Source organism: Pseudorca crassidens, chromosome 20 (genome assembly GCF_039906515.1).
Source record: "Pseudorca crassidens isolate mPseCra1 chromosome 20, mPseCra1.hap1, whole genome shotgun sequence".
Taxonomy (NCBI): domain Eukaryota; kingdom Metazoa; phylum Chordata; class Mammalia; order Artiodactyla; family Delphinidae; genus Pseudorca; species Pseudorca crassidens.
Window position 1 is genome coordinate 4,506,333 of NC_090315.1, and position 72,089 is coordinate 4,578,421.

The 72,089-nt window shown below is 42.7% G+C and overlaps 1 protein-coding gene across 1 annotated transcript; it reads right to left on the minus strand.

Annotated features, from left to right (window-relative positions):
• Positions 1-18,773: 18,773 nt before the first annotated feature.
• Positions 18,774-44,407, minus strand: NLRP9 (NLR family pyrin domain containing 9). The gene is made up of 9 exons (XM_067720697.1): positions 44,128-44,407; positions 40,017-41,580; positions 36,772-36,933; positions 27,210-27,377; positions 25,089-25,259; positions 22,554-22,724; positions 20,595-20,765; positions 20,017-20,187; positions 18,774-18,906 (listed from the first exon to the last, which is right to left on the minus strand). The coding sequence occupies exons 1-9, from the start codon at positions 44,405-44,407 to the stop codon at positions 18,774-18,776; spliced, it is 2,991 nt and encodes a 996-aa protein (XP_067576798.1).
• Between the last annotated feature and the right edge of the window lie 27,682 nt (positions 44,408-72,089).

Consider the following 72,089-nt stretch of genomic DNA (forward strand, 5'->3'; position numbering starts at 1 on the left):
AGAACGATAACGCCCAGCCCCAGCCAATGGGAAGGGAGGATGCACATTGCCCAGAACCCCAGGGCCTATTAGGGTGGAAAGTGGGGCAGACCCAGTGCTTTTTCTTTCTGCCTTGGGAGATGTTTGTGACAGGAAGGAGACAGGAAGCCTCATTCCCTTCAGCGGTGAGTGGTGGTGCTGTTTTCCTCTCTTCTACCTCCTATTTTTCCACATCACTTTCTTACAGTTACTACACCAGATACTTGAGTTCACCAGGCCCAGTTGGGCTAAGTTCATTCTTTTTCCAGTTCTTTGAGGTTAGGTTGTCTACAAAGTTAGGTTGTTTATTTAAGACCTGTCTTTTCTCTTAAGGTAGACTTTTTCTTTTTGCTCCAATATCAGAATAACAGAATCAAGAGTGGAGGTGAAGGTTAAGTAGCGAGGCTACTTCAGAGGTGGTCGTCATCCACGGGGAGCTTGCAATTCTCCAAATTCACTGCAGTGAATTGAAGGAGATAAAACTTTGAGTCAGTGCCCAATACATGATGACTTAAGTATCCAGGAAGTTCTCGGGTGATGGAGATGAGAATTAACAGATGATGATATATAAAAAAGATAACTCAGAGAAGCAATAGGATAGGAGTAGTAGGTAGACCAAGGCGAAAGCCCCACTCCCCCTAGTGACTTCATTCTTTTCTCCTCCACATTCCACTTTTTACGCACATAAAACACGATGGAGGAAGACAAAAGAAAGACATATGGTGGAGAAGAAGCAAGAAGATGCAGAGAAGGGAAATAAACCTTCGATTCCAGGTGCTTTTTATAAATTCGCATTGAGCCTTTAGAATAATCATGGTATAGAAGGAAGCCCTGAGTCATTGTTGGCTATGATGAACCAGGCACTGTCTTAAATGTACTTGTGGGTGTATCTCTTTGAGAATCCTCACAACCCCAAGAGCACATAGGATAAGATCCCGGGATCAGAGATGAGAAAAGAGGCGCAAAGAGGCTCTGCAATTTCCCCAAAGTCACCTTGCTAATAAGTGGCATAGAGAATTAAAAACTACAACGTGGTTTTGAGTCTAAACACTGAGCCCCAATAGTGGAGGGGCTCCCAGGTCTTTCCGCAGGCCAGAGAATCTTGGAGGAAGGGAGGGGAAGAGGATATCCAGCACATGGTATGCTCCATCAGGTATGGATTACATAAATCTGTCCCCTGGGGTGGTGTTCTCACGTTCCTATAACTTCATGTCTCCCCAGGTCGCGTCTCTTCTCTCTTCCAACCGGTCCTCTTTATCGCTGGCGCTGAGGCTCTCGGCCTCGGGTAAAGATGAGTGACGTGAGCTGGGATTCTGACTCCTCCCCCCGCTCTTCCTCACCTCCTTCCCCCCCTCCTTCCTCCGCTCACTCGCCTTCTTTCTTCCCGTCCTCTTCCTCCTCCGCCTTCCCTTTCAAAGACGGAGTCATGCTGTACATGGTCTATTTAAGCAAGGAGAATCTCCAGAGGTTCAAGCAGCTTTTAGTGGAAGAGAGCCCCAGGCCTGGCTCTCTCCAGATCAGCTGGGACCAGCTGAAGACAGCCCGGTGGGCGGAGGTGGTTCACCTCCTAATTGAGTCCTTCCCTGGACGCCTCGCTTGGGAGGTGACTCACGACATCTTCGCCAAGATGGACCAGGCAGAACTGTGTCTTCGGGTACAGATGGAGCTGAATGGTGAGTGAGAATCTGGTATACAAGATGCGGTTGGGCTTGGGTGCTGCAGACCTAAGCGCTTCACTAGCCTCTCCTATGTAGGTACACTCTATTTTCTTATACATCTAAACATGCACATACATAGCTATATACACATATAGCAATACATACATGGATATTAAAGCGTTTATTTTTTAATTTGGTTTTATTTTTTAATTTGGAAATTGGCTCCCTTTTTCATTGAAGTATAGTTGATTTACACTGTTGGGTTAGTTTCAGGTGTACAGCACAGTGATTCATATATATATATATATTCTTTTTCAGATTCTTTTCCATTATAGCTTATTACAAAATATTGAGTAGAGTTCCCTGTGCTATACAGTAGGATATTGTTGTTTATTTTATTATCTTTAAATTTTTATTGGAGTATAGTTGATTTACAGTGTTGTGCCAGGAGCGGCTGGGCCCATGAGCCATGGCCGCTGAGCCTGCACGTCCGGAGCCTGTGCTCCGCAGTGGGAGAGGCCACAACAGTGAGAGGCCCGCGTACCGCAAAAAAAAAAAAAAAAAACAACAACAACAACGATAAGAAGTCACCTCACACCAGTCAGAATGGCCATCCTCAAAAAAATCTACAAGAGTACATGCTGGAGAGGCCGTGGGCAAATGGGAATCCTCCTCCACCATTGGTGGGGATGTAAATGAGTGCAGTCACTGTGGAGAACTCTAAGGAGGTTCCTTAAAAATGTAAACACAGAGTTACCCCATGCTGTGGCAATCCACTCCTGGGCTTGGATCCGGAAAAAAAATCATAATTCAAAAGGACACGTGCCGCCCTATCTTCAGGGCAGAGCTATTTACAGTAGCCAGGACGTGGAATCCACCACGAGGTCCATCCAAAGAAAAGTGAACGTGATGCGGTACATATGTACGATGGAAAACTGAACAAAATAACGCCATGGATGGATGGACCGAGAGACTGTGATACTAAGTCAAACAGGGCACAGAGAGAAACACAAATATCATAAGCTATCCCTACAGGCGAATCCTTACATTCATAGAAATGGAACTAATTTACAACACAGAAAAAGACTCACAGACTTAGAAAACAAACTTATGATTATCAAAATGGGTGGGAAGGCTGGAGCGATACATTAGGAGGTTGAGATTAACATATACACGCCAATATATGTCAAGTAAGTAATCCACAAGGACCTACTGAAAAGCACAGGGAAGTCTTCTGAACATACTTTAATAATCTATATGGGATAAGAACGCTTAAAGAATCAATATACGTCTATGGATAACTGAATCCAGTTCATGTACACCTACCACAAACACAACACTGGAAATCAACGGTACACTGATATGAAATAAAAATTAAATAAAAAACAAACAAGGAGGAAAACACAAAGGGGGGGGCATGTAGAAAAGCTGCTGCCTTGTGGCTGTTTTCCATAGTTACACCTTGAACACCTGGGCTGACGGGTACTTGCTCTTCACAGGGCCTGCGCGGCTGTAAAGAAGAAACACCTGCGCTCAAGAAACGTCCTCGTGTAGGTCAGCGAGAAGGAATTCAAAACCGGGACCACATTCCAGAAGCCAATTTCAAGAAGTTAGTCTTACTCACCCTGCTTACAAAATACCACATGAAAAGAGGTCCACGTCGATAAACAGTAGAGAGATGCTAATCAAAACTAAAGCGAGGTATAACCTCACACCGGTCAGAATGGCCACCGTCAACAAATCTACAAACAATAGATGCTGAAGAGGGTGTGGAGAAAACGATACGCTCCTACGCTATCGGTGGGGATATAAACTTGTAACAGCCACTATGGGCCCCAGTGGGGAGGATGCCTAGACGACCAAGAAGACAATGAAATTAGAACACTCCCCACCACCGTACACAAAAGTAAACTCCGAAGACGTTAAAGTTCTAAACTTTAGACCGCATACCATAAAACTCTTGAGGAAAACCTACGCAGAGCATGCGTTGACATAAATTGCAGCAAGTTCTCTTTGAGTCCATATCTTAGAACAATGAAAAATAAATACAAAATAAACAAATGGGACCTAATCTAACGTAAAAGCATTGGCACAGCAAAGGAAACCAGAGACGAAAGGACAACCCTCACAATGGGAAAACAATAGTGGAAACCAAGACACCCACAAGGAATTCACCTCCATAACAAGCAGCTCATGTAGCTCAATATCTAAAATACAAACAACCCAGGAAAAAATGGGCAGAAAAACTAAATGGACATTTCTGCAAAGAAGACGCACAGATGACCATAAACCACATGAAAAGGTGCTCAGCATTCCCGATTAGGAGAGAAATGCTAATCAGTGGGGAAAATGCGGTAGCACCTCACACAGGTTAGAATGGCTGTCATGCAAAAATGGGCAACAATAAATGCTGGAGAGGCTGTGGAGAGAGGGAACCCCCTACACGCTTGGTGGGGACGTATATCCGTGCCTCCGCTACGGACAACACTGTGGAGGTTCATTAAAACACTAAACATACAAGTACCATGTGACACAGCCACCCCACTCCTGGGCATGGATCCAGAGAAAAACTAACTCTTAGAAGACAGCTGCACCCCAACGATCCTGGCAGCACTGTGTACGATAGCCAAGACGAGCAAGCAACCTACGCGGACAAGGACAGATGAATGGATAAGGAAGACGTGGTCCATACACTCCATGGCATATTCCTCAGCCATGATACAGGATGAAAGAATGCCATTTCCAGCCACCGGGAAGGAAGTAGAGATGATCCTACTAAGTCAACTAATGGAAACTGGGAAACAAAAGTCTCATATAATATCACCTATAGGTGGAGCTGAGAAATGGATACAAATGAACGTCTTTATAAAACAGAAACAGCCTCACAGACCTGGAAAACAAACAACTTATGGTTACCAAAAGGGAAAGGTGGTGGGCAGGGAGAAATTAGCCAGTTGAGATGAATATAGTACACACTAGTCTTTATAAAATAATCAAAAAGGACCCACTGTAGAGCACAGGGGACCCTACTAGACACTGTGGGATAAGCTCTATGGGAAGGGAAGCCAAAAAAGGACATATAAACGTCTAGGTATAACTGAGACAAGGAGCTGGAAATCACCCACCCCCCAATAAAAAGCCCTCCACAGCATTGTAATTCACCTACGCCCCAAGAAAAAATAAAAAATAAAAGGAAGGAAAGAAAGAAAAGAAACACCGACTCTATTTAACCGAGACCTTGGTGACATTGGCTGGTGTCACAGCCCTGGAGCCGGACAAGTCTTGGGTCCCAAGGCTGGACTGTCGAGCGGCTGAGGGAGCTGGGAGGATGTGCCGGCAAACGGGCCCCCTTTGCACTCGGAGTGCCCGGTCCTCTCTGCATGGGACCACACTCTCCAGATCCCCGCAGGCCCTCCTACCGTGAAACCAAGCCTCGTGCACCCAGAGGATGGTGGAGCATCTGGGCTGGAAGAGCATTCAAGAGTCCCTTGGGCTCCGCGTCTCCTGGTGCTGGGGTTCCCTCCTCCAGCCTCCTTCCTTTGGGTCGCCCCACCTACAGACGACGGCACCCTCAGCAGAGAGGTGTTGCAGCACTTGGGAGACATCCGGGGGCGGGGTTAAGGCTAAGGGGTAAGAAGTCAGGCGACACAAGCCTTGGGTGCTTCTTCTGCAGGACTCTCCCTAAGGCTCTTGTTGCCACAGTAACCAAAGTCGGGCATGAGGAAATGCTGCCGCCTTGTGGCCATTCTCCGCAACAACAACTGTAAAACCTGTGCTGACGGCCACTTAATATTCACAAGGCCTGCGGGTTGCAGTTGACGCCGGCTCTCAGGAAATATCCTGGGGTAAATCATCGGAAAAAGAGGCAAAACAGGGCCGACGATGAAGAAGCCACTTTCAAGACGTAAATTTTACTCACAATGTATTAAAAAACGAAAAAAGCACACGAAAGGATAGGCAACAGCACTAATTACGAAAGGAATGCATATCAAAACGGTAAGCAGTCACCTCACAGCGCTCAGAATGGCCATCCTCAAAAAAATCTACAAGAGTACATGCTGGAGAATCCGTGGGCGAAAGGGAATCCTCCTCCACCATTGGTGGGGATGTAAATGCGTGCAGTCACTGTGGAGAACTCTAAGGAGGTTCCTTAAAAATGTAAACACAGAGTTACCCTATGATGTGGCAATCCACTCCTGGGCTTGGATCCGGAAAAAAATCATAATTCGAAAGGACACGTGCCGTCCTATCTTCAGGGATAAAAAAAGTACATATACACGTCTAGGTATAAGTGAAACAAGGGGATGGAAATCACCCACGCCCCCCAAAAAGCCCTCCACAGCATTATAATTCACCTACGCCCCAAGACAAAATAAAAAATAAAAGGAAGGAAAGAAAGAAAAGAAACACCGACGCTAACCGAGGCCTTGGTGACATTGGCTGGTGTCACAGGCCTGGAGCCGGACAAGTCTTGGGTCCCAAGGCTGGACTGTCGAGCGGCTGAGGGAGCTGGGAGGATGTGCCGGCAAACGGGCCCCCTTTGCACTCGGAGTGCCTTGTCCTCTCTGCATGGTACCACACTCTCCAGATCCCCCCGGGCCTTCCTACCGGGAAACCAAGCAGGACTCTCCCTAAGGCTCTTTTTGCCACAGTAACCAGAGTTGGGTATGAGGAAATGCTGCCGCCTTGTGGCCTATTCCTGTAACAACAACTTTAAAACCGGTGGTGTAAGGCTTGTGGGATTTTAATTCCAGAGCAGGGATTGAACCTGGCCCTCAGCAGTGAGAGCGCAGAGTCCTAACCACTGGACTGCCAGGGAATTCCCTCAAATGCCTTTTCTATGTCTACTGAGATGTCATGTGATTTTTATCCTTCACTTTGTTAATGTAGCAAAAACAAACAAATGAGACCTAATTAAACTTAAAAGCTTTTCCACAGAAACGGTTACTATCAACAAAATGAAAAGACAATGTACTGAATGGGAAAAAAAACATTTTCAAATGATATGACCGGTAAGGGGTTAATATCCGTAATACATAAACTGTTCATACAACTAAATATTAAAAAGCCAATTAAAAATGGGCAGAAGACCTGAATGGAAAATTTTCCATAGACAACATACAGATGGCCAACAGACACATGAAAAGTTGGTCAACATTGCTAATCTTCAGAGAAATGCAAATTCAAAACATATTAAGGTATCACCTCACACCTGTCAGAATGGCCATCATCAAAATGTCTACAAATAACAAATGTTGGAGAAGATGTGGCAAAAAGGGGACCCTTGTACACTGTTTTTCAAATATAAATTGGTGCAGCCACTATGGAACACTTTATGGAGGTTCGTCAAAAACTCTAATGTAATCCAGAAATTCCTGTCCTGGGTGTATATCCAAAAAAATGAAAACACCAATTTGAAAAGATTCATGAACCCCAATGTTCATGGCAGCATTATTTACAATAGCCAAGATATGGAAGCAACCTGAGTGTCCATCAACAGATGAATGGATAAAGATGTGGTCTGTATAGGCACAATGGAGTACTACTTAGCCATAAAAATGAAATTCCACCATTGCAGCAATGTGGATGGAGCTAGAGATTATTATGCTTCATGAAATAAGTCAGACAGAGAAAGGCAAACACTGTATCTTATCAGATATGTAAATCTGTAAAATAAACCAAATAAATGTATATAACAAAACAGAAAGAGACTCACATATATAGAGAACAAACTCGTGGTTACCAGTGGATAGAGTTTCCCCTCTTTTCTCTTGGGGGGAAGCACAAGATAGGGAGGGATGTGTGATTAAGAGATACAACATACTACGTATAAAACAGAAAAACAAGGATATATTGTATAGCGCAGGGAATTATAGCCATTAACCTGTAATAACTTTTAATGGAGTATAACCTCTAAAAATAGTGAATCACTATGCTGTACAAATGCAACTAATACAATATTGTAAATCAACTATACTTTAATAAGAATACTTAATATAGGAAATACAATGTTCTGTTTATAGGAAATGATTTCTGTTTATGATTCATTAACTGTTCCATAATTTTCTGCTCTACATTTGTACCCTACATGTAACAAGCAGAAAGGTTCATAGCTTTGGTTATGTGCAGACAAGAATTTTCTATCACACAGGGAGATCAGCTTGGTGCTTTGTGACCACCTAGAGGGGTGGGATAGGGAGGGTGGGAGGGAGGGAGATGCAAGAGGGAAGAGATATGGGAACATGTGTATATGTATAACTGATTCACTTTGTTATAAAGCAGAAACTAACACACCATTGTAAAGCAATTATACTCCAATAAAGATGTTAAAAAAAAAAGAATTTTCTATCCATGTGTCTGTAGTCAGAGTTTCCCTTGCCTTGCCCCAGATTCACTGGAGGACTGGCAATGCCTAAGTTCAACTGGAAAATTCACAGATATATGGAGATGAAACAATGCACTCCTAAACAAGAGATGTGTCAAAGAAGAAATCAAAAGGAAAATTAAAAATATCTTGAGACAAGCATGAATGGAAATGCAACACACCAAAAGTTATGGGATTCAGCAAAAGCTATTCTAATCGGAAAATGTATTGCGATAAAACCCACAATAAGAAAAAAGAAATCTCAATAAACAAGCTCACTTACACCTCAAGGAACTGAAAACGAGAACCACCACCACCCCTCCCCTCCTCCCGGCAAGCAAACTACATCCAAAGTTAGCAGAAGGAAGCAAATAACAAAGATCAGAGCGGAAATAAATGAGAAGACACCAGGAAAACAATAGAAAAGATCCGTGAAACCAAGAGCTGGGTTTTTGAAAGGATTAGCATTCGTTTTGTCACTCACCACCGACAGGAGCGTGAGGGAGAACATTCACGGTCGGGCACCTCCGGCGTTTCTAGCTTCGCCCCGTCCTCTCTCCCGTCTCCTGCTGGCGCCAGCTGAACTCCTGTCTTTACAAAACCAGAAGCGCATATGGATGCATCCCAGGAGCTGCCACCCTCCCTCTTCCTGGAACCCCCTCTCCCATCACTTCCACTGTTTTGCTCCTTCTTGGGCTCCGGCCCAGCTGACTTCACCTGCTCACAATCACCTGACCGTCAGCGTCGGTCACGCTGATAACTGATTCGCTCTCTTCACCTCAGAAGGGAAGTCATACCTCTTTTGTTCTTTTGCTTTTCCATCCTGTGTCTTCCTAATAATCTGAGAGCTGTAAGAGGCAAGGAAGAGTTTCCTTATTGCCTCGCAGATGCTCGGCCCATAGGGCCTGGACGCAGGGAACCGCTGCTGCATGGCTGCTCCTACGGCGGCCAGAGCGCTCCTTTCGTTGTAATTAACTGAAAGGCCCTGGCACTCCAGGTGCTAGCTTTTACCCTGGCGTCAGCGCATCCTACTGAATCTGACTTACAGGCCAAAATGTATGACTGGCGTCTCACGCCCAGTAAATCCTCACGGGATCCCCCCGAAACCCCCCGCCCTGCTCCCTACCTCACACCTCCCAGCGACTCCTAAGTGCATGCGGGCCCCCTCATCCCCTTGCACCTCTCCTCCCACGAACATGGCCCATGGCCTCCCGCCCGTGGGGCTGAGAGTTTACTGGGGTGAGCGATGTGCTCAGACCTACCAGCTGCAGATTCGGTGCAGCAGAGACCAAGCCACAGGTGAGGCGTCTCCCCGACCCCATCAATCACCAGGCAGAACCGCAGAAGGACACGCCTGACCCTGCACAGAGAATCACCCCCTGCCCCACACGGTCACACACGGGGCACCACCACAGCCAGCGTCGAAGGAAGCCGCAGAAGGGGCCCTTGTACTCTGACGGGAACGCACGTCCCAGCGCCGCCGCCGCCACCCCTCCGAGCCGCTCTTCACCCACAGGAGTCGGGGACCGGCGTGGGCAGCTCAGTTTCCATGGGAACAGGACAAGCTGGAGGCAACTTTTACGAGGAAAATAGAGAGGGAGAAGCCCAAAGCCCTCTTTTCCAGCACCTTTTCTGATGACACAGCTCTGCTTTCACAGGCAAAATTTTGTGGAAAAAAAATTTTTTTAATTTTAAAAATTTAAAAAGTTTTGCTTTTCAAAACTTGTGCCTGAGCTCTTTCTCCTCCACTAGCTCCCTCGTATCTTGTGGGATTTTAAAACTTCTGTTAGTACAAATGCCTACAGCACAGTGGAAGCAGGAATTAATTCTGATGTGCTGGTAACAGAGTGTGTAACTCATCACAGGTGAGCTAGGAAACCGGGGCTGGTTTGCAGCAAAGTGCTGAGGCAGAGCTGAGAAGGAGCTGCTTAGAGCATCTTCATGAGCCCAGGGCAGCGGGACTAAAGGAACCGGAATAAGGCCCTGGATAGAGACGCACTGAGAACAGGGGCGGGGGAACTCGTTCACCTGCAAGCCGAGATCCACGAGGTCTGATAAAAAGAGCAGAGTCCTTGTCAGCCACAAGGGAGAGCTCAGTGACTCTGGTCATCCAAGGCTTGGCACAGACTCCAAAGAGACCACAGCCCTCTTCTCTGTTTTAGAACTCCAGGGCCCAGGAATTTCCAGCAAACCACACCATCCTGGTCCCACCCTGAGACACTGCCCAGCGCACACACACCCTCCACCCAGCCAGAGCATGGATGGGACGCTCAGAGTGAGGCAGGGTTTGCATCTGTCCTGCCCAATTTCAATGCAGCTCCTCTCTTGTTGGAGATATCTTCCCTCCTGGTTTTTGCCCTGAGATTGAACAGAAGAAAACACTCACCTGGCTGGTCTTTGTTTCAGAGTTCCTTGCAGGGACGCATCGCTCAGGATGAGCCCTGGGCCCTGAGGCCACAGGTATAGGGACCAGGCTCCTGGCCCTGATCTCTCCGCACAGATGCCATTATCACATCATCTGCTGTGTCAGTGACACTGTCTTCAGGGAGAGTCAGAGCAGAAGCTCATACCCTTTGGTTGGCCATGTCAGGACTGAATCAGCTTCCCCCCAAAACAACTTTGGGACTGAGTGGAGTGGATCCTTTTGGTCTAGTCACAGGGTCGTGCGACAGATTTTTTTAATAGCTATAAAACAATTGTATTTTTTCTACAGTGGTTGCCAAACCACTCTGTTCGACTTGCATCCTCCCTTTTACATTTCCTACTCCCTATCAGACCTATCTATTTTCGAATCCTGGCCCTGCTGTCATAGCTCGAGTAAATGAAAGAAACCAAGGGTCAGCCCAGAAGTTTGCATCCAGTGAGAACAATCTTCAGATGTTAGGGCGACACCTTCTTCTATTTCTCTTTATCCACTTCATCCCTTTCTTGTCATTTCCTCTCACCTCTTAGGCCATGATGGTGTTGGCATAGCTGCAGATACGCACGTTGGTAGTGGGATAGGCAGGGCAGTGAGGGAGGGAGTGGGCATGGTGACCTTGTCGTTGGGTGTTTTAGTCACAAGGCAGGGATGCTGCCGTGAGGGGGTGGGGAGCCGTGTGAAGGAACGGCAGCAGTGAACCTGCATTACAGGCGGGTGCTGAGGAGATGTGGGGGTGGGCAAGATGAGAGAGGCAGTGTGGCTGTGAGACTGGGACCCTAAACCTGCAAGAAAAAGACTGAGCCGATAATAAATATGTTAAGGTGGATGTAGTCCAGGATTCTCACTTTCGGTGGCATATTTACAAGTATAGAAGAGGGAAAGGCTAGAATGAGTTCTTGGGGTTCGCTTTGGAGGAATTATGAGTAACTCATAGCTCGTTATAAATGTCTGTGCATTTGGGATGTGTGTGTGCACGTGCATGAAGCCAAAGTAACTCTGAGCTCTTTTTGCTGAGAGTTCCCGGAACCAGAAACCTACTGGCAGCAGTGGGCAAAGCTAATAGTAGACCCTGGATTCTAAAATCAGATCTCCATTTGAAGGAATCGGTATTCTTTGGCGAAATGACTGATACATCTGGACCAGTACCTGAGAAGCCTGCAACAATTCCTTTTGTTAAATTATGGGAGCTTTAGATTTTCCATTGCTCAAACCTGGGGCAGGGCTTGCCTGGTGGCGCAGTGGTTGAGAGTCCGCCTGCCGATGCAGGGGACGCGGGTTCGTGCCCCGGTCCGGAAGGATCCCATATGCCGCGGAGCGGCTGGGCCCGTGAGCCATGGCCGCTGAGCCTGCACGTCCGGAGCCTGTTCTCCGCAACGGGAGAGGCCACAGCAGCGAGAGGCTCGCATACCGCAAAAAAAAAAAAAAATCTACGAACAATAAATGGTGGACAGGGTGTGGAGAAAAGGGAACCCTCTTGCACTGTTGGTGGGAATGTACCTTAGGATATCTACAAAAAACAAACGGATAATATAATATTATTAGACAATGCTTAACAGTTCAGTTTAAAATCTTGTCTGGTAATCTGGTTTCAGTATAATGGAATCACTTCGAAATAGAATGAGCAGAGACAAAGTGAATTTCACTAATATAAATTCCTGGTTTACATAAATAAACTCTTCCATTTAAAAGATATTTTCTCTCTCTGAAAATATTATGATTATCCACATTTATGCACATATTCACAGAATTAAAAATTGCTATTGGAAAATTATATTTATACTATAAACCTGAAAATATGCAATAAATATGAATATTTTTTTAAATTTAAAAAATTAACATTTTGAATGTTAGACCCATTACACAGCAGATCGTTTTACACCTTCATTAGCTTTTGTGTTCCTACATCTTCTCTGACTTTTTACTTTGTTCTGGGTTTTACAAATCAGAGTCAGCTAGCTATCTGAGCTCAAAATCACCCACGGCACCTAAGGTGTCATGTTAAAGTTTGATCTGAGCCCTCATGAGTGAATAACAAGTTTCCATCAGAGCACAAAGGCTGACATATTCTGATTTAGGGAGTAATGTGTCCCAGAGGCAGTAATCTGTAATATTTCTGTAGGATTCAGAAGCCATTGTCAGGTATAGGAAAGGAGATAAGAATTTGCAAAAAAATCCCAGAGTTCCCAAAATTCCCTCCTCTTCTGGAAAATCGGGTGTGTCTTGTGACGATCTATGCAAAATCGTGGGAAGTGGCACAGTGAAGATTTTATGACCATCAGCTTGTGATTCACCAGATCTTTTTCTTGACTGCCCCCTCACTGGTGCTGGGACCTCTTTAAAGTCTCAAAACCTTATTCCCTCATTTATAATATGGGGTATTAACAGCACAGTGGGTAGAAGCCATGCATATGTTAAAATTTCAGCCTCTGGACCAGAGAGTTCTTGGTTTATGTCAAGATCACTTGTTAGCTTAGTCCGACTTGGGGAATTTTATTTATCACTCTGTGTCTCTATTCCTCCTAAGAAATGTAAAGTAGGCATTAATGCAGAACATAGATCCAAAGGCTGGCGTGACAGTGAAATGAAAATGAGACCTCAAAACTCCTGTCCATATGGTTGTGCATGGTGGAATTATTTGCATCAGAAGATAACTTCCATTTGCCACAGAAAGAGACTCGCAGACATAGAAAACAAACTGATGGTGACCAAAGGGGAAGAAAGGTGGGGGAAGGGATAAATTAGGAGATTGCGATTAACAGATACACACTACTATATATAAGACAGGTAAACAGCAAGGACCTACTGTATAGAACAGGGAAGTATATTCAATATTTTGTAAGAACCTGTAAGGGAAAAAATCTGAAAACAATATAATCATATATATTCTATAGCCAGAGGGCAGTGATTGAACTCACGCAATTCTGGGTCACCCTCTTCCATTTTCCAGGAATGGGGGTGGAAAGTTTGGGGTCAAATGGGACAAGGAATGACTGATGCCTGTCACTACATGGTGCCTTTTTAAAGGAACATTAAAAATTCTTTTCTAGTAAAAAAAAATAATAATCAAAGCTCTTCTCAAGAAAAAAAATTATTTCATTTTGAAAAAAAACAGAAAAAAAGGCTGGCGTGAACACGTTTTTCATGTTCACTGTTGATCATAGTGGCTTGAACAAAGTTTGTTCTAATCTAGCATTAGCAGAAGTAGTAGTAAAAACTATAGTAAATATTGTTTGATTATCCTTCACTACTAAGAATAGGAGGGAAGGATATTAAAATGTAAAGTGGGAAGGATAGGTCAGGTACGCTCCACCGGTAACACTCTTTCTGACACTGGAAAATTTAAGAGTTCTTCTCATTCAATGTCTTCTTTCTCCCCTTGGTGCCTCACACACACATAATACAGAACATAGGAAAAATCTGACCCCCCCAAATCTTTAGAGGAACACTGAGTCAACTGCGTCCTACTGCAAAAGGTTTCAGAAAAGAAACAAAAAAGAAACATAATGTCATTTTACCACACACAGTTTTTCTCTGTGAATAGCTGTCTGTGCATGTAAGTAAATATATGTCAGTGGAACTTATCTGATGTGTCAGGAGTTTGAAGTTATAACCCAGAATCTGCACATCACTTTCCCATATGTATTCACACTCAAGCCAAAACATCTGTTAGGTCTGAGAAAATAAGCAGACACTTTTGTACACGGCTGAGTTGCTCAGTGGCTCTGGTCATGCACGACTGACTGAGATTCCAAAGAGACGCCACCCTTTCTTCTCTATTGTCAACACTAGGACTGAACGACCCACAGTGAATCTCACCATCGCGGTCTCACCCTGCAACACTCCCCAGCACCTGCCCACCAGATACCAGCCCAGCTAGGGTATGAATGGGGCACCCCAGGACAAGGCAGGGTGAGCACCTGTCCTGCCCAATTGTGCTAACAGCACAGCCCTGAGTTCCTCTCCTGTTGGAGAGCCCTTCTGTCCTGCTTTCTGCCCTGAGATTGAACACAAGGAAGCAGTCGCCTGCCTGGACTTGGCTCCAGCGCTCTGTGCAGGGAACTGTCAATCAGGATGGGCCATAGTTAGAGGGACAGGGTGCCTGGACCCGATCTCCCCACAGAGATGCCATTATCATGTCAGCTGTAGTAGAGGTGACACTGTTTGCGTGGAGAGTCTGGGACACCTCCAGTGAGGAGAAAACCTTATCCTCAGTGCTACCACCGTCACCCACGTCTGGGGATTAGTGACAACTCCTGGCAATTACTGAGAAGATCTACATGAGCAGCTGAGCAGAGGGCAGGAAAGTTTTCCACATTCCCTGTGGAAGTTCAGAGTCAAAGTTGTAATCTATGGTGGAGTTGGAACTAGAGGTTGGGTCTAGGGTTCCTTTTACACTACTATACAACTATATGGTTTTTCCCAATGGGCATTTTTAAATTTTTTTTTAATTGAAGTATAGTTGATTTACAAGGTTGTGTTAGTTTCAGGTGTACAGCAAAGTGACTCAGATATATATATGTATAATATATATAATATGTTCATATACATTATATATATATGTTCTTTTTCAGATTCTTTTCCCTTACAGGTTATTATAAAATATTGAATATAGTTCCCTGTGCTATACAGTAGGTTCTTATTCGTTATCTATCTTATATATAGTAGTGTGTATATATTAATCCCAATCTCCTAATTTATCCCTCCCCACCCTTCCCCCTTTGGTAACCATAAGTTTGTTTTCTATGTCTGAGTCTCTTTCTGTTTTGTAAACAAGTTCATTTGTGTCATATTTTAGATTCCACATATAAGTGATAGCATATATTTGTCTTTCTGTGTCTGGCTTTACTTCACTTAGTATGATAATCTCTAGGTACATCCATGTTGCTGCAAATGGCATTATTTTGTTCTTTTTTCTGGCTGAGTAATATTCCATTGTGTAGATGTACCACCTCTTCTTTATCCATTCCTCGGTCGATGGACACGTAGGTTGCTTCTATGTCTTGGCTATTGTGAATAGTGCTGCCGTGAACTCCCAATGGGCATTTTGGTCAATGCTCTCATGTCTCTCAAATCAGACTATCACCTATGATTGGCTCATACTGAACATTTCCATTTGATCTGGAATCTGGCCTCTCCCTTAAATACCACGATTCCTGCTACAGGTAGCCCCAGGTCTTTTAAGCCTGAGGGTATTCCATGTAAAGTTAGTGTATCCCACCTCAGAATCCGTGAGCATCCCTAATGTCCACCTGATTCCACTGGGGAACATGATGTGCTACATATATCACCCAGAGAGGACTGCTTCCAGGAACTTCCTGGCAGTCCAGTGGTTAGGACTCAGCGCTTCCACTGCAGGGCCTCGGGTTCAATCCCTGGTCGGGGAACTAAGATCCCACAAGCCACGTGGCGTGGCCAAAAAAACTAAGGAAAGAAAAAAAAAAAAGAGGACTGCTCCCTTGTCTCTCATTGGACAACCAGTCTTTCCGTCTCTATTTTGAGGATTTATCTCAGGAAGTAGTATTCCTAGACATTCAGACAGGATTCAGGGGACCTTAATATATAAGACAGATAGAAGGATAGCATCAGAATGCTCTAAAAATGAGAAAAAGGCCAAAAACCAAATGGCAAATTGGGCAAAATAATAAAGAGAAACTTCACAAGATGGATGAAAAGATTCACCCTAAATCATATGAATGTTAATTATGACAAGTCATTCAATTTTTAAAGATCGATTTGGATATGCTATATTTTTTTGCGTTTTCATATTATCTTTAGAATAAACTTGCCAGTTTAAACAATGGTGGTAGAACAAAAACAACACAAGCAGCGTTGGATTATCTTTGGAAACTATATGTCAACTCTTTAGATCAAACTAGGGGTATGTGTAGGGTCAGCAGGTCTACGGGAAACCTCTGTATTTTCCTTCAATTTTGCTGTGAATATGAAACTTCTCTAAAAATAAAGTTTATTAAAAATGGGGGAGGAATGGATTGGGAGTTTGGGATTAGCAAATGAAAACTATTATATAGAGAATGGATAAACAACAAGGTCCTACTGTATAGCACAGGGAACTATATTCAAAATCCTGGGATAAACCATAATGGAAAATATGAAAAAGAATGTAAAGTGGTGCTGGGAAAACTGGACAGCTACATGTAAAAGAATGAAATTAGAACACTTCCTAACACCATACACAAAAATAAACTCAAAATGGATTAAAGTCCTAAATGTAAGGCCAGACGCTATCAAACTCTTAGAGGAAAACACAGGCAGAACACTCTATGACATAAATCACAGCAAGATCCTTTTTGACCCACCTCCTAGAGAAATGGAAATAAAAACAAAAATAAACAAATGGGACCTTAGGAAACTTCAAAGCTTTTGCACAGCAAAGGAAACCACAAGACGAAAAGACAACCCTCAGGATGGGAGAAAATATTTGCAAATGAAGCAACTGACAAAGGATTAATCTCCAAAATTTACAAGCAGCTCATGCAGCTCAATATCAAAAAAACTAACAACCCAATCCAAAAACGGGCAGAAGACCTAAATAGACCTTTCTCCAAAGAAGATATACAGATGGCCAACAAACACATGAAAGGATGCTCAATATCACTAATCATTAGAGAAATGCAAATCAAAACCACAATGAGGTATCACCTCACACCGGTCAGAATGGCCATCATCAAAAAATCTACAAACAATAAATGCTGGAGAGGGTGTGGAGAAAAGGGAACCCTCTTGCACTGTTAGTGGGAATGTAAATTGATACAGCCACTATGGAGAACAGTATGGAGGTTCCTTAAAAAACTAAAAATAGGACTACCATATGATCCAGCAAACCCACTACTGGGCCTATACCCTGAGAAAACCATAATTCAGAAAGAGTCATGTACCACAGTGTTCACTGCAGCTCTATTTACAACAGCCAGGACATGGAAACAACCTAAGTGTCTATCGACAGACGAATGGATAAAGAAGATGTGGCACATATATACAATGGAATATTACTTAGTCATAAAAAGAAACGAAATTGAGCTATTTGTAGTGAGGTGGATGGACCTAGAGTCTGTCATACAGAGTGAAGTCAGACAGAAAGAGAAAAACTAATACCATATGCTAACACATATATATGGAGTCTAAAAAAAAAATGGTTCTGAAGAACCTAGGGGCAGGAATAAAGACGCAGACTGAATAGAGAATGGACTTGAGGACACGGGGAGGGGGAAGGGTAAGCTGGGACGAAGTGAGAGAGTAGCATGGACATATATACACTACCAAATGTAAAACAGATAGCTAGTGGGAAGCAGCTGCATAGCACAGGGAGATCAGCTCCGTGCTTTGTGACCACCTAGAGGGGTGGGATAAGGAGTGTGGGAGGGAGACGCAAGAGGGAGGGGATATGGGGATATATGTATGCATATAGCTGATTTACTTTGTTATACAGCAGAAACTAACAGAACACTATAAAGCAATTATTCTCCAATAAAGATGTTAAAAAAAAGAATGTATATATATGTATAACTGAGTCATTTTGCTGGACAGCAGAAATTAACACAACATTGTAAATCAACTAACACTTCAATAAAATAAATCTTTAAAATGTATTATACTCAACAAAAATAAAACTCTATATAGGGCCAGTAAGGCATTAATAATTTATTGTAGAGGCAACAGAGAATTAGGCAATGTTTGATGATGACAGTGAGGTATTAATGTGTATTTGAAAAAGAAAACATTGAATTAAACTGTGTAGATACATTTGAAAAATACCGAATTTTTTAAAAAATGGAGTAGCATATGCTAAAGGATAAGTAGTGATCTGGAAATATACTTTTTTACTAAACCAGAAAACTGATGACAAGTAAATATGAACAAACTAAAAATGAAAGGTCCTGTTGGGATGTTAGATGTAGTGAATAAATTCTAAAATCTATAGATACATTCTAGCAGCAGTTCTATGTCAGAAGTGTCAGAGGATTGTGCTTCCTTCAAATCCAAGTTCCTACATCCCAAGACGTCCGGTAAGAAAATAAAGTCATGCTTTCCCAAGTGTTTACCCATTTAATGTATTTGTTCTTCTAAACATTGTGAGGCAGGATGGGAACTTTAAAGATGGGGCATAGAGGACTTAGGCACAGACAGCACATCCCACAATCATATTGCTAGAATACTGTGAAGGAAGAGCTCTGAAATTACAGTCCCCACTGCCCTGGCGAACAATTTACAGGACAGGGTGTGTCAGGAGGAGAAACGCCCATTGCGACCAAGGGGAAGCCTTTGTGAGAAGATTACTTCAGGACCTTCCCTGTCAGCCAATCACACCCCTGATCCTGTGCTCGTAATCAGTCCAGAGACTGTGTGAAATGGTCAGCTGGGGGTTCGTCTCTTCTACCTCTGTCAGCAGCATCTGAATTTCCTCATCATAGGAAGATTTATTCAGGCTGGGAAAATACAAAAAAAAAAAAAAAAAAAAGAGTTTTCTTGACTTGACCCATGATGGTTGGCCTCTCTACACCCCAGTGGCTACTTCCTCTCCACTCTTTCCTAGAAACGGCTGGGAGAGTTGTACTGACTGTGCAAAGAATGCACGAAACTTTCCTAGAGACTAGGAAAGTGAGGAAGAGGAATGTGAACCGTTTTGTTTATCCTCTGCAGGTCATCGGGGTCGGGGCAAACGGAAGGCATTCACATATTCATTCTATAGACATCAACTACACACACTCTAAATGCAAACATAATGTTCCAAACAATATTAACTGCTACTCTTGAGGAAATGTACTTCTGGGTCAAGACTCCGCTCGGTCCTTTACGGAACCCCTTCCAGCTCTGAGCTGGGGTTACGTCTTTGTGGGCAAGGTAAATAGCAGATGGTGTTTACAGGAAAGCCATCGTTCTTGCCTGGGGGTGATTTTGCCTCTCGGGGGACATTTGACAATGCCAGGAGCCTTTAAAAAATTTTCAGGGAATAGATGCGATAGGCATTCTTTTTAAAAGTTAGCTAATTAAAATTTCATTGAGATATAATTGACATACAACATTGTGTTAGGTTAAGGTGTGCAATGCATTGGTTTGATACGTTTACGTATTGCAAAATGATTACCACCACAGCGTTAACTAACACCTCTATCATATTGCACAATCTCTCTCTTTTGATTGAACAATTAAAATCTTGTCTCTCCGCAATTTTCAAGTTTTTTGTTTTGTTTTGTTTTGTTTTTATTGGCCACGTGGCTTGCAGGATCTCGGTTCCCCAACCAGGGATTGAAGCAGGGCCACAGCGGCGAAAATGCAGAGTCCTAACCACTAGACCACCAGGGAAGTCCCTGAAGTTTCCATTTTTGATCATCATGACTGGAGGGAGGTGTCCCGGGGAATGGAACGTGTGGGCAGCGACCAGAGATGCTACCCAACCTCCTGTGATGCACAGGACAGCTCCGCATAGCAAAGAAATCTCCAGCCCAAATGTGAACCATGCCCATGCGGGGCAAACCCACGGCAGTCTAACCTCCCTCTGAGGTCACTCACCACCGGGGGAAACAGTGTCCACTCACCCAAGCGTCTGCAGGCCACATTCCAGCCTGATCAAGGCTTCACACAGCACCACCGCCCCATCACGGTCCATGCTAATCCATTCCAAGTTCATGCACCTCAGTGATTTGCAGAGAGTGAAAGCCAAGGCCAGGTCCTCACAACAGGCAGAGGTGAGTTCACACATCTCCAACCTGCACGGGGAAACACCACCTCGAAATGCGGATTCCACGCCTCTGAGAGGAGACTTTGCCATCTAGACACGTCCTCCTCCACGGGGGCACATGTGGCAGTGTCTGGAGACATCTGACACACACCAGGAGTGCTACTAGCATCTCATGGGTGGAGAGAGGCCAGAGATGCAGCTAAACATCCCACAACGCACAGAACAGCCCGCTTCCCCACACAGCAAAGAACCACCCAGCCCCAGATATCAGCCGCGCCAGGCGTGAGCAAACCCTGGTTTCACGGCTGCCATTTTACTTATCAGATTGTTCCAGACACACTTGTTTTCAAACATGCTTCCCCTTCATCCCTTTAATCCTCGAGCTTTTCCTCTTCTTGAAGTAGGTAAGCTTTCCCAACATCACTGGACACTCACCCAAGAGTCTCTAATTTACACTTAGGATGCTTCAAAGCTTCACATAACTGTTTGACACCAGCATCATGTATCTTATTGTTCCCTAGTTTCAGGGTTTTTAGTTTCTCACTGTGAATAAGAACAGCAGCGAGGTCCACACAGCAAACAGAAGTGAAGCAACAGCCCACCAACCTGGAGAAAAAAAAATACACAAAATTCTCCTATACACACAAATATATACGATCATGAGGTCCATATACACACAGATATATACGATCATGAGGTCCATATACACACAAATATATACGATCATGAGGTCCAATCTGGAATGGCTTCACTTATGTTCACTTATTCCTGTAAAGGTAGAAATACTCATGTACTCCTAAGATGATGATGATGGTAGAGATGAAACAACGTCTCCACTTCTCCACTTTCTTCACTCTGCCCAGGCTCCCTGCAGTTCTCCTGTCTCTCCTGTGCTGCCTGGTCTCTCCCCCTGGGGCCTCTGCTCTTGCTGCCTGTCATACTCTTGGTCCAAATACCAGCGGGGCTGCCCCCTTACTCCCTCCAAGTCTCTGTACAAATGTCACCACGCTGAGGACTTCACTGAGCATTTCATATTATATCTCCTATGTATCTCCTGCCCCCAAGCTCATGACGTAGAGCTTCCATATGACCCAGCAATCTCACTCCTGGGCTTATATCTGGCGAAAACCATAGCTCAAAAAGATGCGTGCAGCCCTATGTTCATTGCAGCAACATGGATGGACCTAGAGATTGTCCTACTGAGTGAAGTAAGTCAGACAGAGAAAGACAGATAGCATATGATATCGCTTATATGCTGAATCTTAAAAAAGGGTATAAATGAACTTATCTACAAAACAGAAATAGGGTTACAGTTGTAGAAAACAAATTTATGGTTACCGGGGGAAAAGAGGGGTGAGGGATAAATTGGGAGATTGGGATTGACCTGTACACACTACTATATATAAAATAGACAACTAATAAGGACCTACTGCCTAGCACAGCACCTCTACTCAATACTCTGTAATGACCTCTGTGGGAACAGAATATAAGAAAGAGCGGATATATGTGTCACTGATCCACTTTGCTGTACAGCAGAAACCAGCACCACATTGTAAATCAACTCTCCTCCAATAAAAATTAATTTAAAATAGTCAATAGTGCTGATTGAGAAACCACGATAGATGCAGATATGCACACATACTGGCAACTTCACACTCACAGGTGTGTGCCTGCACGTGGGTGTATGTGTATCGATGTGTGTGCACGCCACTCCGTGGAAACAGGGACGACAAAGGGTTTCGTTTACCGATTTACCTCATCTGCCCGGTAAAAGGAACGACTGATCCTCAGGCTGTGCCTGTTGACTGCGTGCTTCGATGGGCCAGCCAGCGATGATAGCACTTTATGTGCATTATTCCCAGTGGTCGCCTCCATCTTTGTTTTTAATTGAGGTATAGCTGTTTTACAGTGTTAGTTTTTACTGTACAGAGAAGTGGAGTTCCCTGTGCTATACAGCAGGTTCTCATCAGTTATCTGTTTTACACATAGGAGTGTATATATGTCAATCCCGATCTCCCAGTTCATCCCACCACCCCACCTCCATCTTTTGAGGTGGGAAATATAATTATCCTCATGTTACACTTGGGGAGAGGTGAGGAACCCTCACAAGTTCACACAGCTAGTTGAGGGCACTTGGGACTCCATTTCCGGTCTCTCCAAGGACAGAGACCCAACTCCAGAGTAGCAGACCCTACCAAGTCCTGACAAGCCCTATAGTCAAGACACACACCCACCAGCGAGCCCCAGAAATATCACGTGGGGTAAACATGTAGCCTAGTTTGTTTTTTTTTCTTCAGCAGACTCCATGCTTTTCCCCCCTTCCTGTTTCCTTCCCAGGATGCCCACAGCCAAAAAGGAAACGCTGACATTCAAGCAAATCACAGCCAGACCTACCACAACTCCTCTAGGTTGCAGTTCGGGTGTTTCAGTGATTCACATAGCGTTATCACTCCATCATCTTCCAGGAAATTCAACCCCAGATCGAGAAAAGACAGGGATTTGTTGCACAGAAGGACTTGGGAGATGTAGTCGCAGGCTACAGAGGTGAGGCAACAGTACGTCAATCTGCAAAAAGACACGTACTCATCCGTCAACCTACTTAAGCTCTATAGGGTCATATTGTCATGAAACTCCATGTAAAAACTTTCTTGTACTTCGTGGTCACTTAGAAAAAACAGGAGGATTAAAATGTGCAGCAGGTGTGGAAATACAGAAGGATGTGGACTACAGGGTCCCAAACTGGGGAACGGAATCTCGGATCCCAGTTCCAAGTCTGATCACCACCAGCTGGATGAACTTGGACAAAATCATCCCTTCTCTGTGACACAGTGTGCTTATTATTTATAATAGCTGGACAACATCCTATTTCACATTCTTCTTTTAAAATGTTATTTAAAAAAATTTGTGGTTATGAGTTCTTGTCTACTCACTATTGGGAATTTAGAAAACAGAGGGAGGCATATGATACAAGTTGCAACCGGGCAGATCAAGACTGAATATGACCTCTGAATAGAGGTGGTTTAGCTGACATTTCATGCGGAATTCTACACTTCTAACTATCACACACAAGCCAGATACCTGGGACTCCACAGCAGATGGTTACGTGGCAAATAACAGGTGGAAAGGATCAGGAACCCACCTTGGGTGGGGCAGGCACGGTCCAGTTCACCTCACTCCACCAGCTCCCCCATCCACCCACCGACTCCCGTTACCTCCCTGGCCCCTTCAGGGGCATCTCAGAATGTCACCTTTGGCAGGAAGTATACTCAATTCTTTGATTAGCAAACACTACTCACTCACGGTGGGTTTTCCCTTTCAGTTTTTGAATTTTTGAAATCAGACAATAAGCAACTGATTCCTACTTTTTTTGATGAAATATGCTTTCTCTAACATTTAAAAAAATTAAGACTTTAATGGTTACATAATATAATCTCTGATGGCTCCATGACCCTACAATTATACATTTCCTGAATCTCTGCATTTGTACTTTTATACTTTCTGCCATTTTAAGTTACACGGAATTAACACCTTGCATCAAAAATTTTTGGAAGTTCTGAGGTTTATTATTAAATAGACTTTTCATTTGTTTCTTGATTTATTAGCCAAGCTACTTTGCAAAAAAAACTTAGTGCTTTCGATCATACTATAAATTTGCCCATTTTGCAGAATTCTGGCCAAGTGGAATATATTTTTTAAATTTGTGCTTTTGTTTAAAAGGGTATTAAACATTTAAATATTAAAAACATTAACTACTAAAAATAGGTTGAACATTAGTGGATTGGGGTAAGGGCTATAAGAGAATTTTTGTGCTATTTTTCCAACTTTTCTGCAAGTCTAGTTTTTATTTTGAAACTAGTTCAAAATAAAGTTTAAAAAAATGGGTTGAACATTTTTTTCTTTTAAAATTACTAGTGACTTTCTTGCATCTTTAGTAGTCTTTCATTTTTAAGGACTAAAGATTCAAGTTTAAAAACAACAAAAAATTTAAATGATGTATTTTGAAGAACTCTTAGATAAACACAGCCCCGTTAAGTGACCAGTTGTTGAATACACTTTAATTCTACTTATTGTATAATATCACACAGGATTTAATAGCCAAATCCTTTCCTCTTCCAATATGTCATTTCTTTTGTACCGCTAAAGATTTTTTGGTCTAATCTTTATAGTGCAGAGTTTGTTCCTTATTTTTTTAATTTGGTTCCTTATTTTTTTAATTTGGTTTGGTTTTAATGGTTAATGTTCCTGGACCTTATTTTAGTTTGGATTTTCCCTTACAGTCTAAAAAGTCATCTGAGTAATAATATTTTCACCTTCTACGGTAAATACCACTTTGGGTGGGTATGTAATACACAGGTCTATATACACATACACACCTGTGCATGCACATACACACAAAGAAAAGTTTTGTTTCTAGACCACTTATTTGCTTCCATAGACTTGGGTGTTCTTGCACCTGTACCCTACTTTAAGGCATTTTTTTATTTAGCACTGAGTTTCTCCTGTGGCCTCACTGGGTAAATAGAAAACCCTTTCTCTTGCCCCTAACAAGGAAGCAGTTTGTTTTATATCTTAGCAACAAGAAAGAAGTGGAGACGTTGTTCCCAGCGATAACCTAGAACCTATGCAACCCCACACCAGCAAGTAATCAAATGAATTCCTTTTTCTTCATTATTTATACTGTCCCTCTCCCCAGCCCCCAGTACACCTACAGAGACATCATCCTTCTTCATGATCACCAAGATTTACTGGGCTCCAAATTAGATGCCAGGCGTCTAAGGGCTAGTCTTACATCTCTTGAATTCAACCTCGTGGCTCCTCTGGGGGGCAAATATTTGTATCTGCTCCATTTTGCTGGACCGTTCAGGGTCCATGGGCATGCTCTGCCGTCTGCCCCCTCCCCCAGGCCTCCCCTCCCCCACGCTGACTCACAGCAGTGCCTCCAGGGCACAGGCTGGATCCTTCAGGGCGTCACACAACACCCTCACTCCTTCGTCCTTCAGGGGATTATCTACCAAGGAGAGAAGCTTCAGCTTCTTGTTATGGACGAGAACAGAGGCGATGTCTTCACAGGCTTCGTCCGTGATGTCACATTTTCCCAACCTACAAGAGAGACACATGTGGTGGAATGGCGTATGCACAACCGACCCTGGACCACATCCTGGCTCCTAATCCCGCACCCGCCAGCTCCAGACTTTGTAAAGGCACGGATGTAATTATACGACTCTCCTCACAAATCCCTTATTGCTTTAGGAAAGCAGTAAGTTAGGAAAACGCCTGAGCCCGTGCTTCTCAACAATGCTGTGGACAGCCGTCCACAGCAAGGAATGATCTGGACCTCAATAAGTCTGATTATTTATCATCAATAGTGATAAGGTTGAGAAACCCTGGTCTGAGCCTTAATGCAGCTTAAAAGAACATCTCATGGGCTAGAGCAGGTTTCTCAACCTCAGCACTGTTGACACTGTGGGCTAGATCACTCCTTACTGTGGGGGCTTCCTGTGTGTTGTAGGATGTTGAACAGCATCCCTGAGCTCTACCCACCAGACATCTAGAGCATCCTTCCCATGTAATCATGACCATCAAAACTATCTCCACAATTCACAAACACTAGTGACCTAATCATTTAGAACCACCTCCTCCCTAAAGTGCTTTTTCCATTAGCTCACCCCTCTTCTGTTTGAGCAGAGTGAGTTCAACTTTCTTTCCTATTGCAATAGTCTTAACTCCTTCCTACTGCAAAATCTTTTTTTTAATTAAAAAAATTTTTTTTGATGTGGACCATCTTTAAAGTTTTTATTGACTCTGTTACAATATTGCCCCTATGTTTTATGTGTTTTGGCTTTTTGGAGCAAGGCATGTGGGATCTTAGTTCCCCGACTAGGGACTGAACCCACACCCCCCGCATTGGAAGGTGAAGTCTCAACCGCTGGACCACCAGGGAAGTCCCACGATCATCTTAAATGAAATCCTCCTTGCTATGAAAAAAAAAAAAGTCTCTAGATATGGACACCTCCTAACAGAGGATGAAACTATCCTCTGTTGAGAATTATTGGGCTGGAGAGAACCTGATTTTGAGGACTTCCCACTCCCAAAATACCAAACTGAAGGCGAGAGCACAGTTGGTCTGCCCCAAGGAAGCAAAGATTCTACCTACAAGCTGTGTACAGCTGACTCCTGGTTTCCTAGATCTGTTACCCAAGTCTTATGCTAACCATGTAAAATGAAACACTCTATGCCAATGGCATAATGTGAAACAGGGCCAATACTAAGGAATTTTGTAAGCGCCCCCTGAGTGGAGAGAGCTAGTGTAGAAGAAAAGAATTGTTATGATACGGAAACAGCTAGAATGCTAGATAGGGTCAATAGCAAGCCTGTATGTTCAAACAACTCTTATTCATGGACCCTGTCTCTCCTGATGAATCTTGACAGGTGAAATTCACCAAGTGTATGTGATTATCATATTACTGGTGGAGAGAACAGTGTATTCTCTTGGTCGGTTTAATGAGTTGTTTTTGTTTATTGCTACTTCTGTTACTCCCTTTTGTTCTTCCTGCTGAATAACGGATTGAGCCTGTTTAAGAAATCACCCAGTGACGCTAAGGGCATCCCAGATCATTTTCAAGATGAAGAAATGACTTTGGGCAAATCACTTTCCCTCCAGCCTCAACGTTCTCATCTGGCAGTTATAAGATCACACTTGTGATCATCCGTAAACTTTCTCATTTTAAGTTTCTCTGACTATCTTCAGGAAAAAGAAATTGGAGTTACGGTTTTGGTATGGTCGGTTGAGAGCAGAGCCAAGGAGAATCAGATAAGGTGTCCATGAGAAGTAATTCAAGTGAGTACCAGAGAAAGGAAAGATGGGACAGACCTGAGAGGAAGCCTTGTCCTTTAGAATCCATCCATCCTCATCTTACTAGGAGGTCTACCGATATTGAGATGGAAGTGGTGAAATAAGTAAGAGACAAAGACACGAAAGAAAATGAGCATATTCGAACTGCAAAGTTCACACTGGAAAAAAAATATATCGTGGACAACCCCGAGACTTACAGCAGTGCTTCTATGTTACACACTGGGTGTTTCAGCGTCTCACACAGCTGCCTGACGTCCATATAGGAGAGGCCAGTGCCATAGAGGTTCAGGTATTTCAAATGAGGGTTATGAAGAATGGCCTTAAAGAAGTATAGGCTATTTGCAAGGTTCGAAGCAAAGTTATACCTGCAAAAGATGAGAAAATACGGTAACTCATGCAATGAAGTCCAAGCACAGAGCAAAATATCTGTTGCACAGTTCTTCCTACTTTCCATGCTCAGGCTCCCCAAATTTTTTTTTTGGATATCTGGTTACTGCTGCCTATAAATTCTCTCCGGGATCTTCAGACGCCAGATGAGATGGTGCCTGTTTCTGCGAAGTCCTTCCACTTCTGAATACTACCACAGATGCTATAAGGGAAGAGAATCAAACTTACCCCATATTAACCTCTAAGCACCATGAGGGGAGAAATACCATGTGTGGACCTCCTTGCATCCCAGGCCTGGCTCGGTGCTTCCCATCCAACAGAGACACACGTATTCAAATTACTGCGTGCCAAGCCAGACTCTTCCCCAAGGAAAGGCTCCACTCCTGTTTAAAAACTGAGGTTGTTTTTAAAAGGAGACAATTTTTAAAAGCTAAAATAAAAAATAAAATAAATAAAAAGGAGGCAATATATTGTGTCGGCCGCAAAGTTTGCTTGGGTTTTCTATAAGATGTCCATCAACAGAGGAATGGATAAAGAAGATGTGGTACATATATACAATGGGATATGCCTCAGCCATAAAAAGGAACAAAAGGGCTTCCCTGGTGGCGCAGTGCTTGACAGTCCGCCTGCCGATGCAGGGGACACGGGTTCGTGCCCCGGTCCGGGAAGGTCCCACATGCCGCGGAGCGGCTGGGCCCGTGAGCCATGGCCGCTGAGCCTGCGCGTCCGGAGGCCACAGCAGTGGTTAAGAATCCACCTGCCAATGCAGGAGACACGAGTTCGAGCCCTGGTCCGGGAAGATCCCACATGCCGCAGAGCAACTAAGCCAGGGCAACACAACTACTGAGCCTGTGCGCCACAACTACTGAAGCCCACTTGCCTAGAGCCTGTGCTCCACAACAAGAGAAGCCACCACAATGAGAAGCCCACGCACCGCAAAGAAGAGTAGCTCCCACTCGCCACAACTAGAGAAAGCCCATGCGCAACAACGAAGACCCAACGCAGCCATAAATAAATAAATAAATTTTTAAAAGAAAAAGAACAAAATAGTGCCAGTTGCAGAGATGTGGACAGACCTAGAGACTGTCATACAGAGTGAAGTCAGTCAGAGAGAGAAAAACAAATATTGTATAATATCGCTTATATGTGGAATCTAGAAAAATGGTACAGATTAACCTATTTGCAAAGCAGAAACAGAGACAGATATGTAGAGAACAAACATGGTCACCAAGGGGGGAAGTGGGGGTGGGATGAACTGGGAGACTGGGATTGACATATATACACTAATATGTATAAAATAGATAACTAATAAAAACCTGCTGTATAGCACAGGGAACTCTACCCAGTGCTCTGTGGTGATCTAAATGGGAAGGAAATCCAAAAAAGAGGGGATATATGTATACATATAGCTGATTCACTTTACTGTGTGGTAGAAACTAACACAACATTGTAAAGCAACTATACTCCAATACAAATTTTTAAAAATAAATAAATAGAATTACTAGTAGCTAAAAATAGAAAGTAACAACTTGGGTTGAATTTATATTGAACATATGATCTACTATTGAAATTCGTACTGAAATAAAATTTCTGAGTTTAAAAAAAACGGATTTCTTTTTAAAGGAGACAATTTTTAAAAGTTAAAATAAAAAATAAAATAAATACAAAGGAGACAATACATTGGGTCAGCCAAAAAGTTCGTTCAGGTTTTCTGTAAGATGTTACAGGAACACCCAAACGAAATTTGTAACCAACCCAACAGGTCATGGTTCAAGACTCAGGCTCCTGAGATAGAGAAAACCACATTAGAATATTTGCTTTTCCCCTGGATATTTTGCAAGGTTGGGCAAATTAACTTAATGGTGGAGTTTCTTCATGAAACAAGTAGAGAGGGTCATGATGGTTAAGAAATCATGATTTATTATAGTTCCTGGAACATGATCAGGCTTTGATTTTTTAGGGTTTTTTTTTTAAGATTTTTTTTGGATGTGGATCATTTTTTTCATTATCTTTTATTTGCACTTACTTTATTGATTTACTTATATATTTTTTCACCCATTTGTTTAGTAGGTTGTTTATTATTATTATTTTAACATCTTTATTGAAGTATAATTGCTTTACAATGGTGTGTTAGTTTCTGCTTTAGAACAAAGTGAATCAGTTATATATAAACATATGTTCCCATATCTCTTCCCTCTTGCGTCTCCCTCCCTCCCACCCTCCCTATCCCACATTTGTTACAGTATTCCTTCTTTTTTATGTTTTGTTTTTTTGGCCATGAGGCATGTGGGATCTTAGCTCCCTGACCAGGGATGGAACCTGCACCCGCACCCCCTGCACTGGAAGAAGTCTTAACCCCTAGACTGCCAGGGAAGTCCTAGGTTTTGATTTTTTAATAACATATATTAAATGTATAATATATATATACTTTTAAAAAATTTATATATGATTTAAAATACACGCCACACAGCGTGGCTCTCGGTGTCATGACTTAAGTGTACCCTGACTTCTCCCCTCCTAATCAACTTTGAGAAATAACAAAATAAATATTCTGCCATGTTCAAGCACTAAAATGTGAATTATGCATTGGCCAGAAATAAAAGACAGGTGTGAGGGACACAACAGCCTGGAAGACTTGTGGGAATTCCCGGCAGAGTGATGCCCTGAACGTATGAACAATACCCAAGGCACTTCCTGCCCAGAGATGGATGCAGCCCAGGACAGCAGGGTGGGACTCGTAGGGATTTGAGGGAAGGGGTTAGTACTGTCAGGATAAGACAGGTTGGCCCAGTGAACAAGGAGAAGTGCTACCATGGAAAGACAGGGAAGGCCCTTGATATGCCGGTGACACCTGTGAGAAATGGGGGCGTCAGCAGGTCCTCTGAGCCACCTTGCCACTGAACACACCGTGATTCACAGGCCGGGCAGCTGCAGTGGACTCCGACACCAGGCCGGCAGTAAGCGTTGAGTCAGCAGACAGACGGTGGGAAAACAATCACAAGGGTGAACATCTAATCAATAACTGTCACCATCTACATCATCCGTGCAGATCAGCAACCTCTTGGAAAGGAGACAGACTAAAAGGGAAGTGTTGACAGTAACGCAGTTTGTTGGGGTTTTTTTGCTTTCCTTAGAGTTAAGGAAAAAGTTAACAGCGCAAAAAGGGGGGTAAGAAGGGGAGGGATAAATGGGAAGATTGGGACTGACACACACACACACACACTACTGTATATAAAACAGATAACTAATAAGGACCTACTGTCTGGCACAGGAAACTCTACTCAATGCTCTGCAATGGCCTATATGGGAAAATAATCTAAAAAAACAGTGGATATATGTATATATATAACTGATTAACTTTGCTGTACACCTGAAACTAATACAACACTGTAAATCAACTATATGCCAATAAAAATTAAAAAAAAAAAAGCAAGAAGAGCAGAATCTCAACCATCAGCAACTTATAATGTTGGTGAACTAAGAACCATGCAACCTTGGAGCCAGGCTGATGGGTTCAACTCCTGGCTCCACCTCTTGCCATCTGTGTGACCTTGGGCATGTTTCTGAATCCTCCCAGGTTGTGGTTTTCTAGTGTGTACCAGGAGGTACTGAGACTGACCACCTCATTAAGTAATTAAAGGCATATAATGAGCTAATACTGTGAAATATCTGTAATAGTTGCGGGACATGGTGAGTGCTATCGTGAGAGCTAAGTGGACATTTAATCTCTTTGCCTGAGATTTAAAGAGCTCTTACCTTGATGGAGTAAGTGAATCAAACAATGGTTAGTGTAAAAACCTGACACAATGAATAATCATTGATATAAAAATATTTTATAAGCTTGCTAATCTTTTCTTCACATTTTGTGTCCTAACTCTATAAAAATCTTAAGTTTATCTTGTTGATGTTAAAAGGGATGGTTTCAAGTTTTACCTCCCTACTGTAGCAGAGATGAGCAATCCTGATCATTTTCCTAAACTTAAGCACAAGCCCTCCCCCAAATTATTTTCTTTATTAATCATTTGTCAGTTCTAAGATTGAAAGGGCCCCAGTGAGAGCCAGAAATTAGGTTAAACAAAATTCCCACAGGGATCCATAATATTGAAATTTGTAGACTATTAGGGATAAACAAGAAACCTAAGCACTACCAAAACCGAGGAGTTTTTTTAGAAGATGATCTATAACTGAAAAATGGAAATGATCAATCTCTACATCTGCGAGTGAAATAATTCAGAGAAAGACACTATATGATCTCACTTCTATATGGGGTCTTAGAAAAACACTAAACACAAATATTGGGTGGTTGCCAGAGATTGTGGGTTAGGAGGATGAAATGGTAGAAAGTGGTCAAAAGTTATAAACTTCCAGTTATAAGATAAATAAGTCCTGGGGGTCTAATGGTGACTATTGTTAACAACACTGTATTATATATTTGAAAGTTCCTAAGAGAGTAGATCTTAAAAGTTCTCATCCCGGGCTTCCCTGGTGGCGCAGTGGTTGAGAGTCCGCCTGCCGATGCAGGGGACACGGGTTCTGTGCCCCGGTCCGGGAAGATCCCACATGCCGCGGAGCGGCTGGGCCCGTGAGCCATGGCCGCTGAGCTTGTGCGTCCGGAGCCTGTGCTACGCAACGGGAGAGGCCACAACATTGAGAGGCCGGCGCACAGCAAAAAAAAAAAAAAAAAAAAAAAGTTCTCATCCCAAGAAAAAAAAAATTGTAACTACACATGTAGGGCAATACATGTTAACTAAATAAACTTCTTGTGGTGATCACTGCAATATGTACATGTATCAAATCATCACATTGTACCCCTAAAATGAATACAACGTTCTATGTCAATTACCCCTAAAATGAATACAATGTTCTATGTCAATTACCCCTAAAATGTACACCATGTTCTATGTCAATTACACCTAAAATGAATACAATGTTCTATGTCAATTACCCCTAAAATGTACACCATGTTCTATGTCAATTACACCTAAAATGAATACAATGTTCTATGTCAATTACACCTAATATGAATACAACGTTCTATGTCAATTACACCTAAAATGAATACAATTCTATGTCAATTACCCCTAAAATGAATGCAATGTTCTATGTCAATTACACCTTGATAAAAACTGGGAAAAAATCTACATCTGCAAAGCTGAATTTAAGGAAATTCCCTGGCGGTCCAGTGGTTAGGACTCTGTGCTTTCACTGAGGAGGGCCTGGGTTCTATCCCTGGTTGGGGAACTAAAATCCCACAAGCCACATGGTGTGCCCCCCCCCCCAAAAATTGTTTTTTTAAAAGAGCTGATAGTAGGAAGCGGCTGCATTGCACGGGGAGATCAGCTTGGTGCTTTGTGACCACCTAGAGGGGTAGGATAGAGAGGGTGGGAGGGAGATGCAAGAGGGAGCGATATGGGGATATATGTATACATATAGCTGATGCACCTTGTTATAGAGCAGAAACTAACACAACATTGTAAAGCAATTATACTCCAATAAAGATGTTCAAAAAAAGGCTGAATTTAAGAAAAAATCAATAGAATTCAAAGAAACAAGGGAAAAAAGGTTTAATATTCAACATGCATTCTCATCATTAAAGGATACAGTTGCAAGGGAGATGGTTTTAGACTCAAGTTTACTCAAACTTTTGACTCAAATTTGCTTCCGGTAGAGACTCTTAGAAAAGCTCTTGGTATAGTGACATAGGATGAACAATGAATTCAGCTGGAAACAATGAGTCACAGAAGCAAGAATAAGCTAAGAAATTGGCAAATGTGTCTAAAAGAGGCACACACTTGTCAGTAACAACCTGATACCACATGGTATCTACACGGGCGATAGATGGTACAAGGTGGGAAGTAGGTAGCAAAAGAAAGGCAAGGCATTTCAAGGGTGCTCCAGGTCAAAGAGCTACTTACTAACTCAAGATCTTCTCACTTCAAAGAGCAATCCTTAATCTCTGCAATCACACCAAACTACCTGTTCATTCTCTTCACTGGACAAATACTTAAGTTCCAACTAGATGCCAGGGTGCTGGGTGTATACAGACACGAATATGACAGTCCAGGACCCAGAACCCAGAGCTTACCTTCTGCTTGGAGGCAATTACAACAGAAGAGTGGCAATTTCATAACTGATACTGAAATCAAACATAGGATGAGGTTCTAGAGTGGCTGGGCTGGGGGTCCAGGCTGCTTAACTGGGGGGAAGGGTGGTCAGAGAAGGCATCTGGAAGAGCTTGCCTGGTGAAAGTCTAGGGAAAGACTGACCGGAAAGGAGAGCAGCTGGAACAAACATTCTGAGTCAGGAATGAGCTCGGTCAGGGGTTTGAAAGAAAGTTAAGTTCCATGGACCACAGCATACGATGGGGAAGCAGGTGAAGGATAAACCAGAGAGAAGGAAGGGAAAAGCTCAGATTCTGAATATTTTCCTAATGATGGGAAATCATGAAAAAGACTTCAAGGCATAATTTATTATTTTAAAAAAATCTCTCCACCTCCTAGAGTAATGAAAACAAAAATAAACAAATGGGATCTAATTAAACTTGAAAGCTTTTGCCCAGAAAAGGAAACCATAAACAAAAAGACAACCCTCAGAATGGGAGAAAATATTTGTAAACGAAGCAACCAACAAAGGATTAATCTGCAAAATATACAAATAGCTGTACAGCTCAATATCAGAAAAACAAACCACCCAATCAAAAAATGGGCGGAAGATCTAAATAGACATTTCTCCAAAGAAGGCATACAGATGGCCAAGAAACACATGAAAAGATGCTCAACATCACTAAGTATTAGAGAAATGCAAATCAAAACTACAATGAGGAGGCTTCCCTGGTGGAGCAGTGGTTTGAGAGTCTGCCTGCCGGTGCAGGGGACGCGGGTTCGAGCCCTTGTCTGGGAGGATCCCGCATGCCGTGGAGCAACTGGGCCTGTGAGCCACAACCGCTGAGCCTGCGCCTCTGGAGCCTGTGCTCCACAACGAGAGAGGCCGCGATGGTGAGAGGCCAGCGCACCGCGATGAAGAGTGGCCCCCGCTCGCCACAGCTGGGGAGGGCCCTCACACGGAAACGAAGACCCAACACAGCCAAAGGTAAATACATAAATAAATAAATTTATAAAAAAAAAAACTACAATGAGGTATCACCTTACACCAGTCAGAATGGCCATCATCAAAAAATCTACAAACAATAAATGCTGGAGAGGCTGTGGAGAAAAAGGAACCCTCCTGCACTGTTGGTGGGAATGTAAATTGGTGCAGCCACTATGGAGAACAGTATGGAGATTCCTTAAAAAACTACAAACAGAACTACCATATGACCCAGCAATCCCACTACTGGGCATATACCCAGAGAAAACCATAATTCAAAAAGATACATGCACCCCAATGTTCATTGCAGCACTATTTACAATAGCCAGGTCATGGAAGCAACCAAAATGTCAATTGAAAGAGGAATGGATGAAGAAGATGTTACATATATACAATGGAATATTACTCAGCAATAAAAAAGAACAAAATAATGCCATTTGCAGCAACATGGATGGACCTAGAGATAGTCATACTGAGTAAGTCAGAGAAAGACAAATATATGTGGAATCTTTAAAAAATGATACAAATGAACTTATTTACAAAACAGAAACAGACCCACAGATTTCGAAAACAAACTTATGGTTACTACCAAAGGGGAAAGGGGGTGGAGGGAGGGATAAATTAGGAGTTTGGGATTAACATATACACACTACTATATATAAAATAGATAACCAACAAGGACCTACTGTATAGCACAGGGAAATCTACTCAGTATTCTGTAATAATCTATGTGGGAAAAGAATCTGAAAAAGAATGTATGTATAACTGAATGACTTTGCTGTACACCTGAAACTAACAAAACACTGAATCAACTATACTCAAATATAAAATAAAAATTAAATTTAAAAAATTTACATAGAAAAAAAAGTATTTCTGTACATAAATGCAGTCTCTCCACTAGAGAAACGCCTCCTTTCCGTGACTACCTACCTTTAATAAAAAGCATTCTTTTTACCCTAAAAAAAAAAAAAAGTATCAGATGTGGTGCTCCAAGGACAATGGTGCTTCAAGGACAAAGCATGACGCTGTCTGAAAAAGTTCCAGCGTTACACCCCCTACTGGACTCTTAATCGCCCTCCCCACCCTGTTGCGATGGTTATGAAATTCCTGAGCCCACCTGGGTGACGCCCACCTGGGCAACAGGACCTGTCCCAAATAAGGAAAGGCATCTGGCCTGCCCCACTCGCACCCTATAGAAGGAAGCTATATGTGCCTCGACCAGTCAGTAAACGAAATTTTCACTTCCAACCATTCCTTTGTTTTCTGGCTATAAAAACTGATCAATAGCACACGTACGGGCCCGACTCTCCCAGACTACTGGGAAGTCCGCCCGCTGTTCTGGTAGTGACACTTCCCTCTAATAAATTCTGTCTTCTTTACATTCTGCCTTGTGTCTGGACATTCTTTTCCAACCCGCTTTGGACCAGGACATCAGAGAAGGACTGTGAGCTTCTCTGTGCTTCTGGTACATGTTTTGTAAAAGGGTGATGACAAGATTGTTATGAGGGTTCAAAGACAAAGGAGAAAGTTAATATTAAGCAACCATCTCTGTGCCAAAGAAGTGTTCTATACACGTTACCTATTCTCTGTGCTATTCTTCTTATTCTTCTCTTTTATGAACCTCAGGCTCTTTTCCCACCTGTCCTCAGCACCCTCCTCCTGCGTTACCTGGGAAACATCTATTCTGGGTCCATCATCATCCCAGCAAACATCACCAACCACCAGGACTGTTCCCTCTTAGGTTCCCCAAGCAAGTTTTATTGTACACGTCACTATAGTTAAAACATTTGTTACAGAGAAATGGAAATGGAGGCCACAGTTCAAACACATCCCTACACCAAAACACACGCAGTCTTGTAACACAATGGTAAAACCGATTTCCTCAAAATGCCGATTCTGCTTCTTAAACAAACTTAAGATTTCTCCAAGTCAGCATGAACTTGCAACTCCCCAGCTAACTGGCTGTGCACAAGTGAGCTGATGCCATGGGAAGGAAGGTATAGTTCTCGGGACCACTCACAGCAGAAAAAAAAATGTCCTTTCTCATCCAGGCTTTGTAACCTGAGCTGTAGCTACTGGGAACTGAGCTTCTTGACCACATTCAGTTTTAAAGTCTCCCTGTTTGTCCACAGTTTGTGTCTCACTGAGTAAAACATTTCAATCAAGGAAAGCACTCAGCATTTTCTTTTGAAACACTGGATTGTAGCTTGGGTTTTCAAAAGAAGACAGAGTAGAAAGAATGCCACCCTGCTATTGACTTAAAGAATAGGTGAAGATCCGACTTACACGAACTTCTGGAGTTTACAGACAGGCTGAGCCAGCGTCCTGCAGAGAATCGCCAGGGAGGCCTCGTCGAACTGACAGTTGTCCAAATCTAACATCTGGAAGTTCTCGCTGGCAGTAAATGCGGAGCAGAGATCCCGCCAGAGGGAGAGCTTCTCGATGGTACTACAGGAAGACAAACACCGTGATTCTCCAGCGGCTCAATTCAACTAGTTCCTTAAAAAACTAAGAACAGAGCTAGCATGGGATCCAGCAATCCCACTGCTGGGCATGTATCTGGAGAAGACCATGGTTCAAAAGGACACAGGCACCCCAGTGTTCATTGCAGCAATGTTTACAATAGCCAGGATGTGGAAGCAACCTAGATGTCCATTGACAGATGAACGGATAAAGAAGATGTGGTCCAGGGACTTCCCTGGTGGCCCAGTGGCTAAGAATCTGCACCTCCAATGCAGGGCGCTCAGGTTCGATCCCTGGTCGAGGAACTAGATCCCACATGCATGCCACAACTAAGAGTTTGATGCTGCAACTAAGACCCCACATGCTGCAACTAAGAAGCCCACAGGCCGCAACTAAAGATCCTGCATGCCACAACTAAACATGCCACAATGAAGATCCCACGTGCCACAACTAAGACCTGGCACAGCCTAAATAAATATTTTTTAAAAAGCTGTTCATATTAAAAAAAAAAGATATGGTCCATATATACAATGGAATATTACTCAGCCATAAAAAAGAATGAAATAATACCATTTGCAGCCACATGGACAGACCTAGAGATAATCATGCTAAGTGAAGTAAGTCAAAGAAAGACAAATATCATATGATATCATCTATATGCAGAATCTTTAAAAAATGATACATATGAACTTATTACAAAACAGAAACAGAAAAACAAACAAACAGAAACAGACTCAACAGGCTTATAAAACAAACTGATGGTCACCAAAGGGGAAAGGTGGGGAGGGGATAAAGTAGGAGTTTGGGACTAACATATACACACTACTATATATAAAATAGATAACAAATAAGAACCTACTGCATAGCACAGGGAATTCTGCTCAATATTCTGTAATAACCTAAATGGGAAAAGAATTTGAAAAAGAATAGATACATGTATATGTATAATTGAATCACTTTGCTGTACACCTGAAACTAACACACCATTGTTAATCAACTATACAATACAAAATAAATTAAAAAAAAAAAAAAATGCAGGGCTTCCCTGGTGGCGCAGTGGTTGAGAGTCCGCAGGGGACGCGGGTTCGTGCCCCAGTCCGGGAAGATCCCACATGCCGCAGAGCGGCTGGGCCCATGAGCCATGGCCGCTGAGCCTGCGCGTCCGGAGCCTGTGGTCCACAACGGGAGAGGCCACAGCAGTGGGAGGCCCGCGTACCGCAAAAAAATAAAATAAAATAAATTTTAAAAAGAATGCAGGTTAAAAACCAAAAAAAAGACAGTTTCAACACAGGAGAACACCATTCCCAGAGGCCCTCAAAGCTGACAGTCACAGTCAAACCTGAACAGGGAGAGAAGCAGTCAGATGCACTGAGTCAACGTGCATGGCGGTCAAAGAAGTGAGCCGTGAGGCCAGGGCGACCAGGATCAAGCCCCATCTGAAACACTTGTGGGTTATGTGACACTGGGCAAGCATTCAACATTATTCTGCCTCTGTTTCCTCCTCTTTGGGGTGACAACACTCAACTGTTATGTGGACAAAGGTTGATATTTGGTGACCCATCAGCAAACGAGGAACTGTGTCCAAAAACATGACTGTACAGGTAGATGTAAAATAAGTCGCAGGGATGTAAAGACCACAGTTAATAATACCAAATTGCATATTTGAAAGCTTCTGAGAGAGTAGATCTCTCTGTCTTGCTGTTCTGCATGACTTCTTTTCAGTTTGTTGAACAACAATCGATTTATAATATGATATGGACGTCAGGTGTACAACATAGTGCTTTGATATTTTTATAGGTTACACACTATACTATGTTAGGATGAAATACTGACTTCTTCCCTGCATTGTAGATTACATCCGTGTGACTTCTTTATTTCATAATGGCTAATTCATACCTCTTTGTCCCTTTTACCTATTTTGTCCCTCCCCCTCTCCATCCTCCTCTCCCCTGTGGGAACTGTTTGTTCTCTGTATCTATACTGTTTGTTTTCTTATGTTTGCTCATTTGTTTTGTCTTGAATCGATTCCACATGTAAGTGAAAAGGTACAGCGTTTGTCTTTCTCTCTCTGACTTACTTCACTAAGCTTAATACCCTCCAGATCCATCCATGTTGTCACAAATGACAAGATTTCATTCTTTTTCATGGCTGAGTAATATTCCATATATCTGACAATATCTATAAATATTACATCTGGTTATCCATTCATCTGTTGATGGACACTTAGGTTCCTTCCATAACTTGGCTATTATAAACAAGGCTGCTAGGAACATTGGGGTGTATATAAAAGTCTTCATCACTGGAAAAAAAATTCTGTAACTCTGTATGGTGACAGATGTTAACTAGACTTACTATGGTGATCATTCCACAGTATATACAAATATTGAAAATTATGTAGTACACCTGAAACTAATAATGTTGTATGTTAATTATACTTTTTGTCTCTTTGGCCAGGCCATGCAGCATGTGGGATCTTAGTTCGTCAACCAGGGATCAAACCCATGCCCCTGCAGTGGAAGCACGGAGTCTTAACCACTGGACCGCCAGGGAATTATACTTTAATTAAAAAAAAAAAAGACCATGAAAGGGGGTATGTATTTGAGAGCTGAAGTGTGAGCTGGTAGCCTGAGCCTGATGAAAGAATACAAGCTAAAATCAGCAAAGAGAAAAGACACATGGGCAAAATCCAGAGGAAACTAGGCATAAGCTTCCGAGCGTCCCTTCCCAGTGGATTCACCAGGATATGCTAAAATGCTACGGGAAGGGGAAAAAAGCAGCATAGTCCTGGCAACAATAAAAACTGCTTACCTTTCAACTTGACATTGGCCCTATGAAGACATTTACCCCTGATGATACAGACAGAAATACTTAAGAAACACAGTTCATGGCCACACGGCTAGCAAATGGCAGTACGAGAACTCAAATCAACGTCTTTCTGACTACAAAAGCCATGTTTTTAAGTACAAAAATACAGCGATTTATGAAATACCCCTTGGGGGTTGGAGCAAGCTAAATATAAATATGGTGTGTGTGTAGGTTAGAGGGAGAGAATTAATAGATGGACTCACTTGGAGATGGATCCAGATTCATCTGAAAAGACATTTTCTATACACAGGTGAAATTTCTGCAAACTCTGGCAATGTTTCAGACAGAACGCAGATACTGTCAGTTCTTCAATGGTACCAATGTAAATGTCAATTTCTTTGAAGAAATTCATCACTTGGATCACAAATTCTTGGTCCTGGGTCTCAAACAAACAATTGAACAATTCCTGGAAACTCACCACCATCTTACCGGGGTCACACTGACTTAAAGTTTCAAGGCTTTGAGTTACTTCCTGCTTTATGTCTGTGGACAGTGGAAAACCAAAAGATGTCTCCAGCATGTTTGTTATTTTTTCAGTTGAAAATGCAAACAGGAACAGCCCCATCCAGGACAAATGGGAGCAGGCTTCGCTCATGGCTGCTGTGACAAACTGGGTCACCTTTCCAATGACTGGGTGAGGCCGGTCCTTGGGTCGTTTGAACAGATAGAACAGGGCGGCACAAAATTCTTGGACACACGTGTGGATGAAGGTCAAGCAGTTGCCGCTCCTCTGAAGAAGTCTCACGTCCACCCACATCGAGGTGTCGGATTCAGACACCCCATTCCTCCTGAGATCCCCAGGGCAAAACAGAAACGTGCGAGTCCACATTCCCTCTGCAGCCAAGGTACACAGGCTTTGTAGTCGGGTTCTGTTCTGCTTAGGCGGACAGTTCCCACTTGCTGCTTTGAATACATTTGTCAAGAAGGACACATACAAACAAGTGATGCTTTCGGAGGCAACCTCCAGGTCTTCGCCTTTCTCCAGCTGCCACTTCAAGCAAGTGCAAACCAACCAGCAAACAAACGGGCTTTTGCACAAGACAAACAGCGGTCTCTTCTCTCTCACAAAACTGAAGGCTCTGGAGGATTTATTCTTCTCACGGAAGTAATGGGAGAAATACAGCTTCCTTTGGCGTTCAGAGAATCCTGGGAGACATATGCATTTTGTCTGACACAACAAGAAATAATTTTTTTTCATACCCATCTTTCCTAGGGCGATAAGCAGAGAGGATTCTGGGAGCATCTGTTTGTGCAGCAAACTGCTCAGGACAATCTGCATTGGCCGTTGCTTCTCCCAGTCGCCGCACAGGTCAGCGTCAAGCGTCAGGTCAAATTTCAGTTCCTCCAAGCCATCCAGGATGAACAGGATTCTCTCTGGCTGGGAAAAAATGTCTTCGATGGGCTCTGAAGACTCAGGCCAGTCCCTGGAGATGAGCTCCACTAGGCTCGTGTCTGTAATACTGTTCATTTCACTGCCTTTGAGGAAGAAGACAAATGAGAACCTGTCCCTCCACAGGTTTCCCTCCGCCCATTCCAGCATCACTTTTCTCAAAAGCGTTGTTTTTCCAACTCCTTCAGGACCTTGCAAGATCACAGTGGGTGAGGGATTTCCAGGCTTGTCTGCAGTAAGGTAGACAGCATTCAGTTGTTCATATTCATCCTTTGTGGTTTCTTTGTAGAAATCCTCAGGAACTTCAAGGCAGGTCTCCTTTTCCCATATGTCTCGGAATTTTTTCTTCATGTGGTTTCTATATGGGTTTAGCTTATCTGAGTTAACGGGGACAGAATAGAAGACAATTAAAAAATGCACTCCAGGGCTTCCCTGGTGGCACAGTGGTTAAGAATCCACCTGCCATTGCAGGGGACACGGGTTCAATCCCTGGTCCGGGAAGATCCCACATGCCACACAGCAACTAAGCCCATGCACCACAACTACTGAGCCCGCGTGCCGCAACTACTGAAGCCCACGTGCCTAGAACCCGTGCTCCACAACAAGAGAAGCCACCGCAATGAGAAGCCCGCGCACCGCGATGAAGAGTAGCCCTCGCTCGCCGCGACTAGAGAAAAGCCCGCACGCAGCAACGGAGACCCAACGCAGCCAAAAATTAAATACATTTAAATAAATTTAAAAAATAAAATAAAATAAACATATGCATGTATGCACTTGCTTGGCCATGAAAATAAACAGTAACTCAAAGCCCTTATTAAAAAAAAATACACTCCATCCTTGGGACTCAGATTGACCTCTACAGATTTACTCAGACACACATGCAAAGACTGATGTATATGCCCACATGGGACCAGGCTCCTGAACTCAGTTTTGTTAAGACCAAAATCTATCTGAATTCATGTCCGTGGAAACACCTGATCAAGATTGGAAGCCCACGTCAGAGCTACAGGCTACAGAAAGTGTGAATACTTGGGGATTACGTTTCAAACTAGAAGAGGGGTGTTAGCCCCCCCAGTCAAGAATTCATAAGCACTACTATTTATTTCCTGAGGGCCACCCAGGAATCGGGGCTGAGAAAGTTGTCACTGGTACTTCATCTTCCATCTCTTCAACAACCCATTAAGATTCATTCTATGCCTACTTTACAGAAAAGTGTTGAGAGTTTATGTTACTTGGCTAATTTGGTTAATGAACAGATATTTGGGTCAGGTGTTTGTCTCAGTTGTCTGACTTGAAATCATAAAGTCTAGACTATTTCTGTTAAGACCATGCTGATTGCAATTTAATTTCAGAAATGCACCCTTGAACCGTCATTCTTTCAACCTGCCCTTATCATGTACCTTCCATGTTCAAGGCTACGCACTAGGGGAGATAAACAAATTACAAACATAGACAAGGACCATACCCTGCATTGAAGAAATATGAACTACGGTAGGTGAGGCCTTTCTGCATGTCTTCTGAGCAAAGGGCATTGCTAGTTTTGTTTAAGTATGTGTGACTAGGAAAAGAGTCTTGGAAATTAGGGAGCCTTTCTCTCTCTGGGACAGAGGAAGATTTGTTTATAAAAATGGGTGATTTCAGGGAGGGGGAGGGATAAATTAGGAGTTTGGGGTTAACATATACACACTGCTATGTATAAAATAAATACCCAGCAAGGACCTACTGTATAGTACTGGAAACTATACTCAATATTTTGTAATAACCTATAAGAGAAAAGAATACGAAAAAGAATATATATATATGTGTATGTACGTATATATATATATATATATATATATGAATGACTGAATCACTTTGCTGTACACCTGAAACTAACACAACATTATAAATCAACTATACTTCAATTTTAAAAAATCATAATAAAGCCATGAAAACACATGAGAGAGAGAATCTGGAGAGCAGAAATATAAAATATAGAGAAATGCCAGGAGAGCTTCTGTGGTCATGAACTCCAGTTTGAGGTGAAACACTCAAGAATAACTAAGAACATATTTAAAGAGAAAAAAACTTTAATGGGTGATTTGTCTCCTATTTTGTCACTTTTATTTGCCAGGATTTACAACTCAACTCATCTTATTTTCTGAGGGGAGACAAAACGGTGTATCCACCCAGAGGAGGATATCAAGCAATCAGTGAGCCAAAAATAACTGGTTGGGTCAGCTCTGTCCCTTTTGGAAAAGTCATCTAACATGAGGAGACACCGTTTGACCTGCATCTTTTTCACTTGTAAACCTCAGAGTCGTGGTAAGAATGAAAAGACATTATGCATAAAAAGTTCTTCCTATAGCACCAGGGGCATATGTTCTCTATAATGATTTCCTCATCTTAGGACTCTGCCCAGTCTCTTGTGCAGGTCTGGTCAGAAGGATGTGACCTACATGGGGAAGCAATCTAAAAAAGAGGGGATATGTGTATATATTACTGATTCACTTTGCTGTACAGGAGAAACTAACACAACATTGTAAATCAACTATACTCCAATAAAAAAATGTTTGCATAAATTTTTAAAAAAAGGATGGACAATAACCATCATGGAATTCCATCTCAGCAGTCCTGGTTGTGCAGACACTAAGTCCCAGGTCATCTCCTGGAATAGCATTGACTCACCTTGGAACAGAAAAATGGGGATGAACGATTTGTCTCAGAACACTACTCATCCACAGTCCATCACTGGCCCATGAATGACCAGAGTTGGCTTGCAATTCTTCTACTATTTCCAAGCGTCCTACTGACCTAGACACATTCTCAACTGATGGAGGCATGGCCACTAACACAATAACAATGTGACCTTCATTATTAGGAGCTCCCAGTAAACCAACCTTCCCCCAAGGGTCCCTGCGCTGCATCCCTTTCACGACACTTACGTCTGATCTCGTCCCGAGCCTTCGTCCAGAGATCTCCCCGGTTGATCAGTAGAAAGAGACTCAGGGTCACATCCCATGCCAGTTTTCCTGGGTAATGCTTGCTCAACAGCTGTGACAGATTTTCTCGTGAAGCCTTCTTTAGCTCGGTCCACGGGATTGGCTTGAGTTTGAATTTCAGAGATTCTTGCTTGAGCAGCTCCTTAAATTTCCAGAACTCTTCCTTTTTGAGCTCCTCCAGGTACCACAGCAAACCAAAGTCAGAAAAAAAAGATTCAGCCATCTCGTCACAGGATTGTGGAGCTTGGACTTCTCCAGTGGGGTGCAGTGGGGGCAGGATCCTCAAAAACAAGGACTAAGTGATACCTGGGGAAGAATGATGTCATTATGGAGTTAAATCTGAGCAGTGTAAAGGGGCTCAAAATGATGGATATCATGCATTTCTTGTTTAAAATCTATCTTTCCAGCTTCACTTGCGGAAGGCACCCCATCCTTTCTCAACATTCCGAAATCATGTATGTGAATTCAGTGCTAGCAACTAAAAATGTGGTTTATGCTAAATCAGATGTCAGGGAGCATTCTAACTACCTAAAATCATACAAAAGCTTTGAGGATTATCAGTGTGGCCAGGCAAGGAAAAATCAGGGTATTTCTGACCTTGTGTCCCTACTGTGTATTGCTGGCACTTCTGAGAAGCATTGACTATTGACCTTGTGTTCTCATGGGGCAGTCTATCTAAAGTTCAAAAGCCCATGTCATACTGAACATTCCTTGAAGGAAAACAGTTTCTGGTCTAGCCTGACTAACTTTTGAAGACTTTAAAAAAAAAAAGAAATCAAAAGCCTAAAGATACGTCTTTGGTACATGAAAGTTTTGATGAATCCCTGAAAGATGGAAAGCAGAGAGCTGCGCCTGGAAAAATAAATTCAAAATTTCAAAATGAGGGCAGGAAAAGACAAATCCAAGGGCACACCAGCTTACATACTGTGGTCCTAGACAGAAAGAACTCTGAACAGCCATCTCAACGATGGAACGACGGAAGTACGTTTCAAAGAGCATTGTGGCCAACTCAGCCTCAGTGCAAAGAGAAGTGATGAAAAATGTTAATAGTTCCAGAAATTCCAACATCCATCTCACTGACGTTCCAAACAAACAAACAAACAAAAAAAAAAACCCAGAGGGAATAGAGGGAAGGAATAATTCATGGAAGAAAGCTTTCCAGATTTGAAGACTTGCATCTTCAGAATAAAAGACCTTGCCGAGTGTTAAGGAAAATGAAAGATAAAAGATCACGTGATATTTAACTTTCATAATTTCAAAAATAAGGAAAGTCCTGAGTCTAGAGGAGTACTGTCCAATATAATGTGAGCCATGTTTGTAATTTTAAATTTTTGAGTAACCACATTAAAGAATTTAAGCAAACAGGGGAAATTCATTTTAATATTATATTATTTAACTTAGTCTATCTAAAACACCAATTCAACATGTAAACAATATTTTTTTAAAAAATCAATGAAATATTTTACTTTTTTTAATATTGTCTTCAGAATCCACTGTGTATTTTATACTTACAGAATATCTTATTTCAGAAGGTAAATTGTCGTTGGAAATACTTGATCTCTATTTAGATTTTATAAAATACACATTGGAAAAAGTAAACTCTCATACTCGTTATTTAATACATACATAAACCTTCTAAAAACTGAATTGAGTATCAGTTTTAAAGTCAAAGTTTGCATTAATGAAAATTAAAAATTCAGTTCCTCAGTCTCACTGGACACATTGCAGTACTCAGTTACCACATGTGACTAGTGGCTACTATTTTAGACAGTGTAGGTCTAGACTCCTAGAAATGTAAGCAGTTTACCAACAAGAAGGGGTGATATTCAAATTATGTAATGATTTAATATTGAATAATCACTCACGTTCCCAAAAATGCACTGAATATCGTTTTTTGTCTACAAGAGGATAAGAATCCATTTGTGAGAATCCTTTCTGACAACTCTGAATATAAGTTAGCAGCACAAAGAAAGAATCTGCAAACAATTTAGAGTGGAGAGTTGCTGACCTCGACATCTCTGCTGGGTGATATCTTCCATTCAAATGCAAGAGAAAAGTAAACCATTTCAGACATGAAGATATTCACAGTTTACCATGCAAAAATCTTCTGACTCAGCAGAGGATATAGTCAGAGAAAATAAAAAATTAATCAAAAAGGTGGTAACACACTAGGGACATATCTGCTAAGATCAGTTTTCATAGTATGTATACATATAATTATTAGGTTGTATAACCTAAAACTAATACAATGTTATATTGCCAATTATATCTCAGTAAAAATGTTTTTAATTCACTAAGGTATCAGGACATGAAATTAAATACAAAAATTATTAGTCTTAATATAGACAAACAATACCCACTTAGAGGATTTAATGTTAAAGGAAAAACCCTTTATAGTATCAACAAAGAAAATGCCTATGAGTAAATTCAACAGGAAATGTACAAATCCATATGAGAAAAACTTTAAGACACTCATAACAACGAGGAAAACTGAAAAACTGCGAAGTAGAAAGGGGTTACCCTGCCAGCTATTAAAACGTACTCTTAATGTATCTATACTTAAAGCATAGTGGTCCTCACAAATGAACAGACCAGTGGAAAAGAAGACAAAGAAATAAACCAAGTCACATATGGACATTAGTAACTGATAAAGCAGGTATTTCAAACCACGAATGCAAAGATGGACTTTTTGATAAATAGTTCAGGAACTTATTAGCCAGTTAGAAAGACCTCAACTTAAATGTAAACCTCATCGACTATGCAAGAACACAGCACAGAAGGATCCAGGATCTAAACGTAAAAATTGAACAATTGCAGGTATTAAGAGAATCACGTGTGAATTCTCTTGTAACCAGATGTAGGAAGAATTTCCAAATTATGACTTAAAATTCAGATACAATAAAATGATTTTTTAAAAGAAGGTTCGTATGGAATACAACAAATAGTGGAGAACAAAGGAACAAAAATAACAGAGTAGCTTCTGTTTAACTCTGTAAGTTGTAAAACACCGTAAGTAAAAAAATTGTATAAAACAAACTTATAGTTTATTAAACTTAAAGCAAATCCAATGTAACCACAACCAGGTCAAGTAGGAAATCCTGTCCCATGTTCTCCTTGCCAATTATCTGTACCCTCCTCCTGAAAGAGTACCACTATTCTCACATTAATTTGTAAGTTTTGCTCTATGATTTTAAAACTTAGATATGCATTTTTATCAATATAGCTTGATAGCATATGCTTATTCTCGGTAAATGGAATGCTAAAGTCGTTTCTATCTGGCCTCTTTTGGTTGGCATTATATTTGTAACATTCTCCTATGTTGTTACATGTAGCTCTAAGTGGTTCATTTATATTGGTGTATCGTATTACACTGATGATATGCCCACAGCTTAATAATGCTACAGTTGGAATTCCCTGGCAGTCCAGTGGTTAGGACTCCATGCTTCCACCACGGGGGGCACGGGCTCGATCTTTGGTCAGGGACCTGTTTTATAACCTAAGTGATGCTTCTATGAACAAACGTTCACATGTACCCTAGTGACAATAAGCACACATTTCTCTAGGTTTTATCATTTTGAACAAGCGTCCACGTGTAGTTTTGTGTAATCAAGCGTGTATTTCTCTAGTTTTGTAACTACAGGTCATGACATATGGATCATCATGTTTACTACATAATGTTCAATGGATGAATGGATAAACAACATGTAGTATGGACATGCAGTGGAATATTATTCACCCATAAAAGGAATGAAATTCTGACACATGCTACAAGAAGAATGAGCTTTGAAAATATTATGCTAAGTGAAAGAAGACACAAAAAGACAAACATTGTATGAGTCCACTATGTGAGATACCTAAAACGGTCAAATTCATAGAGAGAGAAAGAATAGAGAATACAGATGCTGGGGCAGGGAGGACAGGAGTTGTTTAGTGGGTACACAGTTTCATTTGGGGGATGAAAAAGTTCTGGAGATGGATAGTGGTGATGGTTGCACAACAGTGTGAATACTTAATGCCATGAAACTGGCAAGGAAGCAACCTAAGTGTCCATCGACAGAGAAATGGGTAAAGAAGATGCGGTACATACATACAATGGAATATTCCTCAGCCATAAAAAGTAATGAAATTGGGTCATTTGTAGAGATGTGAATGGACCTAGAGACTGTCCTACAGAGTGAAGTAAGTCAGAAAGAGAAAAACAAATATTGTATATTAACACATATATGTGGAATCTAGAAAAATGGTACAGATGAACCGGTTTGCAAGGCAGAAATAGAGACACAGATGTAGAGAACAAACGTATGGACACCAAGGGGAGAAAGTTGGCGGGGGAGTGAGTTGGGAGATTGGGATTGACATATACACACTAATATGTATAAAATAGATAACTAATAAGAACCTGCTGTATAAAAAACAAATAAAATTAAATTCAAAAAAAACCCAAAAGGAATGAAATAATGCCATTTGCAGCAACATGGATGGACCCAGAGATTATAAGTGAAGTAAGACAAAAAGAGAAAGACAAATATATGATATCACTCATAGGTAGAATCTAATTTTTAAAATGATATAAACTTATTTACAAAACAGAAACAGACTCACAGATTTCGAAAACAAACTTATGGCTACCAAAGGGGGAACGTGGTGCAGGGGGTGGGAGGGGTGTATTAGGCACTTGGGATTAAGACACACACACAACTACGTATAAATAGAGAACCAACAAGGATCTACTGTATAACACAGGGAACTCTACTCAGTATTCTGTAATAACCTATAAGAGAAAAGAATCTGAAAAAGGGGCTTCCCTGGTGGCGCAGTGGTTAAGAATCCGCCTGCCAATGCAGGGGACATGGGTTTGAGCCCTGGTCCGGGAAGATCCCACATGCCGCGGAGCAACGAAGCCCATGCATCACAACTACTGAGCCTGTGCTCTAGAGTCCGTGAGCCACAACTACTGAGCCCGTGTGCCACAACTACTGAAGCCCAGGTGCCTAGAGCCCGTGCTCTGCAAGAAGAGAAGCCACCATAATGAGAAGCCTGTGCACCACAGCGAAGAGTAGCCCCCGCCCACCGCAACTAGAGAAAGCCTGCGCGCAGCAACAGACCCAACACAGCCAAAAATAAAATAAAATAAAATAAATTTAAAAAAAAGAATCTGAAAAAGAATAAACATATGTATAACTGAAAAAAGCTGCACTTTTTATTTAAAAAACAATCAGGCAAATTATAGAAAACAGTCCTCTATTCTTGCCTGTAAATCTGATCATTAAAATAAACTACTTTCAAATGTGTAAAAAATGGTTAAAAGAGTAAATTTTGGAATTCCCTGGCGGTCCAGTGGTTAGGACTCCGCACTTCCACCGCAGGGGGCACGGGTTCGATCCCCGGTCAGGGAACCAACATCCTGCATGCTGCACGGTGTGGCCAAAAAAAAAAAAAAAAAAGTAAATTTTGTTTTATGGATATTTTATAATGAAAGAAAACCTCTCATGTGTTCTAAACATTGTTTCCTCATTCCCTCTCTAGCTGAAAGCTTCACCTGAAGACGGTGATCCCTGAAGCCTTTTGAAATGTTGGCTGCTTAATCATCCCTTCCCTCCTGCTACAGGACCCAGCTGTGGGGTTGGTATCCTCACCAACACTCCCTAACACCTCACGGACTTTCATCAGGCAGACTGGAGGCTCCATCACCCGTTATGTTTTCATGCTGCATGTACCCATGGTCTGTGGCACAGGCTGCCTCGTTCCTCACAAATTGTATCACCTGGCTCACTCCCACTCTCATAGGACTTCTAAGGTCATACAGAACAAACATTAGGGACAAAGTATTTATATACAATTTAGCATAAAATTAGGACATCCTAGAAACTTCTGGATGGTAATCGATTTGCTCAAAGCCAATCAATCAAGTTACCGTAACAACAGGTCCCAAACTGAATTCTTCCATTTGCCTGTTGTTTGCTGTCTCCCTTTCAGAGTTTCCCATTGCCAAAACCTGTTTTGTGTGTGTGTGTGTGTGTGTGTGTGTGTGTGTGTGTGTGTGGCCCTGGCAATCACTCAACCTCTCTGAACCTCAGTTTTCTTATCTGCAAAATGGGGAGAATAATATCCCCCTTACAGGAGGGCTAAGGCCCTCAGAAGGCAAGGCATGTAAAAAGTGGACACCTGACAGTGGCAGGTCCAGAGTAGCTCAACAGCTGCCTCTGCTTCCAGACCAGATCCTTCTTGGTGCTGAATGATCTAGAGATCAGAGGTGCCACCAAGCTTCTCAGCTACCTACTCAATACCCAGACACCTACCAAGTGCCAGGTGGGTCAGCTGCGCTCAGAGCTGAGGATTCATGGGGAGCACAGCTGTGCCAGCTGCAGCTACCACAGGGGATGAAGACAGTTACTGGCTGAGGCCTCTCCCAGAAAGCCCTAAAACACCCCATAATCCACTGACTGATGCTCGGGCCTGAAGACCCTGGGCAAGAGCAACTGGCCAACACAGCATCCAACTCAGGCCAAGCTGTTGGTCAAGGAGCAGAGGTCAGAGCCATGAGACTCCACGCCTGGGACACTGCAGATGGTACATATGCTTTCCTGCCTGGAGAGCCACATGGCACGATGAGGGACCAAAGCCCTGCAGCTGGGGCAAAGGACCACAGGCAGTGGGGGGGGGGGGGGTTGGGAAGCCCTAAGGAATGTGGTTTGTCCTGTGTGAAGTGCATCAAGAAGGCAACCTGGCTTTGGACAGATGGATGTGCAAAGTTCCCTTCAAGGCACAGTTCCTTGGGCTGGTGGGTAGAGACAGCCACCGACTCACCCTCTTCTCAAGGACACATGGAGATAGAAAGGGGGCTCTCTTCACCCAGGGCCCCTGCAAACAGCTGCTGGCATCACAACTAGGCAGGAGGGAGGTCAGGACCACAACTGTCACATCTGCCATGATATGTCCAGGGCCTGGGCTGTGGCTAGCACAGCAGGTGCCCGATACACATCTGAATGAATGTGACACTTGACAGGGCTTCCAAATGCCTCCCACTCCCTCTGCTGAAGGAGGGTTCTGGCCATCCTCCCAAAACACGCACACAATAACCTACCTCTGCTGCCACTGCCAGCCAATTCAGTCTACCCCCAGCTTGGCATCCCCAGCTCTGGCTACAAATGACTTCTCTAGTTTTCTCTCCCCTCATTGCTCTCCACATCACGTACTGCAGCCACACCATCTACTCCTGGATCGGCTCCCCTCCTCCTCCTTTTTTTTTTTTTTTTTTTTTTTTGCGGTACGCGGGCCTCTCACTGCCGTGGCCTCCCCCGCTGCGGAGCACAGGCTCCGGACGCGCAGGCTCAGCGGCCATGGCCCACGGGCCCAGCCGCTCCGCGGCATGTGGGATCTTCTCGAACCGGGGCACGAACCCGCATCCCCCGCATCGGCAGGCGGACCCTCAACCACTGCGCCACCAGGGAAGCCCTCCCCTCCTTCTTTACTCTGAATTCATACACCACACAGGTCACTCTTTTCAAGTGCACAGTCAGCACTTTTTAGGATATTCATAGAGCTGTATAACATTTTCATTATCCCTCCCCCCAAAACTCCATACCCATTAACCCACTGAACATCCTCTCTCCTACTCCAATACTGTCTAATCCCAACATCCTTCAAGACTTAGCTCACGTCAGGCTTCTCTAGTGGCGCAGTGGTTAAGAATCCACCCGCCAATGCAGGGGACACGCGGTCAAGCCTTGGTCCGGGAAGATCCCACATAACCCACATGCCGCGGAGCAGCCAAGCCCGTGCACCACAACCGCTGAGCCTGCGCTCTAGAGTCCGTGAGCCACAACTACTGAGCCTGTGTGCTACAACTACTGAAGCCCGCGCACCTACAGCCCGTGCTCCACAACAAGGGAAGCCACTGCAGTGAGAAGTCCGCACAACGCAGCGAAGAGTAGCCCCTGCTCCCTGCAACTAGAGAAAGCCCCGAGCAACGAAGACCCAACGCAGCCAAAAATAAATAAATAAACCAAATTTATAGATATTTATAAAGACTTAGCTCATGTCATTTTCCTATTAATATTGTCCTATTTTACGGACTTGCCTGCTTTCTCCTTTAAGGTACCAAGTCCTCCAGAGCCACATGCAGGAATGTGTGTGAAGGACCCGGCTGGGGTGGGGGGCGGGGTCCTCAGAAAATGGCAGCGACTATTACAAGGCAGGAACAACGTGGCTCTGTGTAGTCTCAGGACACAGAGCAGCTGGGCTCAACACCGGGATGAGTGACCCTGGAAAAGTCAGATGCCCTGAGTTTCAGATTGTTTATCTGTAAAATGGGGACAATGAGAGCACCGACTTCTTTAGAATTAAATGGGAATCTACATAAGCCTCAGCTCAGGGCCTGGCACTTGTAAGCTCTCACCTTATCCTTAACACTATCAGTTAATAAGTGGCTCCCCAAACCCACTGCCTCAATCAGTCAACAATCCTCTATCCGCGGATAGAGCTCAGGACCCTGTACTTGTAAAGGTCCCCAGGTGACCTGACGCAGCCAGTGTGGCCCAGCTCTGTGGGCTGGCTCTGGGGGCCAATGGTACCGCAGAAACGCTCAGTTTTCGGTGTTGCAGGGTCTGGTTCAAGTCCCAGTTCTGCCACTTCCTCGTGAAAGTCCCGGAGCCCGTTTCACCAGCTTTCAAATGGGGACGATAATAGGGCGACACCATCAACTAGCTCGGGGACCAAGCAGGGGCTCGCGGGCCGGACTTACCTCCACCTTGGGCTGCCAGCACGTGGCTGGCGCACACGATTGCATCTGCTCGGTATTTCCCGGCACGCCAGACCCGCCCTGCCTTCCAGCCAGAAGGCTCTCCCTGGCCCCGAGGTCAGCAGCGCCCGCCTCAGTAACCCCCGGCTGAGACACCCCAGTCCCCGCCCCCCGCCGGGAACGCAGGTGGCGCGCGGCGTCCGCAGTCCAGCCGGAGCTCCCAGCCCAGCCGGAGCTCCCAGCCCCGGCCCCGAAACTGCCTCCCTTCCCCTCCCCTCCTCATGCCTCACCGTGGCGGCCACTATTCTTCGGAGGCACGGGCTCCGGCTTTCCGGCCCCTCGGCCCCGGCTCCAAAACTTCTGTTTTTCATTTGTCTCCCCAGGTTACATGAATCTCACAATCAGAACCAATAGACCAGCCAAGTCAAAAACAGCTCTTCGACTTCTGGTTTTTTCATTATTTCTCTTTAGTTCTCCAATATCCAAGGCCCTCGAATTTTCTTTGTCTCTGATTCAATTTCTTTTCTTTTTTTTTTTTTTTTTTTTTTTTTTGCGGTACGCGGGCCTCTCGCTGCTGTGGCCTCTCCCGTCGCGGAGCACAGGCTCCGGACGCGCAGGCTCAGCGGCCTTGGCTCACGGGCCCAGCCGCTGCGCGGCAAGCGGGATCCTCCCGGACGGGGCACAAACCCGCGTCCCCTGCATCGGCAGGCGGACTCTCAACCACTGCGCCACCAGGGAAGCCCTCTTTTTTTTTTTTTTTTTTTTTGAGGTGGATCATTTTTAAAATCTTTATTGAATTTGTTACAATATTGCTTCTGTTTTTTGTTTTGGTTTTTTGGCTGCAAGGCATGTGGGATCTTAGCTCCCCGACCAGGGATTGAACTCTCACCCCCTGCATTGGAAGGCAAAGTCTTAACCACTGGACCACCAGGGAAGTCCCCTCCGATTCAATTTTAGAAAAATAGGGAGCCCCAGTTCAGCCTGGAAGAGTCCCGTTCTCCTAAAAGTTGAGAACCATGGAGATTTAATGAGGGAAGGTGCTGGATACACAACCTCTCTGTGAATTTAAATGCTTTTCACTGTAGTACATCCTTGCCAAAACAAAGGGGAAGACTTGACCATTTCTCATACCCCGCTCTCTTGTTCTTTAAGCACCCCAGACCTGTAGTAAGCTCTGAGAGGGGGAAATGAAGAAAAAGAAAGATCAGTGATAAGACTTCCTCACCCAGTCTGGTCCCTGGTCCTTCTGGTTGGTCCCCATCAAAGAACAGCTGTAGAAACTGAGACTTAAAGGCTGTGCCTGCCCCTTGATTGGCCATAGAATCTCCCCCTTCCCATTGGCTGGCGTAACTCTTGATTGACTAGTCTCCGAAGGCGATGTGAACCTGTTTGGGCTTGTTTTCCACCTCAGGTGGGAATGATCTTCCTTCATGCATCAGTGAATAATTCCTTCAGGAGTTGCTGACTCCTGGTAGCCACAATGCTATTCATAGCTCTCTCTATATAATATCATCACTGGGCTTCTATGAACAATGTTCTCCCACTACCGTTGAGGGCTAATTTGGAGACTGGTAACGGGAACCTTCTGCTTGTCATCTGAATATCTGACTTCTCCGATAGTGTTCGCTTCCCGAGGGAGACTATCTTATGCATCTTCTCACCTTTCATAGCAGCACCTAAAATGAAGCATTCATAGATCAGGAAATCAATGAATATTCCCCAATAATAGCTCTGGATGGAAAGGGCAGAAGTTAGAATTTTAAAATGCCTTTTTTTATTGTGATAAGAACACTTAACATGAGACCTATACTCTTACATGTTTGTGTTCAATACAGTAGTATTCACTATAGTCATGATTGTACAGCAGAACTCTAGAACTTAATCACCTTGCATAATCAAAAGTTTATACCCATTGAACGATAACCCCTGTCTTCCCCCTCCCTCCAGCCATTGGAAACCACCATTCTATTCTGGTTCTATGAATTTGGCTATTTTAGATACTTCATATGAGTGGAGTCATGCAGTATTTGTCCTTCTGTGGCTGGTTTATTTCACTGAGGATACTATCTTCCAGGTCCATCCGTGCTGTCGCATATGGCAGGATTTTCTTCAAAGGCTGAGTAATGTTCCACGGCAGGTGTCTCTTAGTACCCCATTACTGTCATCATTGAAACTCGTGTGGACTCTGCCCCATCTTCACTCTAATCACCGTCACCCACCATTGACTCTCCCAATTGTCTCCACCACCCCAAACATTCATTGGATGCTAATGATGTAAGAGCCCTCCAGGTAAGGGCATTTCATGCAATATCTGATTGTCTTCAGCCCTCTGAAGTAGGTGGTATTATCACCCCACCCCTTTTCAAAGATGGTGGAGGCCAGAGTTGAGAACATCCCTACTTAGCCCAAATTTTAACCCTTCTGCTGAACTGCCTCCTAGGCAGCAGCAGTGGCAGTGGGATTTGGCGAGGGCTAGGCTGGATCAGTGGGCAGGTGTGGCTTAGTGTTGCTTAATGAGACTGAGCTGAGAGACTAATTGGTTCTTTTCTCTCCAAGGTCTTCATTATTCGTTAACCCAGACGCCCTCCACCAAAATTCTGACCTGACATCTTCATGCTGACTGTCTAAACCATCCTTGGCTGGACCACAGCTCACACATTAGAGAACTGTGTCTTGATTTCCTTTTGGGGGGATTTCCTGATAGCTGAAGGTTAAAATTTGTTAAGTACTTGAGTTTCAACGCTCATTCATCCAGGCTTTCTGTGTGGCTATTGGCAACTATCTTAACTTCTCTGTTATTTCCCTCCTCCGTAAAATGGAGATGGTGATGGTAGTGAAGATGATTGTTGACAATGATTGTTGAGGATCTAAAAAAATATATACTATCAGCTTCAACAATCGTCATGATTACACTGTTCAGTAGACATTCACTGAATACCAACTTTTCACGTGAAACAATGATCTCTGTTTTTACATTTCTAATTGAAACATAATGTGCAGGTTTCAGGTGTACAGTGTGTTGATTTGCTACATTTGTATATCACACAGTATGTTTATCGCTGTAGCATTAGCTAACATCTTTATCACACCACATATGTATCTTTTTATGTACAGTGGGAAGAATTAAGATCAACTCTTTAGAAAATGTGAAATTTATAATACAGTATTGTTGAATATAATCACTATGCTGTTCATGAGCTCTCCAGGACCGATTTATCTACTCCTTCCCAGTTTATACCCTTAAAAAACATATCTCCAGTTTCCTACGTACCAGCCTCTGGTAACCACCATTTTACTCGCTGTTTTTATGAATCTGGCTTTTTTATATTCCACAGATGAGTGATATTATACTGTACTTGTCTTGATTCATCTGATTCATTTCACTTAGCTGAATGTTCTCCAGGTTTGTCTATTTTGTCCCAAATGGCAGGATTCCCTTCAGTCTCATGGCTGAATAATATTCCATCGTGTATCCCACAACTTCTGTATCCATTTGTCTGTTGACACACACTTAGGTTGTTTCCATACTTTGACTATCGTTAATAATGCTGCAATAAACATGGGAGTGCAGATAGCCCTTCAAGCTCCTGGTTTCGTTTCCTTTACATATATAACCAGTTGCAGAAATTGCTGTATCATATGGCAGTTCTATTTTTAATTTTGTGAAGAAACACCATATTGTTTTCCATAGTGGCTGCACTCATTTACATTCACACCAACAGTGTATCAGGGTTCCATTTTCTTCACATCCTCACCAACACTTATTATCTTTTTCTTCTTGATGATAACCATTCTAAGAAGTGTGAGTTGATATTTATGTGCCTGTTGGCCAATTGGTAGTCTTCTTTGTAAAAAGGTCTATTCTGTTTCTCCTCCCATTTTTTTTTTTTTTTTTTTTTTTGCGGTACGCGGGCCTCTCACTGTTGTGGCCTCTCCCGTTGCGGAGCACAGGCCCTGGCCGCGCAGGCTCAGCGGCCGTGGCTCACGGGCCCAGCCGCTCTGTGGCATGTGGGATCTTCCCAGACTGGGGCACGAACCTGTGTCCTCTGCATCGGCAGGCGGACTCTCAACTGCTGCGCCACCAGGGAAGCCCTCTCCTCCCATTTTTATATTGGATTGTTTGTTGTTGCTATGGAGTTGTATGAGTTCTTTGTATGTTTTGGCTATTAGCCCATTATCATATACGTGATTAGCAACTATTTTCTCCCATTTGTTAGGATGCCTTTTAATTTTGTTGTGGATTTCCTTCACTTTGCAGAAGCTTTTTAGTTTGATGTGGTCCCACCTGTTGAATTTTGCTTTTGTTGCTTTTGCTTTTGGTGTCAGGTCTTGGCAATGATTTTTTAATCTATGTCAAGGAGATTACCACCTGTGTTTTCTTCTAGGAGTTTTAGTTTCAAGTCTTGCAATCAAGTCTTTAATCCATTTTAAATGAGTTTTTGTGTGTTGTGTAATAGAGGTGGAGTCTCCTTCTTTTGCACGTGGCCGTCCAGTTTATCCAGCACAGTTTATTGAAGGTACTGTCCTTTTCCTGTTATACATTCTTGGCTCAGGTACCATACATTCATTGACATATTTGTGTGGCTTTACTTCTGGGCTGTCTCCTCTATTCCACTGATCTATGTTTCTGTCTTTTTGTTGACATGATACCGTTTTAATTACTATAGCTTTCTAAGATAGTTTGAAATCAGGGAGGGCAATGCCTCCAGCTAACTCTTATTTCTCAAGAGTGCTTTGGCTATTTGGGGTCTTTTCTGGTTCCTTACAAATTTTAGGTTTATTTGTTCTACTTCTGTGAAAAATGCCATTGGACTTTTGATAGGGATTGCTCTGAAAGAAAGTTATTTTTTAAATTATTGTTTTGAATTAATTACAAGTACTAATACTTTTATCACTTACCCCAACCGTTAACACTTTACTGCATGTGATCTGTCAACCAGTTTCTCTATATTTTATCTCATTATCACTAGATTTTTTTCTGAACCACCTGAGAGCAGTTGCCTGACGAGCTTCACACTATCCCTAAATTCTCTAGTGTGATCTTCTCTGCAATGAAGACACTCTCCTATATAACAAACACGCTGCACTTCGATTTAGTAAACTAATGTAGATATAACACAACTGCTATTTTCTTGTTCAAGTGACCATAATATGTTCCTCCAAGTTAAAAAATTACCCATTTGTTTATCATTGTCATTAAAGCATACAAGTGTACACTGAGCTACCTGAGATCTTGTGTTCCTAATATTAACTCAACCAAACAATCAGTTGGATCCTTTCACCATGTTTCTTTCTTTCCTGAGTTCAGTAACAGGTAAGATAATGATCAGAAGAAAATTAAACAAAAATATTGGAAGTCACTTGCAAGTTTAGGAACAAGATCTAGGTTATGAAAGTTAACCAACATCTAAAAGAAGAGGTCAATTCCAATATTGAATGCTCATCAATTAACACATTAAAAATTAGTTTTGGATTATTAAAATTCTGATTTATGGTCTCTAAGAGGATCCATAGTTTTCTTTTTTTAATTTCTATTTTATATTGGACTATAGTTGATTTACAGTGTGTGTTAGTTTCAGGTGTACAGCAGTGTGATTCAGTTATACATATACATGTATCTATTCTTTTTCAAATTATTTTCCCATTTAGAATATTGATCAGAGTTCCCTGTGCTATACAGTAGGTCCTTGTTGGTTATCTATTGATATTTTAAGAGGATCCATATTTTTCCATTCGAACGTTTTAAAATGTGTGAACACAAAACAAATCTCACTAGCCCCAAGGACCCATAATTGACTCCTATGTGCTTTTCTGGGTTTTTTTGTTTGTTTAAGATTTTTAAGGTGGACCATTTTTAAAGTCTTTATTGAATGCGTTACAATACTGCTTCTGTTTTATGTTTTGTTTTTTTGGCCAAGAGGCATGTGAGATCTTAGGTCCCCGACCAGGGATCGAACCCACACCCCCTGCATTGGAAGGTGACGTCTTAACCACTGGACCACCAGGGAAGTCCCCTATATTCATTTTTGGAGGACAAAAGTTATTTTTGGTCTCCAGGAGATTTTAGAGAAATTGGAGTACCTCAGTTCTCAGAGAAGAGACATTTAGGGAGAGTTCATTACCATGAGTTGATTTGAAGAAACAAAGACAGGCACAGTGGCTTAGAACTCAGAATGTGGGTAAATGTGAAGATATGGAATCCAGTGATAATGTCAATAAAGGAAAGGTTTCCAATGTCCAAGTCAGAAAAATCCCAGAAATCTGCAGTATTCAAGAGCCCCCCAGGTGACTCTATTTCTGCGAATGTGGACAAGGAATATTTCCCAGAGCTCGAGCCCCCCAGGTAAAGGGTGGTAAAGGTGCATGTGGTTGTGTGTAGATTTTATTTAATTAATTTTTATTGGAGTATGGTTGATTTACAATGTCGTGTTAGTTTCTGCTGTATAGCAAAGTGAATCAGTTATACATACACATATATCCACTCTTTCTTAGATTCTTTTCCCATACAGGTCATTACAGAGTATTGAGTAGAGTTGTCTGTGCTATACAGTAGCTCCTTATTAGTTATCTGTTTTGTATATAGTAGTGTGTATATGTCAGTCCCAATCTCCCAATTTAGCCCTCCCCCTACCTTTCCCCTTTGGTAACCGTAAGTTTGATTGCTACATCTGTGAGTCTATTTCTGTTTTGTAAATAAGTTCATTTGTACCATTTTTTAGATATATAAGTGATAAGCATATAAATGATATCATACGATATTTGTCTTTCTCTGTCTGACTTACTTCACTTAATATTATACTCTCTAGGTCCATCCATGTTGCTGCAAATGGCATTACTTTGTTCTTTTTTTATGGCTGAGTAGTATTCCGTTGTATACATGTACCACATCTCTTATCCATTCATCTGTTTATGGACATTTAGGTTGCTTCAATGTCCTGGGTATTGTAAATAGTGCTGCCATGAATGAAGGCCAGTGTGTGTAGATTTAAGTCCTGTGGAGACTCTGAGCCTGAGGGCTACCGCACGTACCTCCCTCCCTGACCTGAACTCAGGGAACTAATGCCTGATGCAGACCCTAACCCTCAGAGCTCAGCTACATGTCTAATGTGCTGAAGTCTGGACGTCAGACCAGACCTCCCAAGCTCACTGGAGGGTGACCAGTGCTTGCTCCGTATGCCTCTCTTCCTGGGAACTCCTCTGATGGGCCGTGTCATCAGTGGTGGATGCCTCGGGTGTGAATGGGGTGTGATGAGTGTGCTTCGGCGGGCATTCTAGTCTGCAACTTCATCGTGAGAGAAAACGAGTCCTTTGTTTTCTAAGTGAGTTTACTTTTTGAGAGAGCAAGGTCCCATGATGAAGTAATTTGTTAATTCAGCAAGTGTAGTCTGAGGCCGACTCAATGCCAGGCATAGTGCGTGCACTTAGGGACGCTGCACTGAGTATCTGCCCTGAGAGCAGTAGGCTGACTTGGATCTATAGGACACAGCTGGAGGAATGACTGTGTTTTCATTTTCTGTATTCATTACAGCTTCACAGGCTGCATGAATGGTGAGTTCTCCCCCATTGACTTGTTGAACCTCTCAGGTTCTGCCAAGCTTTTACCACAGGTGGGTCTGTTATCGAGTCCAAGCTCGCTCTGCTAACTGCACGACAGGCCAATAAATACGAGACGAGGTGTTGAGGCGGGGAATACGACTTTATTTGGAAAGCTGGCAGACCGAGAAGATGGCGGACCAGTGTCTCAAAATAACCATCTTATAGGGGTTTGGGTGCCAGTTTCTTTCATAGTACAGAGAGGGGGAGGAGATGAGGAAGTAAAGTAAAAAGAACATAAGATTTGCAAATATCTCCTGGAATGGCCAGCCTCCGGGAGAGGATGTGTTCATTTCTTCTTTCTTTCTTTTTTTTTTTTTTTTTTTAAATTTCTTCTTTCTTGCGACCATCCATAGGTGGAACAGGGTCCGGATGTTTCCTTGAACAAAGGCACTTTGTTTAGGCAGAGGGCAGGGTTCCCCGAGGCAGGCTATTATGTATAGATAGTATCCTTTCAGGGAACAAAAGCAAATGAGAAGCAAAGGTTAAAGTAAAAGAAACAGATCCAATATGTAGTCAGTTTTTCTTCCCTGTTACAAGTCCAGCTGGGATGAAGAATTTCTGAGTCTAGACCTGCAATGTCCAACAGAAATAGAACATGACCCCCAGATATAATTATAAATCTTCCTGCAGTCACAGTAAAGAAAATGAAGGGGAAAAAAACCTCTAGCTTATTTTCATATCCTAAATATTGTCATTTCAAGCTGTAATCGACTCTGAATAGTTCTTGACAAGATAGTTTACATCCTCTCTGTCTTACTACATTTTTGAAATCCAGTATGTATGTTACGCCCACAACATCTCTCAGTACAGATGAGCCCATTTCAGGAGCTCAATAGCCACCAGGGACTGGAGGCTTCCACAGTGGGCAGCCCGCCTCTACACCCTTTCACCAGCTCAGCTAGAAGTCTGGTGATGAATCATGTCCTTCATAGAACCAGCATTTCCAATATCAGAACCAAGGACATGAGTATTTCTGTTTGGACCTCTGTTACCTAGTGCTAGGGATGGCACATAGTAGGTGCACAGTCTCTCTCTGTGTTTACATGTGTGGGGGCAGATCTACATGGTTAATAATCATTCAACACATTAAACTCATTATCATGCACATTTTTCCCAAGCGGGGGCCGTGCTTGCACAATTTAAATAAGCAGTAGCTGTCCTAGCTGCCTGCCTTATCTTGAAAAACCCATGTACCTGAAATGTGGACTTGTCTGGTGCCCTCAGTGCATCCATTTGCTGCAAAAGGAAACTGACGGGAAGATTTATGCGCCCTTTCTTCTCTGTAGTCTAAGAGAAAAGTTGCATCAGGCCCATTTGCCAACTGATGGAGTTTGTTTCAAATATTAAATTATCAATTGAAATTTCTAAATATAAATTGATGAATTCAATGTCAAATTTAAAGAATTCTAGTATCTCTCTATATTTCTTTTTGTTTTGTTTTGTTTTGTTTTGTTTTTTGTGGTACATGGGCCTCTCACTGCTGTGGCCTCTCCTGTTGCAGAGCACAGGCTCCGGACGCGCAGGCTCAGCGGCCATGGCTCATGGGCCCAGCCGCTCCGCGGCATGTGGGATCTTCCCGGACCGGGGCACGAACCCATGTCCCCTGCATCGGCAGGTGGACTGTCAACCACTGTGCCACCAGGGAAGCCCTGAACGTTGGAATATTTTGATGTTTGTCCTCAGTACCAAATTTTTACATAAAATCCAATGAACTTAGTCAATTTAATAACGGTGCTACACTGGGATATCTGAAAGTTAAGCCATCAAATTATCACCTGGAAAAAGGTACAGCCAATTACTGAAAAAAACAGTTTCCCTCTTGATCATTGCAGTGTCTGAAAGAAATCTCCTTTATTCAGGAATATTTGAAGGGTTTCTGCAAATTTTATCTCTATGTGGCTAAAACCTGAAATACATTGGCACATACACCAAAACTGGTCCAGATAAATATTACTCCAGGGTGTGTGTAGATTTTATTTTACAGATGAAAAAACTGTAAAATGGAGAATGTGTTTTTATATGATTTTGTATCTTTATTTCACTCTTCTTTTCCAATAAGCTGACTGTTAACACAGAAAATCAATTTCTTCGATGGATTGCTTCACCTTTGAACCTGGATTTTCTGTACATGGTTGACCTTGATGGTGATTTTGGTCGATTGGAAGCATGAAGTAATATGAAAGCAGGAGGAGAAACTCCCCTCTTGATATTTTTTGAATTATATTGGAGTATAGCTGATTTACAATCTTGTGTTAGTTTCAGGTGTACAGCAAAGTGATTCCGTTTTACATATGCATCTATTCATTCTTCTTCAGATTCTTTTCTCATATAGGTTATCACAGAATAGAGTTCCCTGTGCTATACAGTAGGACCTTGCTGGTTATCTGTCATATATAGTAGTGTGTGTATGAAACTGCCGTCTTTATATTTGTCACTTAAATGTTCACTTTCCATCATCGAAAACCAAAAATGTTTGTCTTAGATTTCCATTGTCCTGTTTTTTCCTCTTTGTTTTTTTTTTTTTCTTCTGCCTCCTTTTAGGACAGTTTGGTATTTTTTTAAATAAATTTATTTATTTGTTTTTACTTTTGCCTGAGTTGGGTCTTCGCTGCTGTGCACTGCTTTCTCTAGTTGCGGCGAGCGGGGGCTACTCTTCGTTGTGGTGTGCAGGCTTCTCATTGCGGTGGCTTCTCTTGTTGCAGAGCAGAGGCTCTAGGCACGCAGGCTTCAGTAGTTGTGGCATGCGGGCTCTAGAGCACAAGCTCAGTAGTTGTGGTGGCGCACGGCCTTAGTTGTTCGTAGGCATGTGGGATCTTCCCGGACCAGGGCTCAATCCTGTGTCCTCTGCATTGGCAGGCGGATTCTTTTTTTTTTTTTTTAAATATATCTGTATACTTTATTTTATTTTATTTTATTTATTTATTTATTTTGCGGTACGCGGGCCTCTCACTGTTGTGGCCTCTCCCGTTGCGGAGCACAGGCTCTGGACGCGCAGGCTCAGCAGCCATGGCTCACGGGCCTAGTCACTCCGCGGCACGTGGGATCTTCCTGGACCGGGGCACAAACCCGTGTCCCCTGCATCGGCAGGCGGATTCTTAACCACTGCACCACCAGGGGAGCCCTGGTATTTTTAATACACCATTAAACTTTGATACCATTAGGGTATAACTATTTTCCATTGGCTGTGGTTCCCAAAGTATTAGATTCTAGTTAGAACTTCTTTTGACCATTTCACAAAATATGTAAGAATCTTACAATAGTATAATTCCGCATATCTTGTAAATCTTTATGCTGTTGTTTTGTTTCCTCTAAAGAATACTGATTCCTTCAAATGGAAATCAGTTTTTAGAAACCAAGATCTGCTATTATCTTTGCAGATTGCTACCAATATACCATTGATTCTGAGGCCTTTCAGCAAAAAGACGTTTTAATATTTAGGTTGCATACACATGGGCAAACACACGTGAAAATACACATACACATATACACATGTATACTTCTATAATGATCTATGAGTTATTCACAAATGTTCTAAATCAAAACCAACCCCTAGGATTCATTCTAGCCTTTCCCTCTTCTATGCTTACAAATATTCCTGCAACAGTGGAAAACCTGGACAGCACCCGCCTCAATGTATATATATTATTGGCTCAGTCTTTTCCTCACATGGTTAAGGATCTCAGTCTCATAACCACACTGCCTGTCTCATCTCCGTCCATTCTACATCCCCTCAGTACCTTCATGTAATGCTTATTTGTTCTTTCACAAGGATACCCTCCCTAGGTACCACTTTCATCCCTGGATTGGTGGTGACTGAAACACACAACAGTACTGCTGCTTTGCCGGCTTCCTCCCTCATGGGCCTGCACTGGGGGGGGGGGGGGGGGGGCGGGGGCTCCCATCCCACTAAATGTGCTTCTGCAGCTATGCTAACCCCACTGTGGCCTGAGAGGGGGAAGGAAATGAACAGAAAGGAATGAAGTGGAGAAACAGAAATACAGAGAAGGTGCCACCCTAAATTCTGAAGATTGTTCTCAGAGGAGCAAAATTCCAGGCCAACCCTCGGTTTCATTCTTGTCATTTCCTCAAGATTGACAGCTAGAGTGGCAGAGTAAGGATTCAAAAATAGAGAGATCTAAGAGGAAATAGTAAATGGAAAATGACTGATGGAAGTACAACGTCGTTGTCTGGCAGCTATTCAGTGCTCTGTGGTGACCTAAATGGGAAAGAAATCTAGAGAAGAGGGGATATATGTACATGTACAACTGATTCACTTTGCGGTACAGCAGAAACTAACACAACAATGTAAAGCAACTGTACTCCAATAAAATTAATTTTAAAAAATTCTTGGGCTTCCCTGGTGGCACAGTGGTTGAGAGTCCGCCTGCCGATGCAGGGGACACGGGTTCGTGCCCCGGTCCGGGAGGATCCCACATGCCGCGGAGTGGCTGGGCCCGTGAGCCATGGCTGCTGAGCCTGTGCGTCCGGAGCCTGTGTTCCTCAACGGGAGAGGCCACAGCAGTGAGAGGCCTGCATACCGCCAAAAAAAATTCTTATTTAAAAAAAAATCCCGCAGCATTTTCTTGTCACTGAGTCCAAAGGATTCACTCTACTTCAGCCCCAAAATTATTTTTGGTGGCAGTTCATTTCAGTCCTGATGTCAGGCCATCCAAAGGCCATGACAGTTTCTGCTGTGACATCATTCACTCCCGTGTCCTGCACTTTCCCATCTCTACAGAGTGTGCCCCTTTGATGCATCTAAGGACAGGCCATAGTTCTGCAGCATTTTCATGGGACTGTGACAGGCAGGGTCTCTCTTGGTTCCACACACAATTTTACTAGAAACAGAAATACTGAAGTTCCTCTTTGTTGATGCCAGATTCTCACAGTATTGTATCTTGAGAGTTCTTAAAAATTTAAGCACCAATGAGTCCTTAGAGGAAAGCTTACAGAGAGATCACCATATCTGAGGGACATAGAAATAAAAGGGATAATGAATATCTGCAACTAATGAAAAATACCTCCTAAACTATTCAGCTTGGAAGAAGAAAATGCGATGGGACTGACTAGCAGAGTGGAAGGCAGGAAAAGAAGGAGGCTGAGGGCCTGAGAGCATCAACTGTTACCGTAGCAAAATTCCAACATCTATAGAATTGAACTCATTACTATTAACCAAGATAAGCACAGGACCAGGACTGTGGGGAAAATTATTCTCATTATGGTGGTCTTAACAAATGACCCAGTTGTTTAGGCTTTTTATTAGAGCCAACATGTTCATCTCTGGGCTATGGGGTCCTGCACTCCTATCATTTACTCCACCACACCATCAGGTGGATTCTTCAACATTTGTTTCTTCCACGCATTCAGTAAAAGCTAAGATAAGTGACAGGACCAAGTTAAGGAAACAAAAATAGTGGAAGTCATATTGAAACTTCAGGGAAGGATCCCATCAAAAAGAATAAAATACCTAGGGGAAACCTACCTAAGAAGGTAAAAGACCTGTATTCTGAAAACTGTAAGACACCATGAAAGAAACTGAAGACGACACAAACAGGTGGAAAGATAAACCGTGTTCTTGGATTGGAAGAATCAGTATTGTCACATGACCATACTACCCCAGGCAATCTACAGATCGCCATAACTAAAAAAAAAAAAATCCCACATGCTGCAACGAAGATCCTGCATGCCACAACTATGACCGGCACAGCCAAGTAAATAAATACATAAAATATTTTTTAAAAAGAACTGGAAACTTAAAAAAAAAAAAAAAGGCATTCAGGCTTCTTTGATAATAAAAGGGGACGGGGTGTGGCTGCTTGGTGCAAACTTCCTGGTGCCAGCTAAGACCCGGGAGGGAATGTTACCATCCTTTGCTCTGCAGCTGTCCATGTAGGTCAGGTCATATGTTCCTGTAAACCTCCAGCAAGATAAATGTTACTCTCTGTTCTGCAACTTTTTATCTCTGTATGAATGAGAAGTGTTATACCTTTAAAGGTCAAGCCTGGGAAGCAGAGCTGTGAGAAAGGGCGTTTATGTATATTTCAGGCTCTAGGCAACATTCTGTTACAAAGATGCAGAGCCGGCAGGACTAAGCACAGGCGCAGAGCAGGAGGGTTGGAGCTAAAGGAAGAGATCCAATGTGGATTCAGGGTTGTTATTCTCTGTTACAAGTCTTGCCAGCCATCAAGAAAAAGCCATTTTGAAGAAGTGATTGTGAACCACTGGGTATGATATTAGGAAATATTTCTGAGCAGGTTTAATTAATTCCGTGATCTCAACATAAAGAGATTCTACATAAGTGAGCAGAAAGTATTGGAAATTAGCTCCATCTATTTCATGAAGATTAATATTGATTGCAAAGATTTCAGGTTAAAAATCTTTTTCTGTCCAAAATTATAATCTTCACCAACATTCATAATATTCCATATCTAATATAGAATGATAACCAATATTTCATCCATATTGTTAAAAATAATTGAAGCACTTTAGATGGTAAACTTTAACACTTAGTGAAATGGTCAGAGAACTGCAAAATAGGGCAGAAGGAGAGGGAGGTTTTATAGAAGACAGAGTAAAAAAACAAGGAAGTAAAAAAAGGAAAATATCTGACTGGCTGGGGCCACACAGTTAAGCTTTGTTTGGGGTGAAAAAAAACAAGGAAATGAGTGTCCAGAGCTGGCTTGGCACTGGGGAACTGGCTGACGGATACACTGCACTTATAGTCAGTTGGAGTATTTACAGGGACGTGAATGTTACTTAAATTTCAGTTTGCCAAGGTGGCACTCTAGGTGGGAGAGGCTTCACCTTAGACCTAGAAAATGAACAATACTAATAAAAATAAAACGAAGGATAAATTGTTCTCTTTTGTTTGTGGTAAACTCCCTATGTCCTCAATAAAATTTCACTCATTCAAAAAATAAATCAAAATCTGATGGAATTAAGGAGGAGAGGTGGGAATGTGAATAAGGAGGGAGGAGAGACCATCGCCAGTAAAAGCCCCTGCAGGGGAATCTCACTCCGGAGCTGTGCGGTCAGTAGCTCATGGAGGCCACAGGAGAGCCCAGTGGACTTGAGGTGGGTCCAGCTTATGGAATTTATTTTTTCTATCTCAGAATGCTACAAAAGGCAGATTTGAGAGAGGAAGGTCTGTAGAACGTAGTCCTTTATTAATTCAGCAAGTGTTGTCTGAGGTCAACTCAATGCCAAGCTAAGTGTGTGCACTTAGTAGACTATGCCCTGGGAGCTATGGGCTGGCTTTGATTTTTTTATACACAGGCTAGAGAAATGACAGTGTCTTCATTTTCTTTAGTCATCATGGCTTGACAGTCTGCATAAGATGGTGAATACCCCCCTTTGACTTATTCAGACTCTCAGGTTCTGCAAAGTTTCTGCCACAGGTGGGTCCAGCTGGGGTGGTTGATGTATTTCTGAGTTTAGACCAGCAATGTCCTGGAGAGATAGAACATGACCCATTAAATTACATGTCACTTGCTGCACATTAAAGAAAGTAAAAAGAAACTCTAAATGATTTTAATAGCTTAAATATTGTCATTTCAAGCCATAATCAATTCTGAAAAGATCTTAAGATAGTTTATATTCTCTCCATCTTAATACATCTTTGAAATCCAGTGTGTATGTTACACTCACAGCACCTCTCAGTTCAGATGAGCCCATTGCAGGAGATCAGTAGCCACATGGGACTGGAGGCTTCCACACTGGACAGTCAAGATCTGGACCCTTTCACCAGCTCAGCTAAAAGACTTGATGAATCACGTCTTTCAACTAACCAGCGTTTCAAACATCAGAACCAGGGATGTATTTCCATTTGTATCTTCATTACTTAATGCTAGGGATGGCGCACAGTAGGTCCACCGTATCCCTGTGTTTAAACATGAGGGGACAGAGCCCCATGACGAATAATCATTCAACACAATAAAACCATTGTCACTCACATTTTTCCCAGTCAGGGGCTGTCTTACACTTTAAAGAAGCAGTAGCTATCCTAGGTGTTTGGCTTATCTTGAAAAACCCAGGTACTTGAAATGTGGACCCGTCTGCTGCCCCCAGTGCATCAATTCACTGCAGAAGGAGCCAATGAGAATGGTTTATTGTGTCCCTTTCTGCCCCATGGTCTTTCAAATGACATCAGGCCTATTTCCCAGCTGATGAAACTGGTTTCCAAGATCCAATATTCATTTGAAATTTCCAACTGTCAATTGAAATGCTCAAATTCAAAAATTCCAGTGTTATCTCTCTATATTTACTAATCAATGCTTTTTCCTAATTCATGTCTATATGTCCAGAAATGCTTCTTTCCAACACTAATTGCCCAAAACACAGGGACAGGCTGGTAATCCAGTGAGATACTGAAGAAGAGGACTTCATGGCTGACTTAGAGCAAATTACAGTCTCTTAGCACCATGACATGGACATGAGGAAAACCTGCAGATTCTGAGGAGGGAAACGCTGTTCTTATTTTTATTTATTTAATTTTAATGTTTTAACATCTCTATTGGAGTATAATTGCTTTACAATGGTGTGTTACTTTCTGCTTTATAACAAAGTGAATCAGCTATACGTATACATATATCCCCATATCCCCTCCCTCTTGTGTGTCCGTCCCACACTCCCTATTCCACCCCTCTAGGTGGTCACAAAGCATCGAGCTGATCTCCCTGTGCTATGCGGCTGCTTTCCACTAGCGATCTGTTTTACATTTGGTAGTGTATATTATGTCCATGCCACTCTCTCAGTTCACCCCAGCTTCCCCTTCCCCCTCCCCGTGTCCTCAAGTCCATTCTCTAGGTCTGCGTCTTTATTCCTGTCCTGCCCCTAAGTTCTTCAGAACCAATTTTTTTTACATTCCATATATATGTGTTAGCATATGGTATTTGTTTTTCTCTTTCTGACTTACTTCACTCTGTATGACAGACTCTAGATCCATCCACCTTGCTACAAATAACTCAATTTCATTTCTTTTTATGGCTGAGTAGTATTCCATCGTGTATATGTGCCACACCTTCTTTATCCATTCATCTATGGATGGGCACTTAGGTTGCTTCCATGTCCTGGCTATTGTAAATAGTGCTGCAGTGACCATTGTGGTACATGACTCTTTTTGAATTATGGTTTTCTCAGGGTATATGCCCAGTAGTGGGTTTGCTGGATCATATGGTAGTTCTATTTTTAGTTTTTTAAGGAACCTCCGTACCGTTCTCCATAGTGGCTGTATCAATTTACATTCCCACTAACAGTGCGAGAGGGTTCCCGTGTCTCCACACCCTCTCCAGCATTTATTGTTTGTAGATTTTTTTGATGATGGCCATTCTGACCGGTGTGAGGTGATATCTCATTGGGGTCTTGATTTGCATTTCTCTAATGATTAGTGATGTTGAGCATCCTTTCCTGTGTTTGTTGGCAATCTGTATGTCTTCTTTGGAGAAAGGTCTATTTAGGTCTTCTGCCCATTTTTGGATTGGGTTGTATGGTTTTTTGATATTGAGCTGCATGAGCTGCTTATAAATTTTGGAGATTAATCCTTTGTCATTTGCTTCATTTGCAAATATTTTCTCCCATTCTGAGGGTTGTCTTTTCGTCTTGTTTATAGTTTCCTTTGCTGTGCAAAAGCTTTGAAGTTTCATTAGGTCCCATTTGTTTATTTTTGTTTTTATTTCCATTTCTCTAGGAGGTGGGTCAAAAAGGATCTTGCTGTGATGTATGTCATAGAGTGTTCTGCCCATGTTTTCCTCTAAGAGTTTTATACTGTCTGGCCTTCCATTTAGGTCTTTAATCCATTTTAAGTTTATTTTTGGAAACACTTTTTAAATAGGATATTTTTCATTTTAAACTGATCTGAGACAATAAATAGCAAGAGTTGTGAAACTTAAACCCATGGAGGAGATCAGCCTCCAGATCATATGCTGATGACCACTGTGAACAAACTTTGCAACAGTTTGGAAGAGTGAGATCATGAAGGAAAATGCCCAACGGGAAACATAGCGAAGGGAGCCCCTGGTGCACTTTGAGTGTCCCCTCCTCCCCGTTTATGACTTTCATTCTAAACTTGGATTCTCCCACAGGGAACACAGAAAACTTTCCTGCCCTCTGCTCAGCTGCTCATGTAGATCTTCTCAGTAATTGCCAGGAGTTGTCACTGATCCCCAGACGTGGGTGACGGTGGTAGCACTGAGGATAAGGTTTTCTCCTCACTGGAGGTGCCCCAGACTCTCCACGCAGATAGTGTCACCTCTACTACAGATGACATGATAATGGCATCTCTGTGGGGAGATCGGGTCCAGGCACCCTGGCCCTCTAACTGTGGTCCATCCTGATTGACAGTTCCCTGCACAGAGCGCTGGAGCCAAGTCCAGGCAGGCGACTGCTTCCTTGTGTTCAATCTCAGGGCAGAAAGCAGGACAGAAGGGCTCTCCAACAGGAGAGGAACTCAGGGCTGTGCTGTTAGCACAATTGGGCAGGACAGGTGCTCACCCTGCCTTGTCCTGGGGTGCCCCATTCATGCCCTGGCTGGGCAGGTAGAAGTTGAAAATATATTGTGTATGTTTCAGAATGGTACCAGAGTCATGCAGTTCCCTGAAAGTCCTTGTGCCCTGGAGCCTCTAATGATGAGGGAAAGAGGGATGGGGTCACTTTGGAACTTGTGCCAAGCCATTCAAAGCCACTGAGATCCCCCACCATGTATAAAAGTGTCCACTGATTTTGTCAGACCTAACAGATTAGTTTTGGTGTGAATATAAAAGGACACGTGGATGTGCAGAGTTTGGGTTGGGACTTAAAAGTCCTGAAACGTGAGTTAAGATCCAGTGATAGACATATACCATGCACACAGAAACAGAAATACACAGGGAGAAATACGCTGCCCTATAATGACATACATTTTTACTTTCTGATAATCTGCTTCTGTAGATTTCAGTTGTAATTTCTATCCAGATCTTCTGTGTCATTCTTCTGTGTGTTTGCTGTGTTTGTATATGAAAGTGTTCCTACTATTTTTATCTCTTTATGGAAAATGCCCCTCTGTCCTTCCTTCACCTTAGTCAACAGGGGGAAGAAAAAATAACGTGTAGTAAGTTGAAACACAGTTAATTTTTCAGGTCTGCGAAATCCTGTTACTCTTGACAAAGTTAAAAATGCATGACTTTTTAAAATTGGAGTTAGGAATTAAAACAATACTCTCTGTGGTACACACCTTTGCATTTTATACTTGGAAATACAGTGGAATGTTCCTTACTCCATGCTATGACCTAAAGGTCTGTGTCCCTCTGGCATTCATATATTGAAGTCATAACTCCTAAAGATGATGGTAAAGGAGGTGAGGGTTCAGTCTTCTATTCAGTGAAGATGGTTTCAACACCTTACTCTCTCAAGGCTGTGCCCCTGGAAACAGCTCCAGCAATGGGAAATGTGGGTAGAATGTATATTCCAAGGACGGGGGACTGGGTGAGGAGCCTCTGATTGCCCAGGTCAAGATCCTGTGTCAACCAGTGGTCACATCCTCTCCATGACCTCTGCCAACAGCAGGGACTAGGTGCTGGCCACGAAACAGGAAGAA

Coding starts and splice junctions, on each gene's coding strand:
- NLRP9 (XM_067720697.1), bottom strand. CDS start 44,407: ATGGCTGAATCTTTTTTTTCTGACTTTGGTTTGCTGTGGTACCTGGAG. Junction 22,725..25,088: donor TGTGCCCTGGAGGCACTGCT/GTGAGTCAGCGT, acceptor GTCTTTTTGCAG/ATTGACGTACTGTTGCCTCA. Junction 20,188..20,594: donor TGTAAATTAGAGACTCTTGG/GTGAGTGTCCAG, acceptor TTCCCCGTGCAG/GTTGGAGATGTGTGAACTCA.